At 39.3% G+C, this 72,089-nt stretch overlaps 1 long non-coding RNA gene across 1 annotated transcript; it reads left to right on the top strand.

Annotated features, from left to right (window-relative positions):
• Positions 1–32,241: 32,241 nt before the first annotated feature.
• On the top strand, positions 32,242–62,284 carry LOC147584702 (uncharacterized). The gene is made up of 4 exons (XR_015252587.1): positions 32,242–32,870; positions 33,421–33,603; positions 55,382–55,437; positions 61,397–62,284. It is a non-coding gene; the product is annotated as an uncharacterized LOC147584702 (long non-coding RNA).
• The last annotated feature ends 9,805 nt before the right edge of the window (positions 62,285–72,089 follow it).

The raw sequence follows: 72,089 nt of genomic DNA, 5'->3' as shown, positions 1-72,089 counted from the left end.
CCTGAAAAGCATGGCGAAGTTTATAAGTTGATGGTCCAGTCTAGATGTGATTGACAGACTAATATTTTTGGGTTCAAATAACAGAAAATCCAGCTAAATAGTAGCCATCTAACACATCTGGTAGCCGGCAGTTGCTGAAGTAGCCTACAGCTATCACATGGGATCATCGGGAGACTGACTCTTTCCATCTCTCAACTTTGCCATCCTGCTGTACTTGTTGCCTCGTGGTTGCAAAATAGCTGCCACATCTCCAGGTGTTATGTCTTTTCATCAGTTCCACAAACAGGAAGGGAAAAGCTCCTGTATGCTCCTTTTGAAATTAAAAGGGAAATGCCAGGTTCACTTGATGTTTCATTGACCAAAACTGGGTCATATCCCACTTCTGGACATTACCACTAATGGAAGAAAATGAAATTATTGAAAATGACCTAGACCAATCATGACTCATTCCCTGGGGCTAAATCAGGATCCTACATTGCCTGAAATGAGATCTCTGCCCATTGCAGAATCATGTTTCTCTCAACAGGGAGGAAAAAGATAATGACCACTGGGTGGGCAATGAACAGGAAGACTTGTGATAGTTAAGAGACTGTTAGGGGCAAAATCTAGAGAAGGTGGTAAATTGGTGGTTGTTAGTTTAGGAGGTATTGATTGGATAGGATATTGGACTAATATGTAAACATTTTCTTTTTAAAAACTAAAAGAAGCTCTTAAAGATCACAAATTCAATGCTTCATCTGAGAATGATTAGGAGACTGAAAGCGTCCAGTAAAATTATGAGTAAGAATGCAATTAACAAGTAATTGCTAGAAAAAAGATACTGAAGGCTGGAATGATCACTCCTACCTAAGTAGCTCACTCCTGTGAGGAAACCAATAAAAAGTCCTCCTTATATCATTTTTCATATATTTTCCCCTTTCTACATTTCTTTCCATGATTTATTTTATCTTTATCCTATTTCTGTACTATTCCCCCTACATTTCTTTGTCTACTAATTACCTTCAGTTTTGTTCCATTTCTCAGACTCTGACTCACCATCTACTTTGTTCTAACATCAAATACACAGCACTGCACATTTGACACTTACAAGAGTTCATTGGTATTCTTCCATACCTTCTCTAACCTCTTCCAGATCTATACTCACACAGTTAGCTCTTCTCCCACAGATGCAGGGTTATCTCATTGATTTACATCACCCAGTCTTCCCTGCCCTACACATGCTGTGATTCTGTCCATTCTTTCTCTTCATGGATATTTGCGGCCGATACTGTGCTTTTGTAATTATGCAGAAACAAGTGTAGGCAAACAAAACCATATTTTTTTCTTTCACCAAACTAGAACTAAGTATTGATCCTTGTCTCTGCTCACCTTGAACCTTTTCATTCTCATAAATCCTGGTCTTTTCTTCCACATCCATACATACACCCTGATTCTGGGCCTTATTTATTCTTTTCCCTTTATTCGTCACCTCTGCATCATAAAGTCCGGTCTTTTCTTCCACATCCATACATACACCCTGATTCTGGGCCTTATTTATTCTTTTCCCTTTATTCGTCACCTCTGCATCATAAAGTCCGGTCTTTTCTTCCACATCCATACATGCACCCTGGTTCTGGGCCTTATTTATTCTTTTCCCTTTATTCGTCACCTCTGCATCTGGCCAGCTACCACATAGAGGTGCTCAAGCAAAGAATGCATTAGAGCATAACTGAATTGGCTCCCCTGCCCACAGCATTTCCTGTGGGGAGAGGCAAGCCTTGGAACATCTGGTGTACCTCCCTCCTTTGCTTACAGAAGCCAGAAGGGAGAGGACAGAAGGCTAGAGGTTTGGTATTAGGCGCATTGGAACCAGTATAGGGTCAAGTGGAAATAGCTCCTTTTCCCAGAGGCTGTTTCTAACTGGAGTTAGGGAAATAACTAAACTGGGACTTCACTGATTCTGAAGTAGAAGGTTATTCTTTTCATCTCCTCTCCCACCTCTCTACATCACAAAAGTAGATTGGTAGGATTCAACGTGAAATAAAAAGTTAGCAAAAATCTGTGAGTCTGAGGTCTATAAAATACCAACAAAGTCAATTTGGTAGTGAAAATGAATTTCTCATTTCTCTAAAAGGAATTTGTGTTAACCAAGTAGCTAACATATGCCAGGTACTATGATTTTATACTTAATCTCATGTTTAATTTAATCCTCCATTGAATTTAATCCTCCATTGCACTCCATTGTTCCTGACATCTACATAATAAAATCATAACAGATCTTTTATTATCATCAAAACAGTGCTATCTCATTAAAAGGGAGCAAACACAGGGTATTTGTTAATTTACTTAATCTATTTATATACTTTGTAAAAGCACTCATTAAAGAATGCAAGATACAAAGGACGCATTCAATGAATCATCTATGAAGCTATCATGAGGAAGTTTTTAAAATATGACAATAAAGTGAAAGAATGCTTAGACAAATTGGAAACCTATCAGAATCCCAAAATTTCCAAGGTTGGTTAGAATGGTTATATCAAAACTAAAAGGCACATTTCATTTCATATGCAAATAGATGACTTTATCATTGGATGAACTGGCCTTAAGCCAGTGAGTTTTACGTGTACTTGCCTGATAACACAGCAACGCTTTGAAATGGCGGCTGTTCAAATTCTATGCACCCTTTGTCATCGCCACTGTAAGCGGCATCTGTGAGACACTGCATGCCCCTCTGTGTGAGACCCTATACTCACAGGTGGTCCAATCTGAACAGCTTTAGCAAGAGGATGGCAGTTTTAGGTGCCACGAGGCCTGTTCCTGCCCTCTGACCCCTGACTGGACTCTGGCTCTGTATCTTATCTTGCTCCCTGGGTGACAACTTTCTTTTGGCACAGGCGTGCTTGGCTCTCCGTGTTTACTTGTGTGAATCTATCCCTGACTCTGAGTTTTAGTTCCTGCCCAGTCCTCATGCCAACTTGGGTACAACGGCTTGCGAAATAGTGCCACTGGTGGTATTTGACACAGAGACCATGTGCCTCGCAGTGAAAAGATCAAAGCGCTCCCCAAGCCTGACCTGGTGCTGGCTGAAAAGACCGGGCGATCCCAGCAAACACTGGGACCACGGTTCGTGCACTTTCTCCAGGCTGTGGCTGGCAGTTTAAAATGAGGCGTGCTATTAGAAAAGGAAATAACTGGTGACAAAGACTCAGCATATTAGGAGGCTGCTAAAGAATGCTTCTGGCTTATTTTCAGATAAATCACCTTTAAACAATTTACCAGGCTGAAGAAGCTAGGCTATTTTGGTATATCAAACCCAGAAGATACCCAGAAGACAGTCTGAGGACACTGGGATGAATGAAATAAAAAAGATTTTGTGCATTATGGGTCAAGGTTCTTAAAATATGAAAATGTTAGGGATTAAAATTCCTAATTCTGGAATATTGTAGTTTCCTGATATTTACTTACTGAGTACAGAGTATAAGCCAACCATGGCAGGAGACAGAAACACTTCTCAGTGATTTAATCACAGTTTGATAACTTCATAGAAAGAGTCCCAGGAGATTTTATACTTATTCTGGAGACATAGGTTTGTGTTTAAGGACTGCCTTTTTTTTTTTTTTAAACCAATTTTATCCATGAATTCAAATTACACATCAAAATATTATTAAGAAAATAATATTATCTGAAAAAGATTTTAATGGAACATGACTGTAACTTTTTTTGTGTGGCCGGGAGAGTTCTGTTTAGATAACATAATGACAATTAACATTATTATGTGCCTACTCTATGACTGACACTCTGAAGGTACTTCACAGATATTACCTCATTCACTGTTTACCCAACACCGTAGGTATTTTATTCCTGTTTTATAGGTGAGGACATTGATTCATAAAAATATTCAATTTGTTTGCCTGAGCTCCCATAGCTAATTAGGAACAGAGGCAGGATTTAAATCCAGATATGTCTTATTCTATCTGAAAAATAGAGAAAATAATAACTAACACACAGAGTAACTGTGAGCTTTTTTTTTTCAGTCTATTTATTTTGAGAGAGAGAGCGCACATGCACATGAGTGGGGGAGGGGCAGAGAGAGAGAGAGAGAGAGAGAGAGAGAGAGAGAGAGAATCCCAAGCAGGCTCCACACTGTCAGTACAGAGCCTAATACGGGGCTCAAACTCATGAATTGTGAGATCATGACCTGAGCCGAAACCAAGAGTTGGGGGCTTAACTGAGCTTTTAAACTGATATGCAACTGTTAGGTGTTATTATTGCTGTGGGCAGGCTTTGCAACAAACTGTACCGTGTGCTCCTGGACAACTTCTTGTTGTCCAGTATTGAGGTAAGCTCTTCCTCCACACTGCATCCTCAAACTGGGTCAGTGAGGTAAAAGAGGACAGCTTGATGAGAAGACATCCCTGGACCATCCCTGGAGTAGAGATGCGGAAACAAAGAATATTGTTATGCATGGTGTTGACAAGCAAGAGACACGGTGACCGTGCAGATTGTCTGGGGGGTGAGAAAATCACTTGGGAGAAGGCTTCTTGCTTCAACTTTAGGTTCACTAATTAGTTTTACAGAGAAGCAGCTGTGTTACACTGCCCAAGGGGTCAACTGCTGTACGGCCTTCGCTCCACCTTTACGACAAATTGTTGAAAAGCAAAGAAATACTGGTAATTTTGTTTTAGAAAGCCAGTGTCAGACCCATTGGTGGGGTCCTTTCCATTCATCCTTATACACTACATAATTCCTTTCGTATCTACATTCATGGCTACGGATTCTGCAAACCACAACCATTAATATTTATAATGACAAATTCTCAAATCTCTTCTACAAGTGATATTATGCTCTGTGTGATCTGCTCAAGAAGACAGGAAAGCATAGAGTATAAAGAAATCTTTCCACTGAAAAGAATTAAGATGTTAAAACTCTGCTCTCTGCTTTCAACTTTAGTCTCTGGAAATATGTTTAATTAATACTTATATATTAATTAGTGTTAAATAATAGTTTTCAATTTCTAAAGGCTTTAATGCACTTAACCTTGGGAGTGGGCATTGTTATCCTTATAAGGCTTCAATTTCTTTGAGAACCAGTGCCAGGAAAATGCTATATGTCCACAGACGAGCTGATGTTCACTCTCCCTAATAAAAACCAAATACATGTAACCTCATTTTTCCCTTCACGCCCTGGCTTCCGGGAACCTCAGATTCGAATGTGATGAATATGTATGGCTATTGTGTCAATCAATCTTTGTAGTTAGCATGGCTCTCTCTCTTTCCTTTGTTCTGCTTTTCTATTTCTGTTTTATCAGCCTCAGGTTGTTGTTGTAGATGTAATTTTTCATAACCTACCTCAAATGTTTTAAGATGGTATATATGAGAAAATAAGGAAATGAATGACTATATAATTTGACTATTATTGTCTTAATTTTAGAGATTGGTGAAGCTACCCGAGCAAAGTTATAAAGTAAAGCTCATTAGTGGCAGAGTTGGGGCTTCATCTCAGGTCTCCCGATTCCACACCCTATATTGTTTCCAGAATGATCCATTCCTGTCGCATAGGGGAGCTAAGATTTTAATCAATGCCTTGCCTCAAGGAGTAAAACGATTACATTTTCTGTCCAAGGTTGTGCAAATCTATACTGTTGCCTCCACTGTCTTCCTGAGAATCCTTAAGCTCTTGAGAAAGAAGGGAAAGGAAAAGAAGCCTGCTTTGACACCCCCAGATGTTCGGCCCATCCAGTTTGGAGATTGCTCATGTTAAAAAATGAGGGTGGGGAGGGATGGGATTGTGAGACATCAACATGGCTACTGTACCTATTCCCTCCCATCTCATCCTAGATAGGAGGAAAAAGTGCTTCTTTCCAAATGGTTCATACATCTTTGATGACAGAGATACTGCGGTAGCTGCCACCCAGTTCCCCTGCAGCTCAGTGTGAATTTTTCTTTTTGTTGGAAAGAAGATATAAAAAGTCAATGCATTATTTATGGTAGTTATTTTCATCATTACATATTCACAATAACTGAAAGGTAGCAGTAGAGTATAATAGAATGGGAAGAAAATTATCTGCAGTAACTTTAGAAACATTCATAGGAAATGTTCAGCTGCTAAAAAAATCCCCCCAAACAAACACTGGATCTTAAAATACCATGTAAGCCACCCACATCTGCAAAGGCTTATTTTTGCTATTTATTTGTCCAAAGCAAGAAAGTTGGTGGAAAATCGAACCTTGGAGAGTTCTCAAGTCCCTCCATGATAGAGGGCTTGTAATGAAGTTATTTACTCTCAGAGTGAGCATAACTTCTGATGGTTAGCCCATCGTCCTAATCAGGCCAAGACAACATGTTCTACTCTGACTTAATTTCAATCTACTCTATAACCAAGCACTATACTATTGACCCCAGCCAACTGGCTATCAACTATATGTTCCCAGTTATAAGGAAAACTGTTTGAGAAAATGTAGATAGATCAATCTAAATTTATCACCCTCATGAAACACACACACACACACACACACACACACACACACACACTCATGTGCTCTTAGCACTACTGTCATCTGCATAGAATAGTGTATACTTATCAGAAATAAACAAGGTATTTTCTATGACAAAGCACTAAGCCTTGGATTTCCCATGTGTGATATGAGATGTTTGGATTGGATATAGCACAAAGGATCTTTATCACTTAGGAGGCTTTCAGCTAAAAGTAACAGAACTGTGACTTGAAATGTCTTAAACACTAATAAAAATGTATTATCTCACATAATAAGAGGTCTGGAGGCTCTTATGGGTTGGGGCCAAAACCAGTTACTTTAGTGGCTCAATAACATTACGATTATAGCTGAGGTTCTTTCCATCTTTGGCTTTGTTTTGCTCCTGTTGACTTAGCCTCAGTACAGCTCCCTTCATCGTCACACACGGTAGGCACGGTTCCAGATAGCGTATGCATGCATAACAAGGTCAAGTGGAAAAAGAGATTCTTTTTTCCCCATGAGTCTTTTTTTATTAGTAGTAAAATCTTTTTTTCTGAATCCATCCAGCAGATTTCCCTTAATGTTTGATTGGCCAGAATTGCATCACATACGCTTCCCTATACCACAGGCAGAGGGAATGAGATGATCACTGACTAAATGAAATCAAGGAGAGAATGGGCTATGTGAGCACAATTTTAGGTCTGTGGAATGGAGGGTGTAGGGAAATTGATGTTGGGCTGGAAATTAAAAATGCCTCCTCAGGTCCACCCTTTATTCAACTTACATCTAAATATATACCCTTCATACCATTCACCCTTGGTAAAGGGCTCACGTCTATATAAAATGTGCCCACCTCCTCCCTAAAGAAAGATTGCCAGAAGTCTCATTAGTCAGTACACCCAAGCCTATATCCAGGATTTCTGGGCTTTTATTTTTAACTTCTTCCATCATGGTCTGTGGACTAATGGGTCCATTAGCTAGGACTAAAAACAAATTTTCATCACTAGCATAGCCAATACAAAATGGGACAAATTCTCCCTTTACCCATCCACCACTCACCCCCTTGCCCCCATCCACTCTGATTCTGAAAGGAGACAACAGGAAGTGACTGACAGCAGTCACTGGTTCGTAGCATTTACATTCTGTTGGACAACAGTAGCAAGAACTTCTTATTCTGGCAGTAGAGAGAGGTCACTCAATTGTAGAGCTACGATCTGCTATCAGGAATGGTCTTCTTTCCTTTTTTGCAGCAGAGATGGTTAGCTGCTCTCCAGTACCTATATCTTCTTCCTCCTGGGCACACCCCTAAGCCACTTTTTCAGCCTTCCTTGCACTTAGCTGTAGCTGTGTGGACTGGGTTCTAGCCCATAGAATATTAATGGAAGTGCCATGTGTCACCTCCAGGCTGGGCTCATAAGACCACTGCCATTTATGCTTTTGTGCCCTCTTTTCCCCCTCCTTCTGGCTTACTGAAATGGAGACTCCTGATAAGATTAGCTTGAGAGAATGTGTTCAATATGGTAGAACATCTTTCAGCCTGGATCCTTAAATTACTGCACGGATAAAGGCTGTGCCATCTACCTCTACACTTGCTCAGTCTGGTTGCGTGAATAAGAAATACAATTTCTATTGTGTTTGAGACATTTACATTTTGGGTCTATTTGTTATGGCACTCACCCCACCCAGACTAATACATTTCTCCTTTATGGCAATTCTGGAGATGAACATCAGGACATGCTCTTTCTTTGGGGCTACATAGCCTTACTAATCTGTGCCCTATTGGTGAGAATTTAGGAACCCCAGGGATTGCCTGTTACAGGCTATTGTTTATTAACCTTGGGCTTTCTTTGGTAATACAATTCCTGTAAGAACTCAGTAGGCTTCAGGTGCTTCCAGTCAACTCCATGGGATAATAACACAGCCAACGGTCTTTTCTAGAAATAGACTGTGAGTCTGAGAATTCCTGACTCCATGCCAGGGACTTCTACATGATGCCTGTCCTCCTGGACCTCAGATTAATGACCTCTGCCCTGAGGCAATTTAAAACAATAACCCTGGGTGGGAAGGCAATACCCATAATCCAATCTTGGCCATCTGGATTTTTCTCTTTGTCAGGCAGAAACAACGTTATAAAAATTGCCTAAGATGGGTCTGGAAGATTAAGCTTGTTTTTTGGCTAAAATTGATCTGCTGCTGCCCTCTTTAAGATGGTTCGTCTTTAGTCTTAACTTGTTTCTTTCCCATGGAACCTCACTGGAAAGCATCCATTGATGTTCCTACCATTTCCCCTAATACCAAGGCCTGCACTGTCTCATCCATGATCTGTGCTTAAGAGCATCAGGTAGTTTAACTCACTGCTTCACAACCACATAAAAAGAGTCACCACCTTCCCAGTGTTTTCACTACCAAGTACAGTACCTCCTCCATTTATTCAATTCCTCATTTTAGCATCCCATTTTTGGATCCAGTATCTGGATCAGTTGGGTTTTTAATTGCCAAAATAAGAAACTCAATTTATCTGATTTAAGGAGACACTGGGTTTACTGAAAGGATGTTGGGGAGGAATCATGTGGGGATGAGAAACCAGGAGCAGAGGATGTGTAGTCAGGAGCGATGGCACAAATCACATGAGGAACTGGGGGGGGGCGGGGGGGTTCATCTAGTTCTGACACAGCTACCACTGTCACAGAGCACGATGTCCTGCAGCTCACACTGTGGATGCCACCAGCATGGAACCCTAGGTGTTGCCGTTGCCATTGCTACCAATACTGCTCTGGGAGATGAATCTTGGCCCCCAAAGCCCCTGCCAGAAGAAATATTTCTTTGTTGTTCTGCATTCCAGATCCCAGAGTAAAGCCTGGCAAGTTGCCTCTCATTGGCTGAGCGTGGGTCTCATGCATGCTTTTGACTTGCAAGGGAGGCTAGAAAAATGAGGAGCTGCATTAGTTTTTACCTTTAACTTATAATATGGGAACTCTCCCACATAGAGAAGGGGCTCAGATACAGGGCAGCCAGAAAGAATCACAAGCATTTCTTTTTTGTCCTTTTTCTGTTTCTTTTTTAATTTATTTTTTGAGAAAGAGACAGAGCAAGTAGGGGCAGGGGCAGAGAGAGATAATCCCAAGTAGGCTCTGCACTGTCAGCACGGAGCCCGATGTGGGACTCCAACTCATGAACTGTGAGATCATGACCTGAGTCAAAACCAAGAGTCAGATGCTTCACCAACTGAGCCACCCAGGTGCCCCCACAAGTACGTCTTCTAGTCCTTTTAAGCAATTTGAAAATGTGTTACCAAAATATCCAGTTTTTTTTTTTGAAGTTTATTTATTTTGAGAGTGAGAGAGAGAACAAGCAAAAGAGGGGCAGAGAGAGAGGGAGAGAGAGAATCCCAAGTACGCTCTGCACTGTGAGTGCAGAGTCTGACATGGGGCTCCATCTCATGAACCTGTGAGATCATGACCTGAGCTGAAATCAAGAGTCAGGCACTTAAACACTGAGCCACCCAGGAGCCCCAATGTTTCTATTTAATAACAGTAAGTTAAAACTTACAATCATATTAATTTATTCAACAAATACTTTTTACTATTTTCTTTATTTAAAAAAAAATTTTTTTTTTACATTTATTTATTTTTGATAGGCAGAGAGAGACAGAGCATGAGCAGGGGAGGGGCAGAGAGTGAGGAAGACAGAATCTGAAACAGGCTCCAGGCCCCGAGCTGTCGGCACAGAGCCCGATGCAGGGCTCAAACTGACAAACCGTGAGATCATGACCTGAGCCAAAGTCAGACACTTAACCGACTGAGCCACCCAGGTGCCCCACTTTTTCCTATTTTCTGTGTCAGACACAGTGATTATGATTTTCTGACCTTTCTATGTCTTTGAGAGTGAAAGTCTCCTTTTCCTGGCTCTCATTTCTGATTGATGCTGCCAGCAGGCTTGCAGGATGAGCCCGATCGAGGCCACACCATACTCCTTCAAAACCTTAAGTTACCTTCTCACCGGGAGGTTTCTACCAAAAGTAAGTATGTGGTAACTCTCTCTCTCTCTCTCTTTTTTTAAGTTTAGTTATCTTCTGAGAGAGAGAGAGAGAGAGAGAGAGAGAGAGAGAGAAAACGTGAGTGGGGGAGGGGAAGAGAGAGAGGGAGAGAGAGAATCCCAAGCAGGCTCCACACACTGCCAGCATGGAGCCTGATGTGGGGCTTGAACCCACGAACTGTGAGATCATGACCTGAGCTGAGACCAAGAGTCAGACACTCAATCGACTGAGCCACCCAGGCACCCCAAAACTATGTAATTTCTGAGTTAGAATTTCTTTAGAGACATCACAAATTCTCAATTAGGTTCACATATGAGCCCAGAACAAAAGTCACGGAAGGCTTACCCTCCCTTCCTAGGACATACCTGAAGCTCTGCCTGAGTCAGGCCTCCAAGTACTTGTCCGTAATGTTCCCTGAAAATCTGACGCTTGCTAACTCACTGTGCCTCGCAACCTATCACCTTTGGGGAAAAAGGGAACTCCTCAGGCTATCTATTCTCTTCATATTTTTTATACTGATGATTTTCTATGTTTCCTCTCCCCTGGCCAGCCTCCTACTATTCAAGTGTCTTGTAATATTTTACACTTTCAAGAAATTCTATTTCATGAAGAAGAAAAATTCTATCATCTTATTCATCTTTACACAAGACTCATTACATCTCCTTGATTTGATTTAAACCTGGTTTGCTCCCAAGAATACCATTTCCCTTCACCCTTTAAGCTAAAACTAATCCTTTCTCCTTTTCAGCATTAAACTTTGGTACATATGTGTGACTAATACGGAGGGGGCAGGTGTGCCCGGTACCTCTCCAATGCATTGTTCTCCCGTTGTTGCATAAATACCCCTTGTGCTGTGGAGGTTAAACTACTTAGCTTGAGTACCCTTTATGCTTCCCCATAGATGACCTTCTGCAAATAGATAAAACCTTTCATTTGACTGACATTCCTTGTCTTCACCCCTCATCCAGCCATTATTCTGGATGGCTTGTCTGTCCATGTAGACAAACCCAATATTCTAACCTCATGGTGCCTTGTCCTCTTCACCTCAGTGACCGGCAATCTCATTCCACTCCATGCCCATGAAGGCTCAGGGTATGTACTCATCCCCAGGGACTGCTTTGGCGCTGAAACCTTCAACTCACATTTTCTGTTTTCCAATCATGATCCCTGTAGCATTTTCTAAAAAAAAAATTTTTTTAATGTTTATTTATTTTTGAGAGAGAGACAGATAAAGTGTGAGTCTGGGTGGGGGCGTGGTGGTGCAGAGAGGGAGACACAGAACCTGAAGCAGGCTCCAGGCTCTGAGCTGACAGCACAGAGCCTGACGCGGGCTGGAACTCACTAACGGTGAGATCACGACCTGAACCGAAGTTGGATGCTTAACGGACTGAGCCACCCAGGTGCCCCTCCCTTGTAGCATTTTCACTGATTACATCCACTGCACTGATTCTTTGTACTGAGACATTCAGCTGCTTAATCTCCCAATTTTTCTCACAATTTTGTCAGTCTCGTTGGGTTTTCATTTTCTTCCCTATCTAATCTAAACTCAGGGGCCTGATAACTTACTCTTATCCATACTCTCTATTTTCTTGCCTCATTATACTTACACCTTTTCCTCCCTCTCAACCCTTTAAGAGAACTCCTGCTTTATGTCAGTCTGTCTACTTTGTGAGCAGTCCCACCTAGGTCCACACATTATCTGCTTAGCAGATATCGAATTAATTAAATTGGTTGCGCTTGCAGCGTTAGACGTTATCATTGCTTCAGATCATTGTAGAGCTGACCATTTTAGCTGCCTTTGGGTTACTGGGAATCTGTCGCAATTAGGTTCCCACTACAGCCAGTTCTAAAGAATCTTCCTTGATTGCTCTGGAACAGTGCATTAATACCAACGGCCAGCTGCCAGAAACCTGATACATCTGAAGCAAGTTATGTGCGCTTATGAGTAATTCTTTTCAATATTTTTAGTAACCTTTCTGTACTAGGATGTAGTAAAAAGGTATAAAGCATAACAGTTGACTCATCCACATCATCAGGGACACCTAGAGTTCACAGTATTGAAGCTGAATCTTGAACGTTCCATAGAAGGTCTTTTGGAAAGGAAAGTGAACAAGAAATTACAGGCAAAATTACATGCAAACTTAGAAGATGCAAAAGTGTGTAGTGTGTTTGAGGAAGGGCTGAGGAAAGCAGCCACATTTTCTAAGTGCCTATTTTTGCCAGCCTTGTGTAAGGCATTTTAAATACATTACCTAGCGAGCAGTTCAGTGAACTTGAAAATAGGGAACGTGGGAGAAAGAGGTGATGGAAGGTGGGGAGAGGAGTTTGGAAAGTTACCATATTGCAGGATTCTGAAAGACTTCACATGAAATTTAAACTTTTCAGTTTTACCCATAAATTACGGAAAGTCTTCAGAATTTTAAATAAGGAATTACATGATCACATATACATTTTTGGAGGATCACTGATGACAGCAAGTAGGAAGAATCCAAGATATTTAATATTTGAGCCACATCAGTCTGCTTCACTACTTTCTCCAACGTCTAGTATTGTGCTAGACATTCAATGAAGAGTTGCTGCATGCATAAATAAATGAATGAGACTGAATGTAGAGAGAATAGTCGGGAGGGCTTTGTAAATAGTTCGGGTGAGGAAAGTCTGATCTAAGGCCACATTGGTGCAGGTGGGAAAGAGAAGCCAGAAAGACCGGGGGGTGGGGGGCGGGGGAATTGGATTTGTGATTTAAGAGGAAGATAAAAATTCAAGATAACTAAAAGATTTGATGCTAGGTAATTCACTTTGGTCTTATAATAATAATTCCTACCCCAGAGGATTTCACATCATCAAATGTTAATGAGCTAATGTATGCAATACATTATATTAATGAATGAAATACACTTGGGGATTGTGTTTGACTGCAAGCAACAGAAACCTCTAAAACTAGGTTTAAATACATTAGGGCTTTTATTTTCTCACATAAAAAAGTTAGAGTCAGGTGGTCCAGCGCTGGTATGCCACCACCACGATGGGAGTAACCAGGGGGTAGTTGCTTGTGGCTTTCAGCTCTGTCATTTTCTTAAAAAAATTTTTTTAATGTTTATTTATTTTTAGAGACAGAGAGAGACAGAGCCTGAGCAGGGGAGAGGCAGAGAGAGAGGGAGACACAGAATCCAAAGCAGGCTTTAGCCTTTGAGCTGTCAGCACAGAGCCCAAAACGGGGCTGGAACTCACAAACCATGAGATCATGACCTGAGCTGAAGTCAGACGCTTAACTGACTAAGCCACTTAGGTGCCCCTCTGTCATTTTTCTTAAAGCATGGGCTATAGGCTGAATGTTTGTGTCTAATGTTAATTAGTTGAAGTCTAATGCCCCAAAAAATGTTATTAGGATCTGGGGCCTCTGAGAGGTGATTAGGCCATCAACCAGTGTTAGGTGCATTTCCAGGAAGGGAAAAGGGGGGGGGACCAACGGGCAAAGGATGTGTATTGGCTGATTCTGCCCCCTTGTGTGGTGTTCCCCAAAGCTCCATCCACTGGGCTGCGGTATCACATTGTCCTCTGGTGTAAATATGGCTGAAAAAGAGTTTTTTCATTACATGCATTGCAAGCCAGAAAAAAATCAGTGCTCCACTAAAGGAAAAAGTGCTGAACAAATATGAGTAGATAACTATTAGCAGTATCTTCCATAGCATATAAAAAAGGGAGATGACATTACATCTTGATTGTTTTGACCATCTCTGTCTTAGGAAAACCAGGGGTTTTCCTTGTGTTTCTCTGTGGTACTCACAAGAACCAAAGGACTCAGTTTGATACCAAATTTTTTTTTTAATTTTCTTTTAACGTTTTATTTATTTTTGAGACAGAGCATGAACGGGGAGGGGCAGAGAGAGAGGGAGACACAGAATCGGAAGCAGGCTCCAGGCTCTGAGCCGTCAGCCCAGAGCCCGACGCGGGGCTCGAACTCACAGACCGCGAGATAGTGACCTGAGCTGAAGTCGGACGCTTAACCGACTGAGCCACCCAGGCGCCCCATCAAATTTTAAGAAATTGAATGAGGATGTCATGGAAGAAAGACCATCACTCTGTAACAGTTTTTCTTTCATTTTTGAATAGAGGCTGGTTAATCTCTTTGGTCCTTGAAGACATGGCTTTTTCTATTCCTAGATCTACTGCAATCTACAGGTTGTAAGTGAGTCCAGGACATCTCCTTTGTCAAAGGAAGTTCTTCCACTTGACTGTCTCCGGTCCCAGAGTCTTCTTGCAATACTTTGTTTCATTAGTAACCCAGTGAAAGTAATGGCATCCCATTTTTGCCCCAACCCCAGTTTTAATGACATTTTATAATCTTGTTACTCTTTATTTATCCAGTTTCTTTTTATATTTTAAAAATACAACCTCTGCCTTGTCCGTTAAAAATGAGATTATAGATACTGTATATAGCCAGTTGCTGGTCAGTAAGTATTTGTTGAGTGCCTACTGTGTCCCATATGTCATAAACTTCTCTAGTGCTCTGAGCCTTCCTTTTGTCGAGCACAGCCCAAACTTAGGCAGCCCCTGGATCATCAGACCTACAACTTAGGTCTGCCTGAAAGTTTAGATCCCATGACCCACAAGCCTTTGGTTATGAAAAAGAGAGACAGAGAAAGCCTCATGCATATAGTGAGAGCCCATTTAGACAGAAGATATTATAGCCTTAGAGGTTGAGAGATATGCCTATTAGCGGAAATGAAAAACACCGTGAGGTGACTCGTGTATACATTCAACATGATTGGTTGCATCTGTCCTGCCGGAAAGACGGTTGCTTCTCTGAAAATAGTACTGTGTCAAGGAAGGTGCTCTTACTTATATATAACTGCCCTTTTTGAGCCCCAATGTCACTTCTTACCCATCCCCCTTTTAATATGAAGGAAACTGTAAAAATAAAATTATTTAAATGAATGTAACCACACAATCTTGCCTGGAGATGTACTGAAAAATTAGGCTATATGTCAGGGGAAAGATTTTTACCCATTTAGTCCGTAATTTAACTTCTCCCTGACCTCCATTTAAAGACATATCGATGCCATGGTTCTTCGGCCAGCCAGTTAAATTCTAGTTTCTCAGTGGTTTATGAAACTGAGGTTGCTTAATCAAGATCAACACTGCAAAATAGCATATTCCATGTGGTTAAAAGCCGACAGCTTTATCCCTCTTGTTTGTTTCACTGAATGCATGGAGTTTTTAACTCTTAATTACTTTAATATGTCATAAGAAACAAGACTGCAGGTATGCAACCTTTCTTTTCCAAACAGTCCTCCAAATCAGCATTTGGTAATGATGAATGATTACATAATTAACGTGTACTTAAAAGGAGAAAATTTCTTACCCGTGTTAGAAAGAGATGGCTTACACAGGAGCTATTCTGTTAAAGTTCAGAGCTTGAAGGAATATCACAGTTATAACAAATCAGGAAGAAAACAATAAAGATACCTTTACACATCTCTGTGTGCCTATTTAGGACATTCAGGCACATTCTTCACTGTTACAACAGTTTTGATTAACTGGGTTGTGGAGTTACCATGCAATGTATAGATTTCCCTATGGAAAATAATTCCAACTAACAAATCAAACCTAAACTAATTGTCAGTGTTTGGTGTTCTTGATTGGGCCAAAAGACTTAACAAATTGCAAAGAAGATGTCAAAAGACAGATTGAGTTGGTTTGCAGAATTTAGGGAAATGCTTGGCCTGACAGTTAATCAATTGAAATACCTGCAATTGAAAGATTGGGTTACTAATTCTCTTCACAATCTATCTTTCTTTTCTCATCTCTTCTAAATAAAGGCTCAGAAATTACTGCCTTTGCCAATGAAGTGACCCATTTAGCATGTAGCTTTTCTGAAACAGGGATGGCTAACTTGAAAATTCTTAAAAAGGCTGGATCCTATTTCTGAAAATCATCATTTGATTTTCTTTTGCAAATTTGTTCCCAATCATGGCATAGGAAAGATGAAACATTCATGACGTAGTGAACTCTAATATTTAAAATAAATTAAGAAATCTAGATGGATATAGGCAAACATTTTGAGAAGAGCACTTAAGGTTTTGACATATTTCATCAGGAATAGGCTTTGGGATACCCAGGAATCAGTACATTTGGGTCACGGTCCTGTCTCACTGATAAGAATGATTAATTATAAATTATAAATATAAAATTATAAACTATAATTATTACTCAGGAACTGTGCTTCCTGACTTACTGTTTGTTCTTTTTTTTTCTTCCTACAAAGAAATGGTTGAGGATAAATAAGTGACATTCATAACAGAAAGGATAAAATATAAGGTCCATTTAATTTTGTATGTACTCCACCCAAATATTAAAAGATGACCTACCTATTTGACTTTTTAGGTCATTTGATTGTATTACAACAATAAGTCCTAAAAATATCTTAAAAATGAATTTAGCATAAAAGAAAAAAGAGAAAGCAGAAAATAATGGTAAAATCCAAAAAAGGGAACTAACATTGGAGAATGAGACATAAGAAATAACAAGTAACTATGAGACCCTAGTCTGGATCTTGATTTGATCCAAGGGCCTCCACTGCATACGAGTGTCTCTGAGATAACCTGGGAGTCATGAGTATGAACTAGGCAGCGGATCGTATTAAGGAATTACCATTACTTCTCTTGAGTTGATAAGGGCATGATATAGATGTGGTGTGGTCAGTTAGGGACGGATAGTAAGAAATTTACAGTGAAAGTGGCGTAATGTCTGCAGTTGGTTTACAATAGTTTAGAAAACAAGCAGTAAGAGTGGAAACGAGTATAAACGAAAACAAACTGACAAATGTCATCATTGTTCAAGCGGACCAATGAGGACAAAGATTGTTTTTATACTGCCCTTCCTGCTTTTATTTACGATTGAAAATTTTGCACAATAAAAATTAAATGTCAGTTCATTGCTTTAGAAATGAGCAGAGGGCCACCTGGGTGGCTCATTCGGTTAAATGTCTGACTCTTGATCTCTGTGCAGGTCATGAGCTCATGGCTCATGGGTTCAAGCCCCACATCTTGATTCCAGTCAGCTTGGGATTCTCCCTCTCTCTCTGATCCTCCCTTGTGCTCTCTGTCTCTCTGTCTCTCACAAAATAAATAAATAACCTTTAAAAATATTAAAAAAAATGTTTAACGTTTATTTATTTTCGGGAGACAGAGAGACAGAGTGCAAGCGGGGGAGGGGCAGAGAGAGAGGGAGACACAGGATCCGAAGCAGGCCCCAGGCTCCGAGCTGTCAGCACAGAGCCGGCTGCGGGGCTCCAACCTACAAAGCGGCAGGATCATGACCTGGGCTGAAGTCAGATGCTTAACCGACTGAGCCACCCAGGTGCCCCAAACTTTAAAAATATTTAGAAGTGAGCTGATACACAAATTGGAAACTGCACTTTCTTGAATTAGTGATTAGGCCTTCTTCACAGGGATTGATTTTGGAGCTACACACATAGAGCTAGAGTCACTTTTGTCTCTGGGTGACTTTATTTTCTCTGCACGGTGTGCAGAGAATTGGAGGGCAAGCTGATTGCCGCATTGTTACATCAGGTTGAAATCAGTTCAAACCGTCTACTGACACCACATATGTATATGATGGGCTGCCCCAGGCTACAGTATCCCAGGGGAGGTACCGGGATTTACTTGACTTTCTGTTACCTTGTGGTCATGTGGGGGATGGGGTTACCTTTTGTGGTGGTTAGGAAGACAAGGGGGAGGGATGCCTGGGATCTGGAGCCCCTTCCTGTTTTTTCCAGCTCCTGAAGGAACCCAGAATCCCCTCCCAAGTGCCGTGGACAGTGCAGGTGAGAAAGAAGAACAATCTCATTTTTGCTGTTAGGAATGCATGGGAGAGAAAGGTTTTTGGCACTCCTACACTGGAACAAGTGACACATTTCCTTATAAAAAAACAAGATCTTGCTTCCCCAAAGATTAACAGACATTATGTGGAGAAGAATGAGGAATGGGCATTTGTCAGCTAAGCTTGAGAACTGCTTGGTCAAATACATTCAGCATTTTTTTTTTTTGTTTTATGTAAAGTAATGTGTGTGTAATACCTTAATACATATGACAAGCCTCCTTAGAAGCACGTGTGGGGGACATTTATTCCTAAACTGTTTTGACGGTTCTTTCCCCAGGAACATCATGTGAGACTAGTATTTCTTGGAACACACTTTGGAAAATGCTGCCCTTGACCAACCTGTTTTCGACTCAAGCCTCAAGTGTATAATGGGCTGTTAACTTCAGTTTCTTTTTTTTTGAGCCTATCATTGTCATATTGAAGTTCTTTTGTACAAGGATTTATTGAATAGCACTGGTTTATTAAGTGTCTACTATGTGCCCGCTCTGCTTTGGTGCTGGAGATAAAAGACGAGTAAGACATATGGTCCTTGCCCTCAAAAAGTTCATTTTCTACCAGAGGAACCAGGCACACTGCAAACAATCAAGTTAAGTGTTCACAATCTATATGAACATGGCACTTGCCAATGGTGCCACAGAGAAGGGTGACAACACGTCCTGAGGGCAGGAGAACATCCTCTGAACCAGCTGAACTTGCCACCCCTTGACTGCTATCTGATATCTATTCCCCACCTCCAAAGAGTCCCCTTATTTCTACTTGGAAAATTTCCCGGGAACCTGACTCCAGTGCAGCTACTCTAGTCTGTACCCCATCCCTCTGAACAAGGACAGGTTCAGGAGCAGCAAATGGCCTGAGTCAGTCCAGTGAGAACAAATCTCAGCAATTATACCTGGAATGTTATGACTCTATATTCTTGCCTCCTGACAGACTCCAGCCACTTCTGCTACTCTGAGCAAAACCAGCCTGGAACAAAGTAGGATACGGATGAGGGCAGGGCTTAGAGAATCCCAAGAAACTGAGCCAAACTGAGTTTGGAATCAACGGCATCAAAGCCTACCCTCCCTCCACACTTTTCAGTTCTCTGAATAACAACTTTCCTTTATTGTTTAGGCCAATTTGTCTTAAGTTTTCCATTTCTTGAACTTAAAATATCCTTGGTGATATAATCCTGTGCCCATGCCTTTGCCCTGTCATTCCCTCCAACTAAAATAGCCATCTTTCCACTGACCCAGGTCCTACTCCAGTTCTGCCATCACCTTGTAGCCCTCCTGGGTCAGTTGGGTTCATAGTGCTCTCTCCCTCCTTTACCACTCACTTGCACTATGTTCATTTAGTACCTAAACACTTCTGTTAACACACACACGTGCATCATGCACACACACACTCATGTCTATGTCTCATCTCCTCTCCTAGGCTATACATTTTGAAAATAAAGATTATAACTGATCATGTCACATGGAATAAAGTGCTCCATAAACATTTGTTGGATAAATATGAAACTTTTACATTATAACTCACTTTCTGCAGCTCTTCGTGCAATGCCTAACATATACCAAAATCATGATAGTCTTGCACATTTGACTTCTCAGCTGTCACGCCATCTTGGCATCATCTTTGATTCCTCCCATGTGGGAGTGATCACTCCCCTTTTTGTGCATCATCACAACTACTACATTGTTGCTTTTATTTATTTCTGAAGCTTTCTCCTGCTAGATGGTAGAGACAGAGACCATATTTTTCCATTTCTTATTTCTCCAATATCTTATCAGGTACACAGTGGTTCCTCAATAGATCTTGTTAAATATAAGAGAGTGAAATTGGTTATTTCTAGTTCTTACACTCATACCTAAAATATCTGTACAATTCCAACTGATATAATAATTCTTCCATTTTGTTCAAATATATCACAGACATACAGAGCAGCCTAAGTGGTGAGATGGGCTGAAGCAGTACATTGATTTCATTCATCCAAAGACAAAGCATATTAGTTGAAGAATGATCTTATCCGAAAAACTTCTATGTCAAAATTTAGTGCTTCAATAAAAATTATCTCTGTGTCTGGGTGACAACCTATCCTAACACCGTATTCCTCACTGTGATAAAATGAATTGTTTTAAATCAAAGAATCTGTACATAAAGTAGAAGAGAAGCAGGTATTACCAAATCCTTTTAAAGCACCATGACCCTTTGATAAATATTGAGTGCACCCAGTGTGATAGCTGGAATATCAAATGCCTTGAGTGATTTGCTCTAGGAGATAACATTTCATTAAAGGAGCACAGTAGCAAAAAGGCTCAGCCTTCTGGCAAGTCTTTATCTTTTCCCCACTCTCAAGTCAGCCTGACTTGTCATAGATTTGCATCCATCTAGGCCCTGCTCTCCATGTGTCTTTGTCTTTAATGTGGCCCTCACGGCTCTGCCACTTTGCTGAGATTCCCTAATACTGTACATTTGTTTTCTACAGTCTGCCATCTTCACAAGCCATGTGACTCCTTACCAATTTTCTTTGATCATCGCTCAGAAGAGACTTCCGTGTTCTTTCCTGAATCACAAAACAATTTTTTTCTAGTTACGAAAATACTATCATGACCACCAATTCCCCCATTTCAGGATAACTTTAAATAAATAAAAAATTCCACTAATAATATTATTTGGAAAACCTGTCAAAGATTTTAAAAGCATTTATTCTACACTCTGATAAAGTGATAGCAGCAGATATAAAGATAGGACATGCTATTCAAGGTGTGGCCCATGGACCACTAGCCTCAGCACCACTGGGAGTCTGACAGAAATCTACAACCTCAGGCCCTTAGACCTCCTGAATCACAATCTACATTTAACATGATCCCCAAGTAACTCATATATACAATGATGTTTGGAAAGCACTTAAATATAAACATAAAAAGGCTTTTAAACATCAAAATATTTTTAGCAGTGTTGCTGACAGATTTTTATTCTTTATGTTGCACTTTCTAATCTTTCTGCCAAGAAGATTCTCCATAAATGTTATTTCAAAAGATAATGAAAATATAGTGTCAGCTTAGAGCTCACAAACTTGTAGGGACGCCACACTTCCATGAAAGCCCAGAAACAGGTGTGGCTAACTCAATATGGTAAACCAGGAAAGGAGTTCGTTTTTCCAAACCATAGAAAAAAATGAATATAATATTCCCGCTTGACTTCCTCCCAAGGATGCTGCAATATTTAACACTGTTATTTATGGAACACAGCAATATGCATCGAGAAAGAACTATGTAAGCAACATTCTTGCAAATAATGTTTTGATGAGAATTTCCTCCAGCAAATATTTTCTCCATTATAAATGTTCAAAAGTATGCAGAGATAAACCGTAATTACTGGAGACTTGGTAATTATGCATGCAAGCTTACTGCAATCCACAGCAAGCTAAGGGTTGCCTTCCCAGAAGGCTGAAGATACCCACTGGAGCAGAGAGACATAGTGCTCAGTAGCACAGCAACCAGTAGAGCCCTACTGACCAGCAGGCATCACCGGAAATAAAAATATTTTCCTTGGCTCTGTTTTTAAACAATATTCAACGTTGCCAGCAGTTTTTATGTAGAAAAACTGCGGTATTTGTCTACAAGGATAATGGTTTACTTGACTAAATGTATTGCAGACTGGACATCTTACTATCGAAGCACACAGTTGGCACTAATGTCACGTGGCGATTTGACGTGAACACTCGACTATCATAAAAACTATGCGTTAAGTGCTTCTTCAATCAGCTACTAGTGATGTAGATCCCAACCACTGGGGACGTATCAACTCTGTAGTGTTTACCTTTCCTCTTCTAGTCGAGGTCAAGCAAGATGGAGTCAAGTTTCCCAGCAGAGTCTATATATATGCCAATACTTTCTTTAAACTATGTTGAGAAAATAACGTATGTTTTGTTATAGACTACATTAAATTAAATTAAATGTTGTTGCAAACCAGATTAAATTGTTATAAAATACACATTTTGTTACAAACTATAACAAAATAAATATTTCTTCCTATTCCATCAATAGTGTACTAAGAAATTCCTTATTGAGGTCCTTCTCTCTCATCACCAAATGCTCTTAAATCATCCCAGACTTTGTAACAATACACTTTAGAAGACACTGAGGCCTCAAAAACAATAAATGAGACCAAGGACAGAGGGAGACTGGCAAATACAGCAAACTAGCTCACCAGTCGACATATCAGTCAACAATTTTTATTTACGACTTGATCAACAACAACTTGGAGGGTTGTTTGAACTTCATTGGCAGATTGTTATGCATTGTGGGTTAACAGGCTTAGGGTAGGGCCAAAGAAGTTTGGGCTGTTGGATAGAAGAGTGGGAGGAGGCAGCAAGGGTCAAGTAACAGCCTTGGAACTTTTAGTTCTGAATGGTGCTAACACTGGCCAGACCAATGATTTTGACGCATAAGACCTCTTAACTTTGCTGTAGGTCATCTGGAGTTCTGTAATCAGAACAGTGATGAGCTAAGATTGTTGCTATGACTAATGGTTAATGAAGTACTTTAAAATAGTGAGGTTTTTCTACACACCTGTTGAAATTGTATCTTTTAGATGTGCAGTCATAGAGCAATCACCAGGCTCTTCCAGAAAAAGAACAAACACATGTAACTCAGAAACACAATCTTAATGATTTTTTTTTTTTTCAGAAAGTTTTATCTTAGGATATATATGTGGAACTGCAATGCCTTAAGATTGATAACAGTTTCTTTTGCTGGTATATGCTTATTCCAATCTGTGGCAATTGTAATATATCTCACTTAAAACTGAGGCTCAGCTCTTTTTACTTAGCCACATTTCCCTTCCTAGATGTTTATATGGGGACATCAAGACCTAATCAAAGTCCTGTTTTCAGATATGATAGAATGGATGGATGGGCCCTGGGTCAGAGTTCCCCTCCCTCCAACCCCCAGAAGATTAAGCAGTAGCCTTGGATGCTGAGACAGCTTGGGGCAAAGTGGCTGGAAATTCTGGACAAGGGTGATAGTGGAGGGTGTGTTTGGAGACAAAAGCATCCTGAGGTTCAGAGATTCAGAGGCACCTTATCCAGATTACCCTGGGAGGTGAGCACATTGGCTGTATAACATCCTATGGGGTGGTGTCAGGCAGAGGAGTTACCCTTTTTGCTTTCCTCCAACACTTCCATTTCCTTCCATGATTTTTTTAGAGAACTTCAGTTGGTTATTTAAGCTAGATTTTACCTAAATTACAAATAAAATAGCTATGACATATAGTGCTTACAATTCGCCAACCATGGTCTAAGTGTTTGGTTTATATATTAACTCATTAAATAATACTGATTCTATACAGTATGTACTCTCCCCTTTTACAGAGGAAGAAACTGAGGCACAGAGAGGTGAAGGAAGTTGCTCAAGGACATTGCCAGAAAGTGGTAGAGCTGGAATTTGAACCCAGTTTAACCAACCAGTCTCGTGCTCTTAATTCCTGTTCCCTACCTCTTCACTGTGTAGCTCTATTAAATGAGATACCATACAGAAAATATAAACCATAGGACCTGTGCTCAGACAATGCTCAACAAATTTGAGCTCCACTCGTGTGACAATGTTAAGGTCTAGTCTTACTTCCAGGGAGGACAGACTCCATTATTGCTCAGAGGTTAAAATTAGAGGTGCAGCACTTAGCCTGGGTTCAAAATCCTGCCACCCCTTACTAGCTGTGTGGCCAAGCTCCATAATGTCTGTGTGCCTTAGTGTCCTCATTTGTAAAAGGTGATAATGAGTGTAGCGCTTCTGAGGGTTGCTGTGATGTTGAATGAGATATCATGTAAACTTCTTGGAGAGTCCTTGGTATATAGTAACCACTCAGGAAACTCTGTTGTTGTTACCAGGGAACCTATATGGAGTAATTTAATACCTGGTATTCCATTGGGAACATGGTAGACAGTAAGTAAATATTTAATGAATGACTGAATGGACATATGACTTAATTAATTGACCCAAGTTTGATTTGCCCCAGGGATGACTAGGGGCCAGAGAGGTTGTATAATATTTTCCTGCTCCCTGAAGGATGCCAGGATGACTCAGCAAACCCTCATTCTGGCATTTGACAGTGATATGCTAAGCTGCTTGGGCACCGTCTGACTTTGACATGATCCCAACTCTGACACATTTCATGGTTTGAAACACTGACAGACCCAACCCAGGTCAGTCCCAAGGTACTGAGAGTTGCTACAGATTGGGGCATAGCCAGAAGAAAAAATTTATTTAGCATTTGCTCACTAAATACAATACACGTGACCTTCTAATGACCAAAGCTTTACTAAATAACAATTATTCTGATTTTTTTTAACGTCTATCTAAAAAACATAACGTTTGCAATGCTGCCCCTTCGAGACAGCTTAAGTTCTGGGAATATCTCTAGAAAAACAAAAATAAGAAGAGGAAAAGTGTGTTAGTATAGTTTTGGTGTTTTGTGTATTTAATTCTTAGATAATTAGTGCATTACTAAGTATTTTATTGGTATAGTCCATTCATGCCATCATTTGTTGATCTAACAAATACTTATTAAATACCTATCATGTGCCAGACACTGTTCTAGCAGTGGAGGATATATCAGTGGACAAAACAGACCTAAGTTACATCAATCAACCAGGCTGTACAACAGAATATTTACACTGGAATTATATTACTTCAATGTAGTAATACTTTTCTGAAACGAATCATGAAATTGATAATCAAACACACTAGCCACTTTGGATATTATTTTCCTGTTGATAGGTATTCAGCTCAAAAGTAAAAGGTGACTTTCCTACATAAATACACTTGAACATGCTCCTGTGCCTCCTGAATATCCAAGCATGAAGAATCATGCTCAGGATTTCCAAACCTATTTGGTCACAGAGACCTCCTTCTAGTGGATTGTTTTGTTGGACAATTATTTCACTGAACTCATTTTGGAAAAAAATATTTGCTAAGCCTCCTCTATAATTTATTTTCAGGGCATAAAGGAATTATAGACAATGGTAGGCTCATAAGAAAAATCGAAGAACCAATTTTTCATCTTGTTTTGTAAGACGAACAACAGGACAATAAAAATGCACCCTAGATCAATAGCTTTCCTTCCTAAACAATGTCTATATCTGATACATGTTCTTCGCAGTGGTAAAGTGTGCCAAACTTTTTAATATTTGCAAATCTAACCTAATCTAATAGGTGAAAAAGATATTTTCGTAGAGTTTAATTGAAGTTTATCCACTGAAGAAGCACTAGTTTATTTTTTTAATTGAAAAACTTTTATAGAAATGATTCAAGGATATGTCAAATATTTCTCTTGCTTTCTTGTATAGCATATACCAGAGTTAATCTTTTTTTGATGTTTAGCCATCATCCTTACAGACATCAGGTCTGTGCTTTAACGCGGTTGATACCTTTAAGAGGTAGTGATGTTTTAAAGGCTTTTTGCCAAGGACGGGAAGGGGCTCTGAATACCATGCTTCTGTTGTTTTTCTGGCTATTCGATTTCTGTCAGCTGTAACTTTTTATGTATGTGAATATCTTTTTGGCTTCTAATCTATTTCCTTAATTAAGATTTTATCATCTGAAGGAGGGAGCGAAAGAGATTCCTAGTCCTCAAAATAAATAATTGTAATAGCTACCACTTACTAAGTCTTTTATGTTTCAGGTAGATGTTTATATGCATTATCTTATGTCATGTTCATAGAGACCTTATATTGTAGATATTATCATTTACATTTTACTGATAAGGCAACCCAGGCTACTGACAGTTTATAAGTGCGAGAGCTGGGATTCAGTGTTCAGAGGGCCACATTCCTCTCTCCAGTAGAAAGTGTATGTGCTTTGTGACAACTGTTTTCTCGCTGTTCAAAGTCCTTTTTCACCACTGATATTTGGATTCCCAGATGTGTGCTTAGGGTCTGGGGTTACTCTACATGTGACCTCTGGAAACACAGGGCACAAACACACATTACTTTACACTCAACATGCTTTTGAAGCCAGAAGCTCAGAATATCTTAATGTGAACCCAAATAACTAAAAAGCCAGGTCAGCAATCATTTTAGCAATAAATGTCTGCTTCATTATAAGAACTCTCTCTCTCTCTCTCTAATGAATTTCCTTTTCAAAGGATTTTATGTGAAGCATGTGACAAGCAGTATATTCTGTTTTTGAATTAGCAAGGAGACTGAAAGAGCTTGGCATTTGTGGCATACAGGTGGCTGATTTATCATTTCCTATCTGGCTAAGCCACATCTGAAGTTCTTTTATTGTTACTTTATCACAAGATAGGATTTTCCTCCTTCCTGTCCACTCTTAGTGCCACAGAATACAAATGCCCAGAGCTCTGAAAAATCTTTTTATTTTGTTGAGTTTAATTCATTTTCTTCCCACTTACATATAGCAAACAAGCACCGATGCATTCTGATGCACTCCTGAAAAGTGTTCATTCCCTTGCTTGCTTCTCAGTCTCCAAGGCTTGTCTCAAAAAAAGCCAGCTTCCTCCCTGGCTAAGGAGAGTCACGTGTTACAGCACGGGGGCGGGGGTGGGGTGGGGTCAGAAGGTCTTTTGCTACAAGGAAGTATATGGTTTCAGATTTTTCTTGGGATTGCTCCGGAGAAATTCTCACCGGGTGGCCACAAAACTCTAGTAAATAGGTCTATTTAGAAGACAGGTTAGTAGGCACAGGGCTCCCGACTTGCACATGTGGGTCCTTCCTTAACACCTTTGAGACAAAACTTCCTAGTAGGTCAGATTGGCCAATTCAGGGGAGATATTTGGTATACGTAAACTGTAACATTTTACACCCCTCCCCCCATAACTATTTTTACCTTCACCCCTTCCATTTTTTTTTTTAATTTTTTTTTCAACATTTATTTATTTTTGGGACAGAGAGAGACAGAGCATGAACGGGCGAGGGGCAGAGAGAGAGGGAGACACAGAATCGGAAACAGGCTCCAGGCTCTGAGCCATCAGCCCAGAGCCCGACGCGGGGCTCTAACTCACGGACCTCGAGATCGTGACCTGGCTGAAGTCAGACGCTTAACCGACTGCGCCACCCAGGCGCCCCATACCCCTTCCATTTTAAAAATAGGAATGATTTAAATTTCTTCCTTCAAATTTTTACGATTACAATTTCTGAAGGAAATTGTTAAGAAATGGACTCTTCTCCTCTCAATTCACATCATCTATGTTTGCGCGACACCATTGTTTTTTGGTTCGTTGTCCTATTGAGAACCTGAGCAGTCACACTCAAACTGGTAACTAAGCCTCATGAACAAAAGGCAGCAAATGGACAAGCCCCTGAGAAATCTATCCTTCCCCAAAGAGTAGAAGAACAAATCAAGAGGAGTAGCTTGAATGTTAACTACATTGTAATCCTTTTTTTAAAAAGAAAATAGACTAGATCTACAATAAAAGCAAACCAAGCAACGCAATAGTGAGTATTCTTCCCTCTCCCCAAAATACTGCATTTAACTGGTTGTTCCAGTTCAATTGTTTCAGTTAATTCCTTTTGCAAACCGCATTATGTATTTAAAAAGCCATAGCATGTGAAATCCCAGGAGTAGAAGTTAACAGTTTATTTTTATTTTATTTTTTTTTAATGTTTGTTTTTGAGAGAGAGAGAGAGAGAGACAGAGCGTGAGTGGGGGAGGGTCAGAGAGAGGCGGGGACACAGAATCCGAAGCGGGCTCCAGGCTCTGAGTTGTCAGCACTGAGCCCCACGTGGGGCTCAAACTAACAAACCGTGGGATCATGACCTGAGCCAAAGTGGGACACTTTACCAGATGAGCCACCCAGGCGCCCCAGAAGTAACAGTTGAAAGTATCCTGTTTGTGATCTTCCCTTTCAAATATTACTGGAGACCCTATTTTCACATTTATTTATTTATTTATTTATGAGTTTTACTTAAAAAAAAAAAATCACTTTCCAGAAATCTAAAAACACCCACTGGATCTGCTAAAAGATATTATGAATTTGTAATGTATCGAGGCTCTATGATTTATGAATGTTTATTATGTTCTGGCTTCACATAGTGTGAGATGTGATTACAAGGTAATGAAATGGGTTTTTGTATGTGGCATGAGAAATCACTTTCATTACTTTGTATTTCTGTAGTTTGCCACATTCATAAAATGGGTCTAAGTTGCCAGTTGAATGGCAAAGCTTATCTGCATTTGGATGTCTTAAAAGGGAGACACTATCGAGATGATTTTCATGCTAGAAACACTTTGGGCAGCTAGTGAAACCTGTGGACTCCTCCATATAATTTAAAAATTTTTTAAAATACATAGATTTTCAAAAAAAAACCAATTATGTTGATACAGAGTTTATTATTCTCACTGCTTGCTGTCACCTCTCAAATTGTTACCACAGACTCGTATACATCATAGGCTTCTAGGTTAGAATCAGATTGAAAACTCTCTCATTCTTTAAAGGAACTTTTTTCTTAAAGAGCTAGTAAAGATGTGGAAGAAGCCAAGATTCTTGTGTAGCCCTTGCTTCCAGTCCCAGCTACATCCTCCCTTGCCCTATATACCCTCAGGATTCCTATTCTCTCCCTTTCTTCTGGTACCTTCTGTCAAGAGGAAAATGCTGATGATTGCTAATGCATTCTTATTAAATAATTTCAAAGGTTACTTGTATTTGTAACATAAATGTACGTTTGTGTTCGTTAGCTTGGTTTCTTTGACCTTTTTATTACCTTCTGAAGGCACATTTCATTAAGTGGATGGTCATCTCTTGTTTTGCTGAACATTTTAATGAATTTGGATATAGGTTTGTTGTAAGAAAAACTTCAATTCTCTTTTTCCTAAAAGGAACATAATTTGGATAACTGGGGGTAAGCTGGGAAAGAAGGATGAGAGAAGAAAGGAAAAAGAAGGACAAGACAAGATGTGAGAAAGGTGCATGATATATAACATGACTCATTGTGCCTGAAAATCTCTAATACATTTTTTTTTTTTGAGGAGGTGATGAAAAAACAGGTGAAGGAGGTGATTTTTGCAGAGCAGAGTATGCATGAATTCAGGAAGCAGAACAGAGGGAATAGAGCAGAATTTTATGGAAAATTTTGCCAATCATTTCTCGAAGAATTAATGGAAATGACACCAAATATATATGTTGCGCTTCAAGGCCCAAAGGGGTCTAGATGACATCTGTTTCACATTTAAAGATGCTCAAAGAGAGGACAAAAATAAAAGAAAGACACTCTGATGTTTTCATTTTGAGGTAGCTAACATTCCCGGATGACACTCTTTTCTCCTACTTACATCAAAAAGTAATGTGATTCCTTCATTTCTTTTTCATAGACCCAGCTGGAGCTATAAGAACCACCCACCTGATAATTATGTGCTTGCCTCAACTCCCCTCTCAACTGTCTCCTTCGGAACTTCCTTCTTTTGAGGAGTTTGTTGTTGACTCTGTAGGTGATGGGGCAAAGAGGCCGCTTTGGGAGTAGATTTCTGTGGTCGGCCCTTTGGCCACTTACATATTGTGTGATCTCAACTTTTCCAACCTCCAGTTTCTCTATCAACAACAATATCTCATAAGATCGTATTAGATTGTTGTTTAAAATATTTATCACCTGATTAAAAAACAATTTCCCAACAGCAGAACTTAATTTTAGTTTTAGTAGAAAAGTAAATTATTAAAGATGGTTTACAAAATCTTTGAGAGGGCTAGAGAATCAGACACAGCAGCCTCGCGGCCAAGAAAAAGATCGAATTCATACCCTTGCTGGTCATAGGCACTGCAGGGCTGAGGAAGGGACTCACTGCCAGGAAGCCCGTCACTCTGGTCTCTGTGCCACACCTCACCATGCATGCCAGGAAAAGGAAGTCCTTATGCAGTCTCCTGCCTCCTTGTTCTCCTCCAAACTCAGTCTCCTTTGGGTAAGTCTTGTTGGCCTAACATAGGCGCCCAAGGTTGGGAAACTGCACCCTGGTTTCTACCCTGGGATGCAAGACTCAAAGAGGAAAAACTCCATACATTTAAGGAGGCTTTTTATGGCTGGTGGCTGGCCACAAAGCATGACATACCCACAGTGGTTTAAGAATATATGGTACCTGGCACATAATGAAAACTCCAAAAATGTATTTACTTTTGTTACCACGGGGTATTATGAAAAGAAAATGAGATAAATTATGGTACTCTTGATATGCATGAATATATCCTTTTGTTAGCTCTTTTCTACTTTTTACGTATACAGTATGTTTAAAAAGCATGCCTCAGGTGCAAAATATTTTAAAGATCACACATGCAACCTTGTGTAAATTGCAAGACAACACATTGAATGTGTTAGATGTCTTGTGTTTTTCTCTCTAGCTTCGCTTGTCACATCCCTGCATCCTTCTCTGGAGACTAAGACTCCGATAGATAGCAGCAGGCTTCTTTAGCCTCAGATTCTCCTTGAGTCTGCCAAAGAGAATGCTAGCAGGAGATCAGAGGGCGGAGGGAGCGTAAAGACAGGAAAATGGAGCTGGAGTTTTCTTGCAAGGTGCAGGGATCACGGGGTTGGCTGCATCCCTTGGTCCAAAGTCACATAATGTTTACAGCACTGTCCATAATAGGCTCTGGTAAGTAGTGGGAAAGAGGGATAAATTCTATGTCATTTAAAATGCTACTTGATTTTGTAACAGAAATATACATTTGTGTTCTTTAGCTTGGTTTCTTAGGATGGTACCAGTGCCCCTGGGAACCAGCCCCATGGTACCACAGTATCCTATGTACTTTCTGCACACTTGAAAGTAATCCCTTAATTAAATTCTCCCCAAATATATAAGTTGACTGAGCCATCTCTTTCCTACCTGGACTCTGACCAATATCCTGAAAATGCATTGTTGAAGGATATTGTAGATACACATAACACAATATTTGTTTAGAATTAAAAATAACTGTGTGTTTCCTGCATCTCTTTTACTAAGCTAGTTTAATTTAAAGTGTGTACACATGAAGGGACAGTGTGCTCAATAAAAGTCTGGGGAAGGTGAGGGTTTACCTTCAATAGTTAATTAAGTTGGTGAACATTTATTTGGTTTCTTTGCTAGTCCAGGCCCCGAGCAAAAATTTAAAATAGTTAAGAGAGTATGACCTGCACTCAGCTGTGAGTCTTAAAGAGGTAAGGTCTCAGAACAGTAGAATTTATTTTTTTCAGCAACTTTCAAGTATATAATAGCTACTGAAATAGAAATAATGACTAGAATTATTCATGTGGTCATAATAAAAAATTGATAACAAGAAGAGAAAATGTATAAACACTGTCCAGATTTTCTAGTTTCTTTTGATGGCTATTTTGAATTCTATAAAGTAATTTTGCAGGCATCTTTACAAAATTGTAATTTTTAAACATACGAATATCAAGAAGGAACCATTCAATTTTCTGTGGGCGACTCAATTTTCATGAGAGTAAAGCAGAAGTTAATTGGTACATGAAGTTAAAATTCCAAGAGTGTATAAGGATCACTCAGTTAAAAACTAATTCTCTCTCCCATTGTTTACAAACACACACACACACACACACACACACACACACACACACACAGAATAAATCTCACAATTTTAACTGTATTTTCTCTAGTGTATTAGTTTTGATTTCATATATATAAAGATCTAAAACATGGAAACTTCTCTTGTCTCACTGTGAGATCAGTGTATGGTAAAGGAATATATAAATGTTTCCATCCAAAGCATCACTTTATACAATTATCAAACAAGTATAAGGTAATAGTGATGAAGGGTTTTAAAATCCTTCATGATCACTCTTATTGTGTCGCCCAGATGTGAGTGTAATAGGCATTTTATGAAATGTTTTCATATCCTGTACTTTTTTTGGCCTCTGAGGCTCCCCACCCATTTTGTCAATGCCAGTTGTCCTTCCAGAAAGAGGGCGGGTACCGTCTGGGACAAAGAGGGCATTGATCAGTTTCGAGTTCTAAAGCCAGCTTTTAAAAAAATTCCAGCAAGAGAGTTGAGCCTTTTAGAGAGTGACAAGAGTTTTCTAAAATGCCAAAAAAGAAAAAAAGTGAGAGAGAGAAAGGAAAATGAAAGAAAGAAGAAAAAGCAAAAGGAAAAAGAAATCCCTCCTGTTCTCACATCAAAAGCAAAGACAGGGAGTTGTGTCTGTAAACCCCAAGTAGAGAAAACAACTAGAAGAGAGAGTGGAAAAGGCTCCTGGTCAGAGAGGCAGACGCCGAAGGAGACCAAGGCAGAGAAAGAAGGGTGTCCTGGCTTAGCCCTAACTAAAACCGGAACGTGGCGATGGCAAGTATAGTTGGGTGTGGTGTTTGAAGGCTGTGAAAAAATACATAAAAGAGAAACTGTTCAGAATTCCAGCACAGCGGGACTTGTTTTTCTCTTCCCTGGGCACTGCCTGGGAAGATTAAAGGCCACCTCAGAAAAGTGCTTGGTCCAAGATGGGACACTCCAGGCCAGCACCACTCAAAGTGCGGTCCTGAGAAGGTGCTGGCCTGCAATTCTTTGTTGTGGCCTCCAGTCCATCCTGAGGTAAGTTCTGAAATGGGTTTAGAAACTTCCATAGCAATTTGATAGACTAGTGTCATGGATTGAATGTTTGCGTCCTCCCCCCCAAGCCCATCACATTCATAATTTGAAACCCTACCCCTCAATGTCATGGTAGTAGAAGGTGGGGCCTGTGGGAGGTCATTGGAATTAGACAAGAACTTGAGGGTTCTTGAGGGAACTTGGGGTTTATGGATGGGATTAGTGCCCTAAAGTAGAGAGAGAGAGAGAAAAAGAGAGAGAGAGAGAGGGAGAGAGAGAGAGAGAATGCACTTGCCTCCTCTCTGATGTGAAGATACCCCCAGAAGTTGTCACACTGGCCCACTTGCACTTTTAGCCTCCAGAACTGTAAGAAATACATTTCTGTTGTTTATAAGCCACATGGTCTGTGGTATTTTTGTCATAGGAGCCCAAACTGACTAAAAAAACCTAATTTTATGCCTGTTGAATCAAATATGTTAAAAAACTAGGGCTTGTATTGTGTACCTCTTTATTATTTATTTTTCTAGTAACTGATTTTTATTGTATTTTATAGAAATACTGGTCTGCAAGGGATGGTGGGGAGAACCCATTACAGTTTGAGAAGCATTGTTCTGTAGGCTGTATTACAAGTGGCTGAGTGAGGGCTCAAATAGAGGGATGGAAGTCAGACTCTCCACTTCTCCAACTCTCCCCGCACTCTTGAGTCTCATGTACCACGGAAGGAATCCAGAAAGCAGTAAGTGTGTTTAACTAGTAGGGTACATGGAATTACCTGAATGGAGAATCCAGGAGCCAGCTGTGGAGACCAGAGCAAAGTGACCCCACAGCACAGGCTGCAGGGTAGATGGCTAAATCAGACCTGGACAAATCTCTTGCTGATCCTCAAACAGGCCCACAGTGCCAGGCCAAGGTGTTTTCACAGAACCAGTGTGGGAACAACCCATGAGTCCACCAGACCCAGCACTGTGGGCCCACAGGTCATTCAGACAGGACATTAATGAAGCAGTGAACAAGGACCTAAAATTCATCTATTTGCAGGATCTCTGGGCATGGCTCCAGTAACTTCTATCCCAGTAACTCATGGTTTTGAAAGTCCCCCATCCAGGAACCATCTTGGGAATGGGAGTGGAGAAGACCAGAAAGATTCAGGATTTACTCCAAAGTGACTGCCCCCAAAGCTTATATACCGTCACTTGAGAGTTATGTTTTCTCCATTACCCAGCAGTGTACTAGCTGGAGAGCAAAATTAAAATAGAAAATAAAGAAATTATAGGGGCGCCTGGGTGGCTTGGTCGGTTAAGTGTCCGACTTCAGGACTTCGGCTCAGGTCATGATCTCATGGCCCATGAGTTCGAGCCCTGCATCGGACTCTGTGCTGACTGCTCAGAGCCTGCAGCCTGTTTCAGAATCTGTGTGTCCCTCTGTCTCTGCCCCTCCCCTGTTCATGCTCTGTCTCTCTCTGTCTCAAAAATAAATAAACGTTGAAAAAAAAATTAAAAAAAAAAAGAAATTATATTTCTCTCTCACCTAAGTGGTATTGCATAAATTATTGACCCTGCCATGCACCCAATAAATTGTGAAGATAAAAATCATGCCTAGTACATAGTACATTTAAAAAAAAAAATTTTTTTCAACATTTTTTTATTTATTTTTGGGACAGAGAGAGACAGAGCATGAACGGGGGAGGGGCAGAGAGAGAAGGAGACACAGAAACGGAAACAGGCTCCAGGCTCTGAGCCATCAGCCCAGAGCCCGACGCGGGGCTCGAACCCACGGACCGCGAGATCGTGACCTGGCTGAAGTCGGACGCTTAACCGACTGCGCCACCCAGGCGCCCCCATAGTACATTTTTAATAAAAAAGCCTTGCTGAAATATCAAAGGGAACTCAAGAATGTTACATTTAAAAAATATCCACATAAGCAGAATTAGGATGGTATAGGATCCACTACAGAGGCACTCTCCACTTACAGGGTGGCTCAAGCATCTCAATTCCATTGCTCAATATTTTAGGTGAAATAAATGAATTATATAAGAAAGTTGTGGCCATGTTGATTGACGGTGAAGTCCTGAGTAAGCAGTCAGATAGGAAGTTCTCCAAATCAAGGGAATATGCCTCAGGGGGAAATAATATTTAATCCATTTAAAAAGAATCGTTAAACTTCTCAAAAGGATGAGATACAACAGGTTGGGGGGTGACTTTCCCCTTACCTCTACACGGAAACGTCACTGTAACAATCCCAAATCCCCTCTCAGGTATTGACTATGACCTTTGGGGATATCTAGCAGGTAACGATCATAGTCATTCTTTCAATAGACATCACAGCAGCCTAGTAACTAGGCCAGATGCTGGAGAGTTAAAGATATTTAGAGATAAGTTACAGACTTAAAGAGATTCTTCCCACTCTTAAGGAGTTCACATTCCAGTGGGAGAAACAGAAGTGTAAACAGAGACACAACAATGTCATCTATGCCATGAGCAAGAGTGAAGGAAGCTACATAGCAGAGCAGGAGAAGTGAAACATCTTTTTATAGGCTTAATCAGTGAAGAATTCCCTAAGAAGGAGGTGATCTTTTGGGCTGAGTCTTGCATACTTCGGCAGCAAGGGTGGTTGGTAGAATCAGGCAGGCGGGGGATGAGGAGAGAACAAAGTATGTGTAAGTTTACAAAGCAACAGAGATGACACGCTTGAAGGACTTGACATGGTTCTTCTGTGACTGGAGCCAAGAGAACCTTTGGGGGTATGTGACAGGTGGCAGTGAGAAAAGTCTGCAGGGTCAAGATGAATGTTATAGATGGGTTTGAAGGCAGAATAACCTGACTGGAAATTGTTTAGAAGTATTATTCTAGAAGTTACATGGCAGATGGAGTGGAGTGGGAAAAGGCTGAAGATATAAGAACATACGACCGGCTTGTAAAAGTCCAGGTGAGAGATGATACCTGGCATTTTCTGACTGCCAAATATGACTCATTCAGGCCCCCATAAGAAAAAGGGGATCTTTGGGGCGCCTGGGTGGCTCAGTCGGTTAAGCGGCCGACTTCGGCTCAGGTCATGATCTTGCGGTCTGTGAATTTGAGCCCCGCGTTGAGCTCTGTGCTGACAGCTCAGAGCCTGGAGCCTGTTTCAGATTCTGTGTCTCCCTCTCTCTGACCCTCCCCCATTCATGCTCTGTCTCTCTCTGTCTCAAAAATAAATAAGCGTTAAAAAAAATTTTTTAAAAAAGGAAAAGAAAAAGGGGATCTCTTCACATGCAAACTGGACCTGGAGTCCATAAGCCTGGCTAATCTCATGTCCGTGACATTAGTTCAATCTCATAGAGTGTTTCTGCTTCTCCCTGCGGATATACAGCCCTCCTCTTGATGGAATAGCTCATTCCCTCCATTTTATTTATCCCAATTCCTAGATGTTTTGCATATTAGTCTTTTCCCGACCAAGACAATTTTTGCTGTTCTGCCTGTTAGTCTGTTTCCCTCATAATTCTGCAGCCCAAAGCATAGGTAAATGAGATTTAGGTTTCATTCCTATAGCACTGGAAATTCCATGCCCCTTTGGGTGCTACCTTTTTATTCATGCAGACATTCTTGCATAATCTATTGTGTTTTTTTTTTAAGTTTATTTATTTATTTTGAGAGAGAGTGAGAGAGAGCAAGAGAGCGTGTGTACAGGAGCGGGGGTGGGGGGAGAGACAGGGAGAGAGAGAATCCCAATCCCTGTTATGGGCTCAATCTCACAAACTGGGAGATCATGATGTAAGCCGAAATCAAGAATCTGATACTTAACTGACTGAGCCACCCAGGTGTCCCCTAATTTTTTTTTTAATGTTTATTTGTTTATTGAGAGAGAGAGAGAGAGAGAGATAGAGAGTGAGGTAGAGAGCCAGCAGGGGAGGGACAGAGAGAGAGGGAGACAGAATCCCAGCAGGCTCCACACTGTGAGTGCAAGCCTGATGTAGGGCTCCAACTCACTAACTGTAAGATCATGACCTGAGCTGAAATCAAGAGTCAGACGCTTAACTGACTGAGCCACCCAGGTACCCCAGTCCCGTATTTGTTTTTTAACAGTTGTCTCCTTTCACTATCTGCAAATCCTAGTGAAGAAAGCACTTTTCATTCCCAAGATGGCTTCTCTTATTATTCTATTTTTAACGACCAAGAGAAGTGTGCATCTTTCAGCCCAAACAGGGAACCTGGTTTGGAGCAGTTGAGTAGGACACAAGTTTAGAGAAACGTTCTAACACTGCTATCCCCTACACTGTTTGTAAACCTTTTTCACATTGGCCATTGGTAGTCTAGCTCTTCGTTGTTGCTAATTGGATCACAGATGACCTCCAGGTACCTCTGGAACTCCAGAAAGTTTCCGAGGGCAAAGATCTGGAGATGGTTGACTCCTGAGGCTTTGCATATAGACTGCAGATAGCAACCTATTGTTTGGGAAGGGGTGTCCTCACGGTTCCTCAGTCTTCCACAACGCTACATCCAAATTTACACTTCCTGTAAAGGTCTATTGCCTGTTGAGCCTACTCTAGTCCTGTTAGTCACATCTTTCTATTGCAAGGTACCACAGAGCTCCTGTCTTCTTTGCCTTCTTCTCCTTCCTTTCTCATCTCAAGCTTGGGATGAATTTGGCTAGATCTTCTCAATTGCATTTTGCACTCCTGGTTAAGCAAATGTAAAATTCATGTCTACATATTCTCATGAAGCTCTTCCTCATACTCCTGAGACAACTCCTATGATTTCTTTTTGATACTATTCTTTTTCCCCATACTCTGATTTTGCACATCACTGGATCAAATGCTGTGTTTGAAGCCTTAGGACAAGCCTGCACCTCATTCTACTCTTGGGGGAAGCAGATGAATGCAGACATGTAATTCAAAGGGACCCAGGAGTCAGGAAATCCAGACTGCTCTGGCTCCTCTCAGATGGTTCCAATTGCTAGTATGACAGTCTTTGCCAAGGAGGGCATTAATTTTAACCATAGAAACCTGGCAAGTCAGACAATTCAGCTTGACATTGCAATTCAGCAGTGGGAACTATTAGTTTTGGATCTGATTTTAAGTGGTCTCAGAATACCGGTTACAAACAGAAAGGGTTTCCTCAAGCCAAGTCATATGGTGGCCCTGTGTTTCCTTATCTGCTTTCAGCCAGGCAACCTGGGACCAGAGCATGTGCTGCCCTGTTGCAACCGTCTAATAGTATGACAGGCAGTTGTCCAGCTCTGCCGTTCTTGAATTTTATTTCATTTTTGCCTTCTTATTTCATTATCCCTGAACAATGACATGTACATTACTGGGGAAAAAAAAGAAAATACAATTGGAAAAATCCTAAAAGTCTCTTATAATTCCACCCTCTGAAAGTAACTGCTTTTAACAAATTGGTGCCTATCCTTCTAGAAGAGGCAATATGGGAAGAGAGATACAGAGGGAGGGAGAATTGTGCTTGCATTTCCTATTTCCTTGGAATTGCTCCAAAGCAAAATCACCAAAGCCTTGCTTTGGCCAGGACAGTATCCACTTTATCTTTGCCTCACAAGGATGGCTTGCTTCTCCATCCTAGAAGGGATTGTCCTATCTTCTACAGCCCTACAAACAAATTTGCACCCCCTTGAAGAGACTGTGATTGCAAGGATACTCTTGACCCCTTTTCTGTGTTAGCCACCTCCTTCTGGTTGCAAGGCATAGAGACTAATATCTTTAATAAAAAGGAATGTTCATTTTTGTGCACTTGTGTGCCAGATTTGCAATTGTCAATCTGTCTACAAGTCAGCACTCCAAGGACTAACTTCTCTCTATTTTTCTAACACAGAACTCTTGGCTTCACCCAGCATGTATGCTCTGCTCTCCTTTTTTTCTATGGATAGGTCAATCCCTTCCATATTCCACATCCAAATTATGGCAGGAAATAACCTGCTAGATGCTGCTGTCTCTTTTGAACAGAATGTTCTGTGTTAAGTGACCTCATTAATCACTGGGTACTCTTGGAGCAGGTGTGTCTGCTCTGGTCCATTTATTAGCAGCTCTTCTTTAGAGAATGGACTAACGCTTCTTTCACAAAAGAGGAAAATAGGAAAGGTCTGGGTGGGTGTGGCAGGCAGCAACTAGCATGCTCAATAATGATATTGCCAACAAAAGAAGTGGCAGGGGAAGGTAGATAGGGGTTTGATTGAAAGCTATTTAGGAGGTGGAGGTTACAGAACAGAACTTAGTGACTGATCATTAAACACTTAGATCTCTGGTTTACCTGAACCAGTTATGGGGTTCTATGAAGAGATAAAGAGTAGAAAAGATGGCATTGGTTTAGGAATTTATTTCTAGGTATATCCTAGAAATACCTAGGGGATACCTGTCATACTATGCATGGGGATATCTTGCAAATAATATCTCTTTGCAAATACTAATGCAAATCTAGAGCCAAGGGTAGAGATATGGCTGGAGGAAATTGATTTGGGAGTCATTGTACATAGATTGCAGATTTCAATCTGTTGCTTGAGGAACTGCTCTCTCCACCGTGGAAAAAGGCCAGATGCAATAAATAAATAAATAAATAAATAAATAAATAAATAAAAATGGTGGCAAACTGAGTTTTGAAGGGAACACTACTTCTTTTTAGAGTTATTTCCCCTTATCAGATTTATAAATTAACAGCACCAATAGTAAAAATCAAGCATCAATTTCCCAACAAAAACCTTTTGAAGACCATTATAATTCATAATACTTCCTGATAGGATCTAAGACAACCTAACCTAGCTATTAGGATAAAGTAATTAAAGGTAGTGCTGATATGTTCCAGCTGCCATTGAGACGTATAAGGTGAAAAACAGGAAATGTTATGATCTATGTAATGTGAAAATCTGTATTCGGCTTGGTGGAGTATAACAGGAAGTGACTCTTGTTGGTAAAGAAGGTTTTAAAATGCCCTTTCCTTGCCACAGTTCACAGGAAATTAATTATGTCAGGGAAATGGAGCTGCCAAGGAGAAGGCAGACCCGGCACTCAGGTTACAGGGACAGAGAGCTACAGTATCACCCTGCTATTCCCATTGACCAAAAGGGAGGTGGCTGGCAATCTGTAAAACAGCTTTACCAATATTCAGTCCCCAAAGACTCTCTTTTGAAAAGCGCATAACTGGAGCCTCAGAAGAAGCACAGCTTGAATGGCTGGATGCAGAAAGACCTTTGAAAGAAGACATGGAGATTACATGGACGTTAATTGTTTCTTAAAGCTTAAGGGAGAAACTCCAGAAGAGCAGGGAGATATGATAGGAAGTAAATGGAGATTTTGCAGTGCTTCCTTCCCTTTCCACCAGCACTGCCATCAGCACTGCTGGAGAGGGGGCTTCAGAACGATGCAGCTCTGGCTTTCAATCCTAGTTTTATTACTTATTATATGTGTGACTTGGGGCAAGATTTTAAACTTCATCTGTAGAAAAGAGATGTGGCTTAGCAGTATTGCAAAAACCGAGATAATGAATGCAAAGTGCCTGGCCCATGGAAAATACTGAAATGTTGGCCCTTATTATTTCCAAAGAACTTTGTCAGTAAATACAAAAATACCTGTAAGAACTCTTCTAGGTTCCCTTATAAAATTACTCTTCTCAATGCATTTCCCCCTTGGGTTTGAAAATCCATCCACCACAAAATCTTTCCTACTAAAATAATTTAGTTTTAGGAATCTTACCTTAACATTTGAGGTTAATTCACTGGTTTGAAGGCTAAATTGAATGACATTCATTTTCCTCCAAATCGTAAGCAATTTTTAGTTTTAAAAATATGTTGAAGTTTCTATTTTGTGTATGACTCTGCCTATTACTTGGATGATTCAGAAACCCAAGTTTCTGTGTGGCATCTGGAGGGACTTCAGGAATTCATGGCTGGGTGGATGATTGCACCACCATTGCTGCATGTTTGGGATATTTGGGCTGTGTAGCATCTTGCTAGCAACTTCTTTCCAGTTTATTAGTGCATTGCAGACTTCAAGAGGTCTCCCTAGTCCTTTGAGTGTTGGGCTTTGTATAAAGCCAGAGCCAGTCTAAAATAAATCATAGGGCATATGTTGATGACAGAAAATGACCATAGAGTTATCTTCCCACTTACCCTTTATTTTTATATTTAGTGAACTTCCTTCGACTTTGACATAGTTGCCCTATATTTTTTTCGTCCTTGGTTGTCTTTAAAAAAATTTTTTTTTAATGTTTTTTATTTATTTTTGACAGAACAGAGACAGAGTGCAAGAAGGGGAGGGGCAGATAGACACAGAATCCGAAGCAAGCTCCAGGCTCTGAGCTGACAGCACAGAGCCCTAAGCGGGGCTCAAACTCATAAACCATGAGATCATGACCTGAGCAGAAGTTGGACACTTAACTAACTGAGCCACCCAGGTGCCCCTCGTGGTTTTTTTTTGTATGTGTGTGTGTTTTGTTTGTTTGTTTGTTTGTTTGTTTTTGAGAGAGAATGAGCAGGGGAGGGGCAGAGAAAGAGGGAGACACAGAATTCAAAGCAGGCTCCAGTCTCTGAGCTGTCAGCACAGAGTCCCACACAGGGCTCGAACCCGTGAACCTGTGAGATCATGTCCTGAGCCGAAGTTGGCCGCTTAACCAACTGAGACACCCAGGTGCCTCTGTTCTCTTTTTAAATATTTATTTATTTATTTCTGAGCAAGAGACTGGTAGAGAGAGAGAGAGAAGGAAAGGGAGAGAGAGAGAGAGAGAGACTGAGTGCAAGCGGGGGAGGGATAGAGAGAGAGGGAGACACAGAATCCTGAAGCTGAGCTGTGAGCACAGAGCCCAACTTGGGGCTCAAACTCAAGAACCGTGAGATCATGACCTGAGTCAAAGTTGGATGTTTAACCGACTGAATCACCCAGGGGCCCCTTTTTTGTCCTTGGTTCTATTTTGCTGTGTAAATATTCCGAAAGTAGGTAGTGGTAGATAAATTCCTGAGGGGCAGAGACTGACAGCAAATTCACTCAGAATGGAAACAAATTACTAAATATATTTTGCTGTATTTAAGCCAACTTAATGAGTTCATAATTAAAACCATTGGCAGAGTGTCACTGCATCATAAAATGTTGTCAGATGAAGTTCTTTGTGACCAAATTGGGGGTGAAATGAAGAAGTACCTCATTCTCCTGAGACAATTGGGATCTACTCCTGAGATTTACTAGACTTTCAGAGAAGCTAACATGTGGATTGAGGTTTGCAAGAGGCCCTGCCAGGCGTGTAGGCACTAAAGTGTGCGACCTTCTTACCCAAGCATATAAAGAAAAAAAAGTTATCTAAAAAGTGATATTGACTGGCTCTGACTCAGCAAAAATGTCCTTGGGTCCAAACAAATACATAAAGCTTTGGTAACCATGTATGATTAAGGATTAACTTGCTTTGGCCTACCTATGCAACTTTCCTGATCCCCACATGGTCAGAGAGAAAGGACTTGGCTCTCTCTATATGTCATTTATAACAAAACTGCACAGTCAACTAGAACAAATACATCTGGACCCTGAAACTCTTTTGCTGGGCAGAGAAGGTGAGAACATGCTTAGCTGAGTTTGAAGGCTTTACCAAAAGGGAAGGGCCATCGCGGGTTGTAAAAGGATGAATCTTTCCTCCAGATTGTAGAGGTTTTAAGATTATAGTCATGGGAGAAGAACTGTCAAATATGAACCTGTCCCTGGTAATTAACAGCTTCCAAAGGTGATAAACTGGGCTCCAAGTTGTCTCACAGGTAATGTCTGATACTGAGATGACAGGAGACGCGAGTTTCTTCACATGGCATCTGAACTAAATAGTCAAACTGAAGAGACAATTTATTCTCTGTCTTTCTATTCTTTGTTATGATCCATTTCATTAACCAGAACTTCAAGGTTATACCATGATACAGAACCATGATAAACTGTAAGAATCTAATTGTCAAGAAAGAACGTCTCATCTGTTTTCATTACCCATGATAGGCCCTTTCTTATTTTAGAATACATTTAAAAATTTGCAGTAGGTGGTTTACACAGCATACTTAATAACACTCTAATACTTCTATAATCAAGTGTTTTTAGAAGTGATGGCTTTGTACTTCTCTGGTTATCTTGGTTACAAAAACATTAACTTTACTTAGAGGTTATGGACCTTTCAAATATTTTCAAATAGTATTAACAATTGACTCATTCAGTTTCAAACAATTACCTCAGGCTTTCATTCCCTACATTCCAGGCAACTACTTTGGACTGGCCCATTAGTCTCTGGCTACTCTGGTATTTTCCTTCTCTATTCTTCCCTTCTCTTTGTGTTCCCATTCACCCACAGGAAATTGGGTAATCTATACAAATTATCTCTTTCCTTCATCCACTAACCCAGGGATATGAGCTGCATTGCTAATTTTCTAACAAGGAAAATATAAAGTGTTGATTCTAGAATGGGAATGAATGAGTCTGTGGTAAGAAGTGGTAGTTTAAGCTATACTTTGTTTTTCTTGTGAAGCAGCAGGCTCACCATGCGTAGGATTATGGAAAACAAAACAAAGTACAAGACAACACATTGGCAATTCATTTAACCCCGCGCTTTAGAACAAAACCTGGAACAGTTGAGGATCTAAAGCCAGTCTTCAAGAGTTTCTAAACATTTGGCATCTTCCCCTTTACCAGTAATAAACTACAAATTATATCTTTGTTCCACTATACAAATCTTATGTAAATATACACAGCACACAGTATGGGACGGGGAAGTACCATCATCTGATTCCTTAGGACAAACGATTGGAATAAGTGGTAAAAAGAGGATTCCGTCCATCCTCGAATCAAGTGACAGCCTGTTCACTTTGCATACCACTAGGGTATATGCTTATTTAATTGTTACTTTCTTATCTTATCAAGATGTTAATTCAGGGTAAATTATTTTGTTATCTGAGTTTACAGTGAAAAATAGCAAATATAATTCCTGCTATGCTACTCTGTTTGCTGCAAGTGATTAAATGAATTGTCGGTACCTTTGTAGGAAGTATTTCACAGATATTGACTTATCATTGAATTAAGCATTTTCCCACAGTTTTTTTTTTTTGAGATATAATTAACATATAACATTGTGTTAGTTTAATGTGTACAAAATAATAATTTGATGTACATATATATTTTGAAATGATTACCACAGTAAATTTAGTTAATATCTATAACCTCACATAGTTACAAACTTTTCCTTCTGATGAGAACTTGTAAGATCTATTCTATTAGCAACTTCCAAAAATATACAATACGGTATTCTTAATGCTGTTTATTATATCACCAGGACTTACTTATCTTATAACTGGAAGTTTGTACCTTTTGACCCTTTACCCATTTCCCCCATCCATCCCCTCCTGAATTAGATATTTTTAAAGCATAATCCCAATGAATCAAAAACACAGGATGAAGAATGTACAGAATTAAGAAAAAGAAAAAAAATGTAATTATTATTGTAAATTCAAAAAAGTTAATTCTATTTTTGACATAATCAATGTTCACATTCAAGACCTTAGTTGGTTAAGTCAAAAGGTATGAAACTTATTTTTTTTTTTTACAGTAATAATGTGATCCTACAAGTTTCACTTATTAGAAGCAAACACATTAAAGAGATGGTCTCTTTTCTGGAAAATCTGTCAGAAGTTTATCTTTGAAATCTCAACAGAGGAATAACGCAAAGCTTGTAATATAATCTTGCAAACAGGCCATCCAGAGTGCTACAAAATGGTACTTCAAGGATTTGAACTCTTGGTGGCTACTCACCAATTATGTGTAATTAGCAAAGAAAAAAAAAAAAACTACTACAAAACTGAATGCATATTTTAAAAAACAGATATATATTTTGTTGGAGAACTTGCTAATGTTAATAGTTTGGGTAATAGCAATGTTAAAGAGATCATCTAATATTTTTGTTTAAAGGTGGAGTTTCAAATTCAAAACACTTTTTTGACTTCTTTCCTTCAAAATGGGTTGTCAGAAAAAATATTTGGATTAATAATTCTCAATGTAATGTACAGTCCTGTTATAATCCAGGGGAAAAAAAGGTCATATAAAAAGCATATGAGAGAGGGGCGCCTGGGTGGCGCAGTCGGTTAAGCGTCCGACTTCAGCCAGGTCACGATCTCGCGGTCCGTGAGTTCGAGCCCCGCGTCGGGCTCTGGGCTGATGGCTCAGAGCCTGGAGCCTGTTTCCGGTTCTGTGTCTCCCTCTCTCTCTGCCCCTCCCCCGTTCATGCTCTGTCTCTCTCTGTCCCAAAAATAAATTAAAAAACGTTGAAAAAAAATTAAAAAAAAAAAAAGCATATGAGAAAAAGAGAAGGGGCAGAGCTTTACTGTGCACTGGGCATTAGAATTGTGGGTAAATTCTAGCTTGGTTATTTTTGCAGTGGTGTCAGTGCTGTGGGAGAAAGAAAGACGAGAAATTTCCCAAGTATTTCATGAAAAAGCACTAAATACTGATAAGAGATACTATCTCAATTCAATTAAACACAATCTTGAGTGACACAACCATGCACGAGGCTTTGTGGCAAAATAGAGGTATAAAAAGAGTCTCAACACTTAAGGAACTTACAATCTTATCACATAGACAAACATATTAAAAATATGTTCCACAGCCAAGGATAATGACAAAAACCCCATTTGTATTCAATAGATATTGAATTCTGTTCTTCACAATGTTCAAGTTACTCTCTGTGAAGTACAGTGAAAGCCACTTAATTTCCTTCCTGCAACATCTGAATTTCCTAGGCTAACTTTGAGGGCCAAACACCCAGTTCTTTTTATTTTTTTTCCAATTAAAAAGCTGTCATTTTAATTAAAAAATGTTTAATGTCTACCATAAGCTTCTGAGAACTGGGATTGATTTTTAGCCATTTCTGAATCCTATTGAATACCTTGTACATTGGTTAATGCACAAAATGTTCAATAAACATCCGTACAAGAAAAAATAATTGCACGATGAAACGAAGAAAAGAGCATATTTTAGTATCTTACACACACACACACATTATAGTCAATAAATGTGCAACTCACAAAACCTCTTACTACCTATGTGATCTTGGGAAAATTACTTAGCCTAAATGAACTTTAGTTTCTTTATTTGCAAAATAGCAATATAAGAGTGCATATTTGATAAGATTTTGTGTAGATTAGATTTAACAATATAAATAAAGTGCGTAGCATAAGTTCTTGCATATAATGAGCATTCCATAATTACTAACTACCTTATTATTATTTGTCACTAGCCTATGTTTAAAAAGATTTGAGGCAACTAACACTAGGAAACAGATATAACAAAACAAGCAAACAAACAAGAGTAGAATGAGGCAATAGTGTTGACACTTAATTTTTTCCAGTTCTTTGATTGAATAAGTCAAATTGGTTTGTAGCTAAAAAAAAAAAAAAAAAAAAAAAAATGCCCCATACCAGGTAGTGTTTTATGGAAGAGAAAGAGAGATTTTTGTTGCATCTGTAAAAATTTACTTTTAACAAAATTACTCGGAGAACATGACAATATTATAAAACAGAGAATGAAAAAAAACTGAAACACCAATGCATCAACGATGAGAAAGTTTGCCTTCAGGTCTTTGAGTAATTAACAAATCTGAAAACTGGTTGACTTAGGTTTTTATGAAGTCATAGAAAACTACATTCTCTAGGTATCCAGATGCATGGACCTAAAATATGCTGACTTGGTAACTGACAAATTTTTCTTTATTATTGCGGTGAATAAAGAAGCTTCTCAAGAGGTGCTCAGCTTAACAGAATTATGCTTCTCTCCACCCAAGTGCTTACCACCAAAACCTGTTCAAAGATTCTAAAACCTACTGTTATTTAAAATCTATCTGAGGAGACTGGCCCATTATTCTCTAGGTTACCTATAGTACAAAATAGTATCACTCAGTGTCTAAGTTAAAGTGTTTTTAACTGTGAGGCTATGCTATTTGCTCCATCTACATTTCTTCCAGGGTCACAAAATCTGGCTGCATCTGCTTATGATCCAACTGTTTCCTGAGCATATTCCCTGTAGGGAGTATCTAGAGCTTCAGTGCCTTCCTTTCCATTCCCCATTCTTCCTTGTTTAAAATGCTCACTACTCCAAACATGGGACCTGGTGATCCAGTTGCTTTCTTGGGCTCTCATAATAAATGATTATTTCTGTTGGTTTCTAGACTTGAAATCCAGTGTTCCCTTGGGACCCCACTATATGTTACCTCAAAGACCCGGCTGTCTGCTAGCCCACTGGCATAGATAGCCTATTTTTATTTGTTTTTTGCATTGTTCTCTATACAGCAAAGTTGGCTGGTAACCCTGTTAAGCGAAGATTGGGAGAAGAGAGGTCACACCTATTGCATGGTCCCATAGCCTGCACAGTGTGACTTCTTGTTGGGGTCTGTGAGCTCACAACACAATTCAGTGATGATGGCAGCCTTCCACACAGATTCATGACTGTGCTCTTTTGCCTATTACTGTCTTTCCTGTGCTCTGGGCTTTAGGAAATCTTGGGTTGGCTATTGTCTGAAACCTGATTTAACTTATAATGCTGCCAGATGCCGTGTCTCAGCTGCTTAATGGCATTTCTGAGCTTCTGCATTTGGCTCTCAGCTGAGTCAGCTCCCTCAGCCCGATGTTTGTGTCTTTAGCTAGTCCCAAAATTGTACACGGGAGCTGACTTCTCATGACTTGTTCTTCAGTACCCAAATGTGTAAATAGCCAATGACCAGGTCACTTGGAGGGAGTCGGGAAAATCATGTCGGAGGAGTAACACTTCATAGTGAATGACTGTCATATCTAGGGTTCTAGTTGGTAGGATACTGAAATTGGTGAGAGGAAGTTCCAAGTGGAAGCACCTCATGAGGAGAGGCAGATAAATAGTTGTATATGGTGTGTGTGTGTGTGTGTGTGTGTGTGTGTGTGTTTTAAGGAAGTCAAGCAAAACAGTTTGCTTAGAGGCTTCCATTTGGATTCATGGAGTTGAATAAAAATTTCATACGAGAAATTATGAATGTAAAAATAAAGAATCTGGTAGTATATTATTTATCCAAGGGGAATCCATTGAAAGTTTTTAAGAGGCAAACAATTATTAAAGGCCCAGGCATTTCATTGGTGCTGGAGAACAAAGGATACTAAGACCAATATTTGATATTTTCTCTCAAGGAGCTAAAATTCTAGTAAGGGGGGCAGATACACAGGTAAATGATTTTTATGTTCAATTCAAGCTCTTTTGTCCAATGCAGCTTGGCCCAGAGGTTGGTTTATTAACCAAATAAAAATTTGGTTATATTTAAAAATACCTTTTCATATTTTAATTTAAAAGATTACACATTATATATTTCCACTGATTTTTAAAAATATAAGTCAAGGCCTTTTCTTCTATTATTTTTCTCACACAAGTCATATACATAATGCATGGTGTGTGGTTTAATATTTGTGTTTTTTAAAGTGGAGTGAAAAACTAAAGAAACATGCAAAGTAATGAGTGTGGATCTTCCTAGAGTTTTTCAGCTTTGTAAACTTGTATTTTAGTTATCTTGCCCACACTTACTTCAACAGTATTACTTTAAGCAATTATCTAGTCTTTTAAAACATTTACATGTGTTTTCACAGAAACAATTCTTTTCACTCTTTTCATGTAGTATTGCACTAGTTACCCTGAACATTAGAATAAAAAATAGCCAAGTACAAACCCCCAGACTTTTTCATGTGACACCAGATTCTACCAACAACATGATATTTGAGAAGGATTTTTCTTTTGCGAAATGAGACTAGTTACAAAGAGATAAAAACTGTTCATGTGAGATTGAGTTGAGGGCTTGGGCGCAGCACGTATGAGAAAGAAGAAAGAGACAGACCTAAGGGTTATTTAATTTAGTTGAATCCATGTAAACACATGTTTCCCCTTACAGGATAGTTACAAGAAAAAGAGTGGGGAGCCACTGTCCAAACAGATTATGATGTGACTGGCAACCCCGAGATTTGGGTGGCAACCCTGAGATTAGCAGATGCCTTGGGTGAAGGACCAGGGTGCATAAAGATAGTGTTTGCATTCTTCATGTATTTGTACTTTCCTCAGAGAGGTATATACATCAAGAGACATAATGAAGAGAAAGATGTGAAAAGGAGTTATCAACCTATTAAAACAGTGATTATATAATCCTTTCAAACTTTGGAAAATGAAAAGGGATGCTATCAATAGTTACACAGCTTAAGCCAACCAGGACTCTTCCAGAAACCAGAATGTATGTCTACCCAAATTAAAATCCTCTGTAGCATGTGATCTTAACCACTATTGACAGGAAGAAGAGCTTTAAAAATAAATATAATTGATTGACAATGAATTCCCTCATAGCTCTTTTGTACTTGAAGTGGTTTTCTGTGGAAACTTATGGTTTTATATTAATTATCTAGTTAATGGCCAGATTATCTGAAAAAATATCTTGAGAATTATTTTATTCATCATACATATCTCTTTCATATTTCCTAGGAGAGAATATTTAAGAAATATCCAGGGATTTCTAAAATCTAAGCCATAAATTCCTGAGAACTTTATTTTTCTTTTCTTGGTATCCAAGTATTAAGTGTTAGAAAATTGAATTTTTTTTTTTTTGAGGAAAAGTTGCCCTAGAAACACTACTGCTATTATCAATGTGTAAAATGCCTTCTCTAAAACAAAGACAACTGAAAAATTATTAGTTGATGACAGAAAAGCTGAAAACATGTTGTAAAAGAAACACGGGGGATACTATAAGATCTTGTTTCTCATTACAGTGTACCCATATACTAGGTGTTCTTTCCAGTGAGAAAACCAATACCCAGGATTCTAAGTGACTTGTTTAGAATTTTACCTAGTACATCATTCACAATGATATGTTGGAATGTACAACCCCAACTCTTCCATATACTCAACATAAATAATCCAACAAGCTGCTTAAATTCCTTCCATGATTCTGGTTATAAATTGACACTGATCTATGCAGTTTGTAATGAAGCTGTGGGCTTAGATGGTAGGCTCCATATTAGACAAGCCTCCAAAAAATGTTACCAGGCTTTACTTGCTGCAAAGGTAAGGGGTAAAACTGTGGGCCTGAAAAATTGTCAGACTAGAATCCCTAAGCAATTGGTGTTCCTCACTGTAACCGAAATAATCAGAATTCCTTTGTGAGGCAATACATAGTGGCTGGGTCAGCCTCTATTTCTTGAGGTCATTTGTTATGAGAATGAATATGGGAAAAAAAGAGAAATCCTCTGAAGAAGAGAAAGTGGAAGAAAGCAATAAAGGCAAATGGAAAGGGAGTGCTAAAAAATTAAGAGTTTCTTACTTAATGTAGTATTGTTTTGATTTGACTTATTGTAACCTCAGAAATGTGGTGGTCTGGGAATATCAAAGGTAGACATTTCAAAGAGAATAAGATATGAGTCATTCTTCTTAGGTGAAAGTGACATTAACTGCCTCCACCCTTTGGCTTCACATGGTTTGAGGGTTTTTTTTTTTTTTTTTTTTTTTTTTTTTCCATTTTCTATGCTCTGCAACATCCACACAGTGTCTCTTGCCATGAAACTCAGGTAAAGACTTGAAAGCCTGGCTCCTGGGGCTAACAGATAATGCACAAAAGAGCCACTTTTCCTCTGTGCAGAGCTAATTGACCCAGACAGGAAACAAAACTTCAGGGTAGGCTTCATTAACAGCATGGTCTACCCAACTGAGCTAACAAGTCTGAACTAAAACATCATGATGCTATTTGCATGGTGTTAGCTGCATAAATGTACTTTTTAGAGGAAAGGCCTCGATAAATATGCAATACTCCTAAAAAGTTCTTATTTTTTTGTTTTTCCAAAGGAAAATGATGATGGGAAAGAATGTAAATAAAATAGAAAATGTGAACATTTTCTCTCCCTTCCATACCCCAGGAGTAATAACTATATGTATGCTCTCCTTCTGGATCTGTAAACTTGTAACAAATAAGGACATAATTTTAATATATGCTGGATCATATAAAACATGCTGTTCTCCTAGCCATAGCAATTAGGCAAAAACGAATGAATGAATGAATGAATGAATGAATGAATAAATAAATAAATAATAAAAAGGCATCCAAATTGGAAAGGAAGAAGTAAATCTGTCACTATTTGCAGATGACATGACACTATAGGAATAAATTTAACCAAGGAGGTAAAAGACCCATACTCTGAAAACTATAAGATATTGATGAAAGAAATTAAAGATGACACAAATAAATGGAAAGATATACAATGCCCATGGATTTGAAAAATCAATATTGTTAAAATGTCCACACTACCCAAAGCAATCGACAGAGTCAATGCAATCCCATCAAAATACCAATAGTACTTTTCATAGAACTAGAACAAACAATCCTAAAATTTGTATGGAGCTACAAAAGACCCCGAATAGCCCAAGCAATCTTGAGATACAAGAACAAAGCTGGAGGTATCATGCTTCCTGATTTTAAACTAAATTATAAAACTATAGTCACCAAACAGTATGGACGACACAAAAACAGACACACTGAAATAGACCCACACATACATGGTCGATTCATCTATGACAAAGGAGGTAAAATATATATAATGGAGAAAAGACAGTCTCTTCAATAAATGGTGCTCAGAAAACTGGACAGTCACATGCAAAAGGATGATACTGGACCACCACCTCATACCATATACAAAAATGTAAAAAATGGATTAAAGCCTTAAATGAAATAAGACCTGAAACCGTAAAACTCCTAGAAGAAAGCATAAGCAGTAAGCTCTTTGACACTAGTCTTAGCAGCATATATATATTTTAATTAGTCTTCTCAAGCAAAGGCAACAAAAGGTAAAATAAACAAATGGGCTTACACCCAACTAAAAAGACTTTTCACAGCAAATGAAGCCATCAACAAAATGAAAAGGCAGCTTCATGAATGGGAGAAGATAGTTAAGAATCATACATCCAATAAGGGGTTGATACTCAAAATATATAAATAACTTACACAACTTAATATAAAAAAATTTTTAAAACAGCCCAATTAAAGAATTGACAGAAATTGAATGGGCATTTTTCCAAAGAAGACATACAGATGGCCAATACACACATGAAGAGATGCTCAACAGCACCAATCATCAGAAAAATGCAAATCAAAACCACAATGAGACATCACCTCACACCTGTCAGATTGATATTATCAAAAAGACAAAAAAATAACAAGTGTTGGCAAGGAAGTGGAGAAAAGGGAACCTTCGTACACTGTTGATGGGAATGTAAACTGGTATAGCCACTGTGGAAAAAAAGAATGGAGTTTCCTCAAAAAATTCAAAATAGAACCACCAAACAATCCAGCAATTCCACTTCTGGGAGTTTATCTGAAGAAAATGAAAACACTAATTCAAAGAAATATATGACCCTATATTCATTGCAGCATTATTTATAATGGGCATAGTATGGAAGCAACCTAAGTGTCCATTGGTAGATGAGTGGATAAAGATGTCATCTATATATACAATGGCATATTACTCAGCCATCAAAAATGAAATCTTGCTATTTGTGAAAACATGGATGGACCTAGAGGGTATTATGATAAGTGAAATAAGTCAAGCAGGAAAAGATAAATACTGCATGCTTTTGCTAATATGTGGAATCTAAAAAAACAAAACAAACAAACAAAACAGAGGAGAAACCAATTCACAGATACAGGAAACAAACTTAGTTACCAGAGTGGGGAGGGGGTTTGGGGGTGGGTGAAATTAGGTGAAGGGGATTAAGAGGTACAAACTTCCAGTTATAAAATAAGTGACACGTGGGATATAATATACAGCGTAGGACATATAGCCAATAATACTATAATAATTTTTAATGTTTATTTTTGAGAGAGAGAGCAAGCAGGGGAGGGGTAGAGAAAGAGGGGAACAGAGGATCCAAAGCAGGCTCTGCGCTGACAGCAGAGAACCCCATGGGGGGCCCAAACTCAAGAACTGGGAGATCATGAATCTGAGCAGAAAACAAGAGTTGGACACTTACCCGACTGAGCCACCCAGGCGTCCCTAATATTGCACTAATTTGTATGGTGACTGATGGTAACTAGACTTATTGTGGGGATCATTTTGTAATGTATAAAAATATTAAATCACTATGACGTACAACTGAAACTAATAGGATGTTGTAATTATAAAAACATCATGCTCCATAGTATGCTTTATGTTTAGCGTAGTTACATCAGTTTCCTTTAATGTTACTTCTATGACTCTAATAATTTACTTAAATCCAAGTTCTTTGATATTTAAATCTTAGAGGGCATCACTAATTCTTGAACATAAAGATGAAGAAATTAGTACAATTATGCCTCCTTACACATCTTACACATTCCTCTATTTTTTGTTTCTTATATTATTTTTATATTACATGGTTTACAACGCTTACATTCCATTTTGTAACAGGTTGCTAGGCTTCATTTATATGACTTGGTTCTATATTTGAATTGGGTCAATATTAAACTTGAAAAAAGGAAGTTTTACCTGCTGATACTATTAAGTCAGGGAAGCATGATCTTGGGAAACTGGTAGTGCCCATTTGGGTTTGTTGTTTCAGAATTTCTGCCCAGAGTTTACCTCTATGTGGGGGGCCCATCACCACTTAGCTTTAGGAACTCACATCTTGGGATGGGCTGATCACACAGGTCAATAAGGTCCACAGTGCAGCCCTATATAGATCACAGGTCACTTATTTGGTGACTCATCTCTGTTCAATAAATTCTGCTTGCTGCTTCCCTTTCTCCCTGTTACCTTACCACATCTAAAAGCTATTCTCCAGTGTTAGGAATTAGCAGGGTAAGAGGAGATGGATAATAAATACAACTATCTACAGAGGTATTCCAATTACTCTCTCCTACCACTGAAGTGTAGAATTTGACCCTCACATTCTCCCTTCCCCCGCCTATGATTCCATTGCAGTTATGATAAAGAGAGAAAAAATGTTGGTTAGCCTCTTGGGGTACTCTAATTTTATTTCAGAGAAATTTATACTTTGGAGGACAGCAAAGTTAACTTTTGGCATTCTCTTTGGATTTGGAACAAATTTCTCTGTATTTTCAGGTTTTTTTAATAGCTTATGGTTTTAAATTTTAGATCTTTTGACAAGTTTCACGGGAAAGAGAAAACATCTGAATTCCACTATCTTTTTAAAAAGTACACGAGTCTGTTTGTGGAATCTTAATTCCTATATACTGTCTAGTCATCAGGGCCTGCACTATGACCACACTTCTTTGCCTCTTGGAACTTTATGTTGTATTTTGACATCTGCAGGGCAATTCTATTCCCACTTCGCCACCTTCTCAACATAGCCTAGTTAGTTGCCAGCAGTTATTCTTCCAAAGGAGCTTTATAATCAATTGGCAATTATGAAGCAGTCAGATTAGAATTTTTGGTTACAAGTGCATTAAATTTTAAGATAAACTTGGAGGGATGTGACATTCACTTCAATAGGAAATTTGATTGGCTAAAAAAATAATGTGTAAATTTTGAACAAGAGGTAAAATCTATTGAAACAAAGTAAAAAGGAAATTAAGTTGTGTCATGAGAACAGTGATCACGTTGGTCTTGTTCCTTAAAATAATCCCAGAATCTAGCACAGTGCCTGGCACAGACTAGGAACTCAACAATAGTAGAATAAGTCAACTATTGAATCGAATAAAAGTGAATTCCTTTTTTAGAAATAGCATTCTTGGTAAGAATTAGAATTAGAAATTCTAAAATAGAATTAGAACAGAAACTGTGAACACTAGTTGATTTAATAAACAAAAAAGTGCTTTGAATCGAATAATCCAAGAAAAGAAGGACATGAGCACTTATTACCCCACCCTTTTTCTTTCTGAAAACATCTGGATCTTTTTTTTTTTTTTTTTTTTGTGGTGCTTTGCAAATTTTAAAGTGGTATAATTTGGTTGGCTAGGGTGTTCCTGTTGGAAGGGAGGAGGGTTGACTTACTTTTATGAGGGAACAAAAGTGTTGTAAATAGCTCAGTTCTCTACATTATAATTTAAACAATATACACTTGGGTTCTTCCATTATAAAGCATTACTTTGTATGCAGTTGATGGAACCACACATGCTGCAAATAATATATGGAAGTTTATGGGTAGAACTATCAAAATCTACCGAGAACTACTCCCTAATTCTTTAGGCTCCTGTGACAACTTATGTATCTAGGCATAGTTAATAGGTTTTTTTATACATTTACTCTGGAGTTTGTTGGGAACTCCTCCAGCTTTCCCTAATACAACAAGACAGTTTCCAAATGATGGTAAGGGACACTCTGCCATGTTAAGGGCTAAAGATCCTGACACTGAACTGTTTCTGGGATCCAGTAAAGCTTTCTCAGATACCTGACCTGAGTGGGATCGAAATGGAAGACAGACTCCTTTATGGTCCAAAAAGCTTGGGGCAGTTATTTCCCACCACTTTTGGGTGAGGCAATCAATGCCAAGCTACATCAATATCAAGATATTCCAAAATAGGTTAGTTTCAGTTTCGTTTTCTCTGCTTTCCTTTCAGCTCTGGAATTTTGCCTCTATGTTGCTGCCATGACTATAATGGATCCATCCAGCTGGGTATGAGTTTTTTGTGGGCATCCATAACCACATGGGTTTGAACAGCAGTCACCAATTCTGTATTATGTACACCCACATACCCATGCATTTCTCTTGTTTCAGCTTTCCCATGTTTACCACCTGTGGAGTAGGCAATACCAAACTTAAAGTGTCTTGTCTCTTAGGCAAACCCATTTATTTTACCAGAGAGAGGACCTTATGTAATGAGCAGCTAAAAATTAGCCGCCCTTCCTATCTGTCCCTCTTCTTGTATATTTTCCCCAAGAAGCAAAATCTTCTCCAGTTACTTTGTCCTTTCACCCTACATAAGGCATACCTCATAGGTATGGTATCCTGTAAATACTCTCAATCAACTTGGTGCAATTCCCAATAATTTAGAATGTATATGTACTAATGACTTGATGAACAGGAGAACATAATCAACATTTCTACTGATTTTCTACAGAAACATAAAAGAGGTTTGACTGTTTATTCATTAAAAAAAGAATCAATTGCAGGCCTGGGCTACCTACTGAGAATAAAGGAAGGAACAACACAAATATGTTTCTAGGCCCCAGAATCTTTGATCCCAAGATTTCTAATCATGGGGCTAATGAGATCTATAAAATTCACGATCTTCTAACTTTATGGGAAGTAAGCTAATCAATCAACCAACATATCATATGACACAATGTGATTGATACTAAATAATGGAGATTAAGAGAAAAGAAAATGTTCTTTCTTCCATTTCCCTAGCATTTGAGCTCTTCCCAAGTTTCATTATACATAAGGTCCATAGTACTTTGGAGCATATAACTTGCATGGAACTGACTGTTTTAAATCTGTGTTAGATAATTGGGAACACAAGGCATAAAAAGCTCTGCTAGAGTAGAAGTGCTTTGCCTTTTTGTGATTCTGGCATTTTTTTTTCTCTAAAACTATCATAAAACCAGTTCTTTATAAATAGCATAATGAATAAATATTATGAGGAACATGTTGAATTTAAGATGAATATTGTTGTAATTTTACCAAGCATGCCAAGATGTCAGTTGAACTTTATCAGGAAAACCCCCGCAAGAATTGGCAGGTAATTGGAATATGGATTATTACATGCTCAAGTGAATGGGAAAAGAAGAGAAGCACATAAAACAGGGAAGGCAGAGCATTTTGATACTGCCTCCAACTTTATCTTTTATTTGAACAAAATACCCAGAAAAACTGGGGCTTTTAATCAGCTGAAAGCATTCTTACTCTTAAACGGCTTTCTCCTTGATTGCATACAAATTAGAGCATATCAATGACACAACATAACAGAATTAAGCAGAAACTAAAACACAGCACTACAACCATATTCAGAAACAGAAATGTTTTGACTGTGGCATCTCCAGAAAGAATTTGAATGTCAACATGGATTATGTATGTACTCTTCTCTCCCTACACCTGATCCCTTGATATCCCTATCCTGTTCCAAAGCTTCAATTACCACGTCTACAAAGGAGACACCCAGGGATAGAATAAGTATCCTTAATTTCTTCTCCACAACCAAAGTCTTGAATTCACACTACCCAAAGCACGTTAGTTGATTTTTTGCTGTCAAAGCCATGTTGCTAACAAGGATATAGTTGTTTTCTTTAAAACATTCCTTGCAGATGAATCTCTAAATCTCCATGAGATTTACTTCCTCTCTCTTCTCTTTTGTGCATTGTGTGAAGTCCTGGTCTACATTGTGATTATTCCTAACAGGTAATTACTTATTTGTACAGTATTCAACAGTGACAGAGATAATCAGTCATTCATTCTACAAACGTTTATTGAACATGTGCCACTTACCAGGCTAATCTGAGACATGGGAGATAAAAAGGCAATGAAATCTAGCCCATACGCTTGAGAATTTTGTTGTCTATTTGAAGAGCTCTGACATATAAGCAGGCAAAGTTACAATAGAATGGGAACAAATGCAAGAATAGAGGTAGAAACAATGTACCTTGGATAAAGGGAGAAACTAATTTCCTAGGGCAGTGTTAGGGAAGAAAAACTGATTTTTTTGATGTGGTTCTTGAAGGATGAAAAGGTGTCCCAGCTTAGAAAAAAAGGGTGACATTTGAAGCAGAGCAAATAGCATGTGCAGTGGCCACGGAAAGATAATCTCTTACGGCAATTCATCAAAGATGGTGATGTTCAACGTGGCTAGAGCTTGGAGTACATGTAATAGCTGGTGCAAACAGTTGTATTTTGGTCACATTTAAAATGTCCTTTCACGCCAAACTCAGGAGCTTGAGTTTTGTTTTTCAGGCTTATGTAAATATGTGGAATTTGAAGCAGGTGAATGATGGTAATAGATTTTTTTGAAAGGAAGATACCTTTGGGAGCTGTATGGAGGACAGCCTTGGGAAGCAGACTGAAGTAACATCAGATAGAAAACCAAGATGATCATCCAGATGACAGCCGATGCAGATCTAAGCAAGGAAAGACGGTGGCTTAGAAAGGAGAGAAGGGGAAAGTCTCATGAGAAGTTTCCAAGCAAGAATTGGCAGGACTTGCTAATGGTTTAGATACAGAGTGAAAAGTAAATAGTACGTATCTTTGGAAGTTTTGGCTAGGAAAACTGAGAGAATCATGAAAGACAGTAGGAAAAGTAGGCTAGCAGAGATGAAGGGGAGTTAGAACTTGGATGTGTCTGTCCCTTCAAAAAGTTTGTGGAACATCCATGTGGACATGTCTATTAGTTAGAACTATGAGTCTCTGCTGGGCAGAAAGATAAGGAATTGCATTCTATGAATCATTAGCAATTGATCACGCTAAAAGCCAGGGCCTAAACAAAAACAATAAACAAAAAACAAGTCAACCCATAGCTTCCCAGCTAGATTGAGGAAGGGACTCTAACTTTTGTTCCTAGATATTTTGTATCTGATGTCATATCTGACATATACAAAACTCACTTTTTTCCTGGGCTGGTAAAGACTGGGAAGGAATAATGGGCATTTGTTTATTTTCCAATGTACTCATGACCCCAGTGAAACAGCCTCCTACCAGATCTCCTTGCCTTCTGTCTTTCCCAAGACTTTCTGCATGTTGCTCTCAGGCTATTTATCCTGAGTACTGGTCTAATCATGTCTCACCCACATTTTGCTCAAAAATCTTTCAAGCCCCTTCCCATTACATATAACATAAAGCCCTGCCTTTTCAGTGGTACTCTTTCTTTACCTCTTTCCTTTCCCACACCTCCTACATAGAATAGCATCAATTGCCTTTCCTCAAACATGCCTCTCTTCATGGCCTCTCTTCAAGGTGCTTGTGTTCCTTCTTCCTGTTCATACCTGTCATGATCCTCTTAATCTCAAGGATGGCTCCAATACCAGCAACCTGTCCTCTCCACAGAGTGTGGGACCTTTATCATAGCACTAAACTGCATTATTCCTTAAATTAGTGCTTGTGATTTATATCACATAAACTGTTGAGAAAAGGGCTGCCTTGTTCATGTAAGGGCAGCCATGCTGCCTCTTACACAGTAGTTGTATGATAATAATAGATATTTCCTATACCTCATATTTTTGTTTCTTTCACCTTGTAAGGGCATATATGATAACTCATTTTCACTTGGTATATTCATTTTGATTTCCTGACCAAAGGATTTTGTTTTGTATTTTATTATTTTTTTTAGCCAAAGTGACTCCCTGCTTAGTTTTTTCCCTTTATCTCCATCCATTGCCAAGGCCAACAATAGATAAGAACCTCAGTGGCTATGGAATCAACCCTCCACAAGCCTGGCCCTCTCATTCTACAGTGGAAAATATCAAGAGAAGGAGGATAACCCATGAAAATTTAGTTCATTCAGATCATAACATATAGTTTCATATTTAGGAAAATAACCCCTTAGAAGTTTCTAGTTTCTTTGGGAATAGGAACAAATAAAAATATAGTTCAACCAAATGAGACTTGGGTTGATATATCGGAATAATAGAGAATCTAAGCTTTTAAAAAATGTGTTAACATTTTTAGTTTTCCTCTCTGATAGAAGCAAATCTAGTCAATTTTCATGGACCTTAGACAGAATCAAAGATCAGCATGTTGAAGTTAATCAGTAACTTGAAATGCCTTTTTTCATGTGTTTGGAAGAAAGAAAAGGAGACAGATTGCTGTGAAAGGATAAGATGTTATTGCTGCAGAAATGCTTGTATCTCTACCAATTTTAAATGTCAGTTTTCTTCTCCCTAAGTTTATTTTACCTGTCTACTTGGATGAGATTCATAACTATCCATGTCTGAGGAATATTATCTTTCTTTTATACATTTTGTTGTAGAGCATTTCATCATACTTTGTGCACTGTATGTTGAAAATTCTGAAACTATATTACATCGCAGAAACAATTCCAGACTTAACTTGAAAAAGAGTCACAAATTGGACTGGAATGAAAATCATATATTTTGGAAAAGCAAACCAGTAAAAGCTGGACATGTTATGTTCTAAAATAATGGGTTACATTTCTTTAATCTTTGAAATAGTATCTGTGTAGTATTTTCCCATAAAGTATTACATATAGATAAGATTTGAGAATAGAATGAGATTTTGGAGGTCATCTAGACAAATGTATCACCTCATGGATAAGGAAATATTAAGCTTAGGAATGTTAAGTCCCCTTTGCAAGGTCACATAGAAATCAGCAGCAGAGCCTGAGAATTTAACTTGTCTGATTCCAGATCTGTGTCTCTTTTACTTATGCTACAATGTCTATATTATCTGCATTCAAAACTAGAATGTATATAGTAACAGTCTGATTTGACCGAAATGGAAACAATGGCACAGAGTATTAGAAATCAGAACTGTCCTCCCAAATCTGGACATTTGATAATTAACACCCAAGAATACTTGTTTCTTAGTTTATTTGTGCCCACAGTTTACTTTTTCAATGTAAATATTATGTTTTTTTTTTTTTAATCAATTTCATTGGTCTTCATTAAATTGGCAAAAAGAAAAATGAAGAAAACCAAACACTGGTGCTCCACACGTAGTGAATAGCTTTAATACCATTTGAATCTCAATCATCAAATATTAAGAATCCTTGGTACATGAAGTAATTCAAAGTCAAAGACAGTAGATCATTATGTTCCAGAAATTACGTGCTAAAATGTGTAATCACGCGGAGCATCTTTTAAAACAAAACAAACAGGGGCGCCTGGGTGGCGCAGTCGGTTAAGCGTCCGACTTCAACCAGGTCACGATCTCATGGTCCGTGAGTTCGAGCCCCGCGTCGGGCTCTGGGCTGATGGCTCAGAGCCTGGAGCCTGTTTCCGATTCTGTGTCTCCCTCTCTCTCTGCCCCTCGCCCGTTCATGCTCTGTCTCTCTCTGTCCCAAAAATAAATAAACGTTGAAAAAAAAAAAAAAACAAAAAAAAAAACAAGGAAACAAATAAGCACCTTTAGAGTTGCTGGTTGGGATGGAGGTGTGCACGGAGCAAAACTCACACTGCCATATTTCTGGTATCTTGATTCTTGGAGCTTATCATCAAAGTTACATCACCTTTATGTGAAATTGTGAGGGGGACAGCCTTCAGGAAGGAAAGCTTTGAACCAAGGTAAAAATATATAACGAGCAGTATGTCCATAAGCAGTCAGAAGAATACCTTCTCAAAGTCCTCTGAGTCTGGATTCATTATTCATGGTTTTAAATATTCAGGGTTCACAGGTCCAATCTGTGCTAGGCAATAATTCTGTGTTGCCCTGAGCCCCATGGTGTGCACAGCTGTTTGGAAAAGTCAAGAAGTACTGGTGAAGGTGATGCATGGCCGCTGGATTTTTTTTTTTTTTTTAATTTTATTCCTGTCGGACTTGAAAGGGTGAGAATTTGGAAGAGGGGAGAGCCTATGATGATAGTCCTAATTAAAGAAAATTATTCACTCTTACCAACACTTAGTCATCTAAAATAGTAACTTCTTTGGATTCCAAACCTGAAAGTAACTGTTACTTGGCAATTTTCTCATAGGTCCCTGAGAGCAGTCTGTAAGCCGCTAACGACCAGTGGCTGAACCTGAGGGAGCTACAACAATGGCGGTGGAGGACTGGAGAACATTACCAACTCCATTCCAGTCCTGTTTCTTAAACCGTCTATTTTAGTCCTGTCTATCCCTGCCCTTCCTGATGTTATGTTTCCAAGTAATCCCAATCTTTCACGCTCTGAAAAGAGATGCGTCTCCGTGACCCTGCGTAGCATTATGGAAAGAGAGGGAGAGCTGAGTCTGTTTTGTCACTTCTGATGGTGTGAAGATGGGTAGGTGAGTGTTCTTTAATGCCTCTGTGCGTTACTTTCCTCATCTTGAGAATGGGATGATAAAATCTATCTTTTAGGTGTTCGTTGTGAGGGTTAAATGTGGCAGATATATAGTAGGTACTCAATCATTAATAGGAATAATTGTATATTCTCTACCCCTTTCTCAAATACCTGGTGAAAACTGTATTCAGGGGTGAGGATTCTTTTGCTCCAGCTCAGACCTCTTCAGTTCCACTATGTTTATCTTAGTCACCTAGGCAAATGGGTAGCAGCTGTTTTTGCATTAATGGTAAAGACAGAAGATTCTCTCCCCTACAGGACTCAGATGAGTTCCATTCTGAGACACCCCTTTGATCCAATCTCATGGACATTTTGTGTATTTATGCCACTGTCCTCAAAGCAAGACTCTCCAAAGCTGGTGCTTTACCCCTGCATACTCTTCCTTCTCCTGTTGACTTCCCTCCTAATTTTTACAATATATTCTATGAAAGTTTTATTTTATTGTATGTAACTCTCTCTTAGTCCCCATGCTTTGATTGAACTTTGCTTCTGCCACAAAGACACCAATTCTCTTCTTGTTATAAATTCCAGACTTGGTTACCAGTCCCTGTCTCGGTTGAATTCTCACTACTTCTACTGCTACAGCCCTCATCCCAGACGCCATCATTATTTGCCTGAAATGATACAATGGTCTATAAACCAGGTGTCTGCTTCTGCCTCTACATCTGTATCATGCATTGTCAGCATAGTAGCCAGAATGATCCTTATAAACCAAAGTCAGATCGTGTCACTTTGTTACTACTTCAGGGCAGGGACCATATCACTTCATCTGTGAATCTCTAATGCTTTTCATTGGAACTTAGCAGACTCTCCAAAAATATTTTGCTGAGTGATTAGAAACTAAGAGAAAAAAGATAAAGAAGAAATATGGCAATCATTGCCACATCCTTTCTCTCCCTCTCTCTCTCTCTCTCTCTTTTAAAAAAGCTTATTTATGGGGCGCCTGGGTGGCGCAGTCGGTTAGGCGTCCGTCTTCAGCCAGGTCACGATCTCGCGGTCCGTGAGTTCGAGCCCCGCGTCAGGCTCTGGGCTGATGGCTCGGAGCCTGGAGCCTGTTTCCGATTCTGTGTCTCCCTCTCTCTCTGCCCCTCCCCCGTTCATGCTCTGTCTCTCTCTGTCCCAAAAATAAATAAACGTTAAAAAAAAAAAATAAAAAAAAAATAAAATGTGACATAATACAGTACAGACACAGGAAACCAAAACAGACTCCATGGTCATTTCATCCCCAACTTTAAATGAGACACCGTGAGTGTTAATCAAACTCAGGAAGGCAGATGCATCTCAGAATTTTGAGGGTCATAAAAGATGTTTTAGTCCTGTCAATTAAAGCAAAAATTGACCTTTCATTCTTCTTGATTTGATACTTGCTCTAAATCAGTAAGGTACTAAATTTATGTCACAAAGTGCATGTGGCTATTTGCAGTTGGTGCTAGTAAGGAAAACCAGGGAACATTGTTTGTATTAAATGAGACAACACATTTAAGAGTTTATCTCAGGTTTCTGCATAGCAAGTATTAAATAAAGGTTATAATTCATTTTCTAATTTCCCTATTTTCATTTTAAAAGTTTAGTAGTCATGACTTAGATTTATGACTTGAAGTGATATAGTATCTCAGTTGCCTCTATTACAAAAGCCAGCAGAGAGATTAAAGAGGAAACTAGCTGGAAAATATCTTTGACTAAAATATACATATCTGTTGTAATGGATTGCGCTCCCTCTCACCATATATACGTATACACATATGTATATGTGAATAGTATATATGTGTATATATACATATAAGTAGTACAGAGAAATGTGGTAAGATCTTGATCTATTAATAATAACTTACTTCTATTTACATTAACTTTTTTATAACCAAAAAGTTATCCTTTTCATGGGAATATTTCTCTCCTTTGGAGCAGATAATATACATCCATGAAAGTAGAGGAAATAAATCAGGCAAACTTATCTTCATCTTCTTAAATGTAATTATCTTTTGACATTTTGTTTTTACTTAAAATTTCCTAATAGCATATATGTAAGCATCTTAATAGAGGGTAAGAAGTGAGATGTGGATAGCCACATATCCACTTTGAATCTCAGCCACTGAATCTCTAAAAAGGAATATTAAGAACTCTTCTGCCCTCTTCTCAGAATGTTATTGGAGAATTAAACGCAAAACCTTAAAATTTCACATTTGCATGATTGCCACTTAAGTTTCCATCAAATATAAAATGTTTGTTAGTGACATCACAACATGTAGGAAATCTGTATTAGTTGAACAGATTTTACGGCAGGTACATTTAGCCTTGTAATATAGGCATTTGTTTTTGAAATAAGTTTACACGTCCTTGCATTTTCTTTGGCATACATGTGTATGTATGAAGTGTAACAAAGTAGTGAGGCAGGTTTCTTTATGAGTTCTAATTCTTTGATGTACACAGCCAATAACCTTTTGATTATCTAATATGTGGCAGGCATTGGGCAGGCTGCTGGTGATACAAAGGGAAAGAAGTTGTGGCCTCATTCTCAAGGAGCTCACAGTCTCAAGTGGGAGATGAACACACAGAAACATAATTATATTACAGCGGGATGAGGCTGTCGGGGCCATGTGGACACAGAACTTGGGAGCACACAGAGACAGGGCCTCCCGATGCACCTGCGGTGAGGTGGCAGTGACAAAGCATTCCTTAAGGAGGTAGCTTCTGGTCTGGATTTTGAAACATAACTAAGGTTCCACCACTGGAATAGGGTCTGAGGTGATGTGGGCATTCCAGTCAATGGGAACAGAATCTATATGTGATGCTAAAGAGGCTTGAAACTGGTAAACCCAGTGTGTTGAAATAATGTCTCGTTGTTTTTAATTTATATATGTTGGAGTTAGAAAAACTGAATGTGTTTTCACGAATATGGCTACTTAAAACATCTACTACAGGATGACCAAATGAATCATTATCACAGTTCCTGCTGTGGCTGAATTTTTTGTTTCTTAACCTCAAACCCCATAGTAAACCATGTCGCATTTCCATGGGTCAACTCTTCAGTGATTGTTAACAATGTCATCTTTCACCTGAACCACTGCCCAGAGTCTCCACCCCAGGTTTTGACCCACTGTGTTACCACCGGAGATATCGTAAATCAGCTTAGAGCTTTTATTTCTACAAGACAGATGATCCTGTCACTGCTCTACTTAAAACATTTAAGGGCTCCCAATTTCCTACAATATTAAGTCTTACTGTGGGAGACAATGTTCTTCACAAGCTGGCCCCAATTTTTCCAATCTTTTCCCAAACTCTGTTCTTTCTACTCTCAACCAGGTTCTCTAGGCTTACACCATCACAAATTACTCACGGTTTGCCCCCATTCCATATCCTTGTCTAACTCATATCTTTGTACACAAAACAACACAGTATGTTGAGACAAAGGGAACTTGCTATGGTTGGAGCTCCTGGGGGAGGGGAGAAGGGAAGAAGACGAGGCCACTGAAGCAATACATGTGGACTAGATGACAGAGAATTGCCAAGGCTATATAATAAGTCTTGGTTCTATTCTACATTCACAGTCCTTCTCAAACATTTTTGTCTATTCCAAAGTATTCCAAAGAAGGAAGAAGAATATTTTGCACACCCCACCCCCATGGGTTTGGGTACATTGCCTGAAGAAGGGCCATGATAAGTGAAAAATTTATTTGAAGTCTCCTTTCATATTTTTGTATTCTACTGTGTATTTGCCTATTAGTTTTGATACTAAAACAATATTTGAAAGTTCTTGCCATCAAATAAAATTGAATTTCAAGGAGGATATTATGCTGGGGTTTTCAATTCTCCTGGCACACTGCCAGGACTCCTGGGGAATGTGTATTCCGGATTAAGAAGCACACTTGAGGATGAGTAACCACTGGTGGATTTGAAGGAGGCAGTGGCAGCAACAAACTCGCAGTTAACTGTTTTAAATTTAGACAAGGAATGAATTAATATCACTGGGGTCTGGAAAGGTCTGATGGTGGCCTGGAAGATGGATTGGAGGTGTGAGGATGGAAGAGGGAGAATGGGCTGTTCAGGGTACCACTTCGATGGTGATACAAACTATTGAGGAAAATTCCATTTTTGGACTTGGTATTTGAGTAGATAACATTATTATTTATTTATTTATTTATTTTTTAAATTTAATTTTATTTTTTTTTTTAATTTTTTTTTTCAACGTTTATTTATTTTTGGGACAGAGAGAGACAGAGCATGAACGGGCGAGGGGCAGAGAGAGAGGGAGACACAGAATCGGAAACAGGCTCCAGGCTCTGAGCCATCAGCCCAGAGCCCGACGCGGGGCTCGAACTCATGGACCGCGAGATCGTGACCTGGCTGAAGTCGGATGCTTAACCGACTGCGCCACCCAGGCGCCCCAACATTATTATTTATTGAGATAGGTATATAAACAGAAGATTTTCAATTTTGCACAAGGAAGTTTGAGTTGAATTGGGGATATATGGGTGGAGACACTCAATAGAAAGCTGAATACCAGGTTTGGAGACCAGAGGATAAGTATGCTTGCCTTCTCTCCCTCCCTCCACTCCCCCTGCCCTCCCCCCATTGCCTATCTATTTACATCTGGGAATCATAAGTCTATAAGTGGAAATTAAAACAATGGGAATAGATAAAATTGCCTAGGGAAGAAATAGGAATTCTAAGAAGAAAGTGTTGCAACAAAGAAAAAAAGAGGTCCCTAAAGAAGAAGAAGTAGTGAGGAAGAAAAAAAGCAAGATCTATGAAGAAATGTTAACATTGTATCCAAACTTAGAGACCTCCTAATATATGTTCTTATTTGATAAATTAAGAAGTCACAGCTTAAAAATAGCAAATGATTGCCCTAAGAACCTTGTTGTATTTTCTCATTCCTGGCTGAGCATTCTTACCACATTTTAATGATCTTGTCATATCAATAAAACTTCTAGTGTTTCATTAATCTTGACTCTAGGGGCACCTGGGTGGCTCAGTTGGTTAAGCATCCCACTTTGGCTCAGGTCAGTATCTCACGATTTGTGAATTCGAGCCCCCGCTAGGGCTCTGTTCTGATAGCTCAGAGCCTGGGGTCTGCTTCAGATTCTGTGTGTGTGTGTGTGTGTCTCTCTCTGCCCCTCCCCCGGATGCTCTCTGTCTCTCTCACAAAAATAAACATTAAAAAAATTATAAAAAAAAACACCCATATTTATTAATCTTGCATCTACCATGGCATATAGTAAAGTGTTTCACAAAGAGCACTCAATACAGTTTTTTAAAGAAAGAAGTGGAATACAAATTATCTTTTGGAAATAAGAGTGGGCAGCAACTTGATGTTCAGTAGATCAAATTAAATGTGAGACCAATGAGGAATTTTTTTAAAAAAACAACAACTGTATATTAATGTATCAATGGAAAGATAAATCAACTACCTCAGATCCATTGCAAAGGGAATTTTCAGTAACTTTCCCCTGGACACTTCTACACGGAAGGGTTATTTCTGGTACTTCTTCATCTCCCTTTGGAACTTCTTTCTTTGCTCTTGGAGTTCTCATTCCCAAATACCGTTCTGTGTCTGTGTCCTAATCCTCCTGCTTCCTCACCACGTCCAGCCCGCCTTCTTCAATACCCACACTGCAACATCAGCCCTGGAACTCCGGTCACAGATGTTAATGGAAATAGTCAACATTTTCAGATCTGCTTCTGTTACAAGTGGACGCATGCTGCTTTAAATGGATGACAACTGTGTACTTTTCAAGGAGAGCCACCTGGTGCTAGGGTTGGGTCGCATTCCACTTGGGGGTTCCAGGAGGGAGTAGAAATAGCACATTCTTGTACTCAGAGTGTCAGAAGGTGGGTGGTTCCCCTGGAGGAGAGCCAGCCATTTTGTACACGACTCTTCTGTCCTCTGGAACATTTAGAATGCAGCCCGGGCTGGTTCTTCAGGCATAAAAAAGCAGTGGGCTTGATACTTTGCTCTCGTTCTCTAAGTAATGATTAGGTTGGGTAAGGAAGCATTTGCCTTTTTAAAATATAGGGGAACCACTCTCTCGGCTTCACAGAAAACTGAAAGTGGCTTCTTGCCAGAGATTTGTGCAGCTTACTGGCTTGGTGGGCGGAAAAAATAGCACAGACCAATGTGAGGGAGACATCGACTCATCCTCCTTCCAACATGTGCCTGTGATGCCTCCCCAGAAATGCTGGGCAGATGGTGAAGATCACCTTGGTGGCATTTTGCATCAGAACTCAGAGTTTGTGTGCAGGAAGCCTCCGATGGGAGCGGGGTCTCAGATGAGTTTGTGCACGTCTACATTTCGGTGCCACGGTGCCGTCGCTGAGACTTGCATCTGTGTGGGGCGAGGAGGAGAAAGCGCATCTCACATGATGCTAATGACAGTGGTTCGCAGTGTTAAAAAGATGAGGGAAGGTCAGAGGAGTTAATTACTGATGGTAAAAAACCTAAATGCTCAGAGGAATTAACTGGTATTCTGTAATTAATTGTAAAAAAGGCTCTTTCAGTCAAAAAATATGATCTTAATATAGCCATCCGTAGTTTGAATTCCATCTACAGTTATTGCATTCTGTGAACATTATCTTATTGTACTAATAACGAGTTTGGAGGCAGCAAGCTACATTCTTTTGACCAGATTTAAAAGAAAATAAATTGAGCGTGCAGAGAAGACAAAGCAGAGAAAACAATATCTTTGATATCTTGCTTATTATACTGCCATAGAATGAATATCACAAATGCTCTTGATGACGAAGACAGTTTAGATTGTTTAGAATTGAAGAGACAACATCACATAGTTTCCTTGTTGCTACAGATTTTACAGATTTTCTGGCGCACAGAGATGAGATGGATTAAATAGTAGCGTTTCACTGTAATGATAACTCTTTGAAAAAAATATCAGACACGTAGGAGATTTGGGGGGATGTGTTCTATCATGAGTTGAATTTTCCACTGTAATCAATTTTCTGGCACATATCAAGATGTACCAGCCCTGTACGCAGGTGAAGAAGGGAGATGAAATACCGTAAGTATCTTCCTGATTTTTCTTATCTCCCCAAATAGAACTTAGATCATGCTTTCCTCTCACCTATTCTGGAATTTCCCACTGACATCCTGTGAGGCTGCAGAGAGGGATTCCCTAGGAATCTGTATATATGTCATAGTCACTGAACTCAGAATTTACCTATGAAGTATTGAATAAAAAGTAGAGTTATGTCAAGTTACCTTAAACAGAATAGTTTTCAGATCTGCAAAACTTAATAGTAACCAGACTGACTTAACGTTATTAAAGAAAGGTATTTTCATTATTATGGGAGGAAGATCACAAAGGCCAATATTGACAAGTGTTCGTCCAAGCACTGTGCCAAGGAGGGAGAAGTGGGGGCCAACCGAGGTTCAGGCTTCCAGTCTCATTGGCAAAGCTATTATTAGTATGGTGGCACTGGATACCCCAGGCTACCTTAAACTAATGCTCTTATATATTCAATTAAGGCAACTTCTTTGTTATAAGCTCACCAGGCAAACTTCTGCTTATGATTTGGCTTCCAATAGAGGGTAGGAAAAGGGTTGTACCAATTCCAATATTGGAGACTTTGTGATAAGTCTATTCGTAGTTTGATTCTGGTTTTATGCATCTGTTTGCCCAGTTGGTTGCTGTGAGTTTACACTGAGAACTTGCATTTGCTCTTAGTGCCCTGAAAACATTAGGTTTTTGAGCCTGACAGGCTAAAGGTGAAAATGCTCTTGCTGTTAGGATACTTGGAGTCAGTCAGCCAGGGTTCCTCTGATTAAATTTGTATGCAACACTGCTGGCCAACATATAGACTGTTTATACTTCTGGAACAGCCATGTGAGTTTCTCTTTTTGTTAATTCAACAAAGGTGGGGACAAAGTTTCTAAAAGTAAGGCTTAGGTGTTACTAGGAAAAGCAAAGATGGCTTAAGGAAACTAGGAGAAATAGCTTTCTCAATTAATACATTTCAAGCAGTGATTCCTAACCTACGTATAAAGCAGGCTTCATCTTGGGAAGCACTCGGGAACTTAGAGAACTTACTTCATTCATTCAGTTTTATGTTCTAGCCAGTCCTCTAAACGCATGTGACAACAATCTGCTCACCATTAAGGGCTGGCCTATGTCTCACCAGAGACCAGTCCTCTTCTCGTGTGTGTCTCTCTAGCCATTAGCAGATGGCAGGGAGCAGATAGAAGAGGTGCAGCATTGGGTTCAATCAGGGTTGGGCTTTCACCAAGAGAGTATGCAAAGGGAGCAGACCAGAGTGGGAGTGGAGGTGTGTGCCAACAAGTGTTTATGATGAGTGACTGTGGATTTTAAGCTGGGTAAGGAGGGAAAAAAATGAGGGGTGTGTGTGTGTGTGTGTGTGTGTGTGTGTGTGTGTGTTTATGTGTGTGTGATGAAGTGGTGGGAGCAATGGATTGCCAGTTTCGGAGAGGCTGAAGGATTGGTAGAGTAAGGGTGCCAGGAGATGAAATGGAAAGATGGGAAATGGTGGTGGGCAAGTGGGTTGTTTGAGAAAACCCAGACAAACTTGTGTTCAAGACAAAACCACTCTCTGACACTTGGTATGTGATTCTGCAAGTTATTTAGCTTCTCTCTGTCTCTGTTTTAAATTTTTTATTCCTAAAGTGGGAAGAATAATAATATGTATTTTATTGAGAAAGCTACAAAGATTAAGTGATATAATGGATGTAAATAACCTAGCATAGTGAAGAGCAAATATTTGATAGTTAAGTAAATGTCAAGTCTTATGTTTCTACTACACAATAAAGGCTTTGAAAGCAGAATCATCTCTCTCTTTCTCTCTCTGTCTCTCTCTGTCTCTCTCTCTCTCTCCCCCCCCCCCCCCCCACACACACACGTATGTAGAAAGAGAGAGTAGAGCTAGGCCCAGTGGAAGTCATGAGTGTGTCTGGATCATAAGGCTTCTCAGGGATGTCCCCAAACAGCTTGGTCCAAGGAAGGCTGGATGGAGGTTGGGGTGGGTGGGAGGAACTTGAACACAGTAGGTGAGAGCTGGAAAAATAACAAGCTTTCGTACTTGTTAAATTTGGTTTTCATCAACTATAATTGTATTTGAGGAAGACATATGGAACCTGAAAATTCTGATGAGTAGGTTGTTTGTTTTTTTATGTAAATACATAGGAAATACTTTTTAAAAATTTTGTTGTCTGTTGTTCTTTTGAAGAGCACTTCATTGGAAAATACTTGATGGTTTCCTGGGAGAAGTTTTTGTATATGAATATCATAAGGAGAGGTTCTCCAGCAATTCCCTGATTAAATAGATGGAATCAGTAGACATTTTTTGGAAGTTCACTCTGCTTGGCTGCATCATGGAGAGGCTCCCTGAGGCTGGGTTGGAGTATGGCTGTTCTGCCCTGTGCTACAATTTTAAGTACTCTCTTTGGTAATCAGGTCAGTCAGTGATCTCCAAACTTTTTAACCTCAATAGCCTTGCTGGAGCTCAATTGGGGGCTCAGGAATGTGACATATTTGAGACACATAGGTCAGAGTTACTGAGGGAAGTTTGGAGAGAAGAGTGAAAAGCCATTAGGAGAAGCGTAAGCCAAAGATAGTTACGACCAAATGAATATGAAACCAATAAATATATTGATGCACAAACTTCCAGTTATAAAATAAATAAGTCCTGGGAGTGTAATGTACAGCATAATGACTATAGTTAATAAAACTGTAATGTATATTTGAAATTGCCAAGAGACTAGATCTTATAAGTTCTCAACACAAAAGAGAAAGAAAATTGTAACCATGTATGGTGATAGATATTAATGAGACATTATCATTTCACAATATAGACAAATACTAAATCATGATGTTGTACACCTGACACTGATACAGAGTTCTATGTCAATTATAAGCCAATTAAAAAATACATCAATGGGTGCATACACGGGAGAAGTCCTGCACTGAGAGAGAATGTTGACTACTTCAGGGTGCGATTAGCCTGTCAGGGAATGAGGGGGATGGAGACAAGTTCTCTACACACAGAACTCTGTGCTTGGAAAAAGGAGCAAGTCTGTTTTCTTTGTGCTTTAAGTAGGAAGAAATTTTGATGACAGAAATGCCAAATAATTCCAGAGAGATCTTGAAATCGTGCCCAGGGATGTCTGCAAGGTCCTGAGCAGAGGGGATGCAGACAAGAGTCAGCCAGTGAAAGGAGGAGGGGGTACCAAAACAGGAACCCTAGAAGACTTAGGAGGAAAGGCGCCCGGAAGGAGAGAGGTATGGAAAAATAAGAAGGGTAGACCCGTAAGAGATGCTGATGGAAGTGTGAAGGATGCATTAGGGAAAGTGTAGGCCACAGCAGCTTCTCTATGAAGGAGCTTACC

The sequence above is a fragment of the Puma concolor genome, chromosome A1 (assembly GCF_028749965.1).
Source record: "Puma concolor isolate L17-30 chromosome A1, mPumCon1.1.hap2, whole genome shotgun sequence".
Lineage (NCBI taxonomy): Eukaryota > Metazoa > Chordata > Mammalia > Carnivora > Felidae > Puma > Puma concolor.
Note: the sequence above shows the minus strand (reverse complement) of the source record. Positions and strands in the feature narration are given on the sequence as shown.